Genomic DNA, 72089 nt, shown 5'->3' with positions numbered 1-72089 from the left:
AATTTAATTAAAGTTAAAAAAGAAAACCCAATGGCAAATGGAGATAGATCCTCATAGATCTCACAAAGAGAAGATCCAATAAACAACAAACCATGTCGATTACAAGAGTAAAAGGCTCAACACAAACAAGTTATAAAATCAAAGAGACTAGAAACCCCACAAAACAGCCTAAAGCCAAGCACATATTATACATGTAAAATTGATCTGAACATTAATGGACTGACTTTGACAAAATGGTGAGGCTGAGCTCCACTAAAATTTCTTCCACTTCCCAAAAATTAAAAATAAAAATAAAAAATAGTTTGGTGACTAAAACAGAATCTCACCCATAGAGAAAAAACATAGATATATAGTGCTCTGATCAGGCCATAAAAAATAAAATAAAATGATAATATATATATAGATAAAAAATAAAAGTGGTCCTCTGACTAGAAAACCACTAAATTCAACACACCATTGTTTGGACACTCTCCACTATACATGACCTATAAAATTAGTCACCCAAATTAACTCCATTCTATAGGTTATGACTTGTGAAGTTTTCGACCAAAGAGAGTTATTTATTTTTATTAATGTATGTGATTATTTTGGTGTTGATATAGAAAATTATAGTAATAATAAATGGTAAATTAGACATAGTCTATTACAAGTCGTTTAAGGAGTAATTTCGGTCAATATAGGTCTACTAAACTCAAGCTTTTACAATGGTCATCAAAAGATTTAGTACTATAAGCTAATGAGTAATGATCTTTCAAAAGATTTAGGGTACTAACAATAGAAATGTTAACAGATACGGGTAGTGACTAATACCTTCTTAGGTATCGTATTATTATTATTAATGCAATTAAGTATCGAGTCACATATAATTTAATTTAATAATTTTTAAAAAATATCGCTAACTGTTGTGTTAGACAACAACCTCAGCCAGCAAACAACAATAATCAACACACCAGAAATGAATTAATGAATTGCAGAAAATATAATAACAGAATTTAAAGAACACAATCAAGATTATAGAGGTTCGAACTTCCTTCACAAAGTGAAGAGCCTAGTCCTCTTTGAACTCCCTTAGGATTAGTCTTTATTATGAATCAAATGGCAAGATTACACTATGTTTAGTTGTCCAAATTACAGAACACAGAAATGATGAGATATTCCCTTTGTCTTAGCTTTAATCCTGAAGCTTGAACTCCTTGAAACCACCTGAAGCTTTAACTTGCTTCCCTTGGTTTCTAACCCTTTAGTTCTTCAATGCTCCATAAGTTTCCCTCTCTAAGAACAAGTAATCTACCTCACCATACATAATTCTCTCTCTCTATCTATCTTATCTGCTACCTTACTAAAAATAGAAAAGAACAGAACTATATATATAGGCAGCACCACATCAGGTTTTGCCATTACAAGAATAACTGAAAAAACCTAACTAAACTAACACATGCTGATGTGTCAAGTCCTCACTTGCCATGTCATCATTCCTTTTACTTAATTGGTTTTATTAAGGACTGAAATAAACAACAAATTCCCCCTCAGTACTTAATAAAACCAATCTAAAGAAAAACTTCTCCTAAGATCATTGTTCAGTCCACCTACTGACTTAACCCTCTTCTATGCCTAGCAATTCCAAACAATGTTGGAATTTGCTAAGTGTAACTGGTTTAGTACCCATGTCAGCAGGATTTTCTTCACTTGGTACCTTTTCAATGTTGATTTGTTCTTGAGTAACTTTCTCCCTTATGAAATGGTACCTTACTTCAATATGTTTTGTTCTATCATGAAATACTGGGTTCTTACACAAGTATAATGCACTTTGGCTATCTGTATAGACAGTAGCTTTTCCTTTGAACAGATTCATCTCTTCTAGCAAACCTTGTATCCATAACCCTTCCTTAATTGCCTCTGTTGCAGCTATATACTCAGATTCAGTGGAAGATAAAGCTACCACAGGTTGAATCTGAGATTTCCAATTTACACAATTGCCTGAAATGAGAAATGTGTAAGCTGTAGTAGACTTCCTTGAGTCTTTATCCCCTGCAAAATCTGCATCCACAAAGCCTTCCACCTGAATTTTGTCTTGGTTTTTCTTGAAGCATAAACCAACCTTGGTAGTGATGTTGATGTACCTGAGCATCCATTTCATTGCGGCCAATGGAGTTTCCCCGTGATTTCCCATGTATTTGCTCAGCACACTTGCCGCATATGCTAGGTACGGTCTTGTACTGAGACCATAGCATACATCACGAATCCCATAGCATTTGAGTATGGTATTTCTTCCATCTCTTGCCTTTCTTTATCGGTATTAGGAGATCGTTTATTAGATAATTGAAATCGACTTGGACAAAGTGGCATTGTTGCCTTCTTAGAACCATTCATTTGGAATTTTTCAATTACCTTTTCCAAATAATCCTTTTGACCGAGAAATATGATTTTGCTCCTATCTCTCTTGATGTTAATTCCCAGAATTTTACTTGCAGTCCCTAAATCTTTCATGTCAAACTCAGATTTCAGAATTTCCTTCATTCCTTCAACCTTTTTCTTTTCTTTGCTAATCAGTAGCATATCATCTACATAGAGTAGAAGGTATTCAGCTTGTAATATTTCAGTGCCTTTGTAGTACAAGCATGTATCATGCATGCTCCTTGTGAATCCATGTTGTGTAATGAAGCTATTGAATCTTTTATTCCATTGTATTGGAGCTTGTTTTAACCCATACAAGGATTTCTTCAAGAGACACACATGATCATTTTTGCCTTTTTCTTTGTAACCTTCGGGTTGTTCCATGTAGATAGTCTCTTCTAAGTCTCCATGCAAGAATGCAGTGGTTACATCCATTTGCTCCAATTCTAAATCAAACTGAGTAGCCAAGGCCAACATTATCCTTATTGTCTTGTATTTCACAACTGGTGCAAAGATTTCATTAAAATCAATTCCTTCTTTTTGACTAAAACCTTTTGCCACGAGTCTAGCCTTAAACCTTGGCATTTCATCATCTCTAAAACCTGGTTTGTGCTTGAAAATCCACTTGCAACTGATCACCCTTTTTCCTTTTGGTCTTGGAACCACTATCCAAGTCTTGTTCTTTTTCAATGACCCCATCTCATTATCCATAGCCTTGTTCCAATGCTTTGCTTCTTTACTTGAAATAGCTTCTAAATAGGTCTTTGCCTCAGTTTTTACAAGTTCTGTAGCTGTGACAAAAGCATATGCCAGCATATCTGTGAAAGCAGAAAATCCATATCTTTGAGTAGGTTTTGAAACCCTCCTATCTCTATCTCTAACCAATTGGTAGTCTTGAGGATCTGTTACATCTTCCTGATCAGGTTCCACCTGATCTATATTTCCAATTTGTCCCTCAGTATTTGTAACTTCCACCTGATCAGTGCCTTGATCATTTCCAGTTTCTCTCATTTCTTCTTCATTTATTTGTATCTGATTTTCAATGCTACCTGCAGGGTTAGTCTTATTTCCTGCATTGTCATGGTTAGTAGTTTTCAAGCAAGGAAATACATCTTCTTTAAATATAACATCCCTACTATTTATGGTTTTGAAACCTTTTTCATTGTTGAGCCAAACTCTATAACCTTTAACACCTTGAGGATAACCTAGGAATACAGTTTTTATTGATCTAGGCTCTAACTTACCCTCACTTTGGTGCACATAAGCCATGCATCCAAATACTCTCAAATTAGATAAATCAGGAGGTTTACTCCGTCCATTTATGCTCGGGTGTCATGAGGTTGATGGTCAATGTTGAAGGACTTCTATTGATCAAATAGGCTCTTGTCATCAAGGCTTCTCCCCAGAAATGTTTTTGGGAGACACGAGTCAACATCATGCATCTCACCTTGTTCAGCAATGTTCTATTCATTCTCTCAGCTACCCCATTTTGTTGAGGAGTGATCCTTACAGTTCTGTGTCTTTGTATACCATGGTTCCTACAAAAATCATCAAACTCTCTACAAAACTCAAGACCATTGTCAGTTCTTAAGGTCTTAATTTTTCTTTCTGTTAGGTTTTCAATTAACAGTTTCCATTGTTTAAACTTTTCTAAAGCTTGATTTTTGGTTTTCAATAAAAACACCCAAACTTTTCTAGAGAAATCATCAACAATAGAGAGAAAGTAAGAGTTACCCCCATGTGTAGACACTTTTTCTGGCCCCCACAAATCTGCATGGATGTAATCCAAAATTCCTTTGGAATAATGCTTGCCAACACTAAAACTCAACCTATGTTGTTTTCCCAAAATGCAGCTTTCACAGAAATCAACCTTGCTGATTTTGTCCTTCCCAAGCAGGCCTTGATCATGGATTACTTTGAGTCCCTTCTCACTAATATGCCCAAGCCTTCTATGCCATAATATGGCATTAGAAATCTTCATCACTTGTAGCTACAGATGCATCTCCGATCCGTATTACCAATTAGGTAGTAGAGTCCATGTCTCTTTTCTCCTTTTATAACCACCATTGAACCTTTGCTTATCTTCATTATGCCAGATTCAATCTTGTTTGTATAACCTGCATCATCAAGGGTTCTAACAGAGATTAGATTTTTAGTTAGATTAGGCACATACCTCACATCTTTGAGAATTCGAATTGCTCCATCAAACATCTTGAAATGAGCATTTCCTATGCCTTCTACACTACATGTATTGCTGTCTCCAAGAACTACTTTTCCACCACTTGTTTTCTTGAAATTTCTAAGTAGTTGCTTGTTGTATGTCATGTGGAATGTGCATTCAGAATCTAAGATCCAATTTTCATTTTGGATGTGAGAAGCTAGCAAAACTTCTCTTAATCATATCCATCACCATAGTTTGCTGAATCTTGGGATTCAAATTTGCCGTTGGAGCTATGATGATAGTTCTTTTTGTTCTTATGATTCGACTTCGTTCTTGTTAAATGTAACAGTTTTCTTTTGTAATGTCCCAACTTTCCACATGTATAGCACCCCTTTACATCCTTGTTTGAGTCTTTGCTAGAATCCCTTGAGTTTGATCTTCCATGGTTTTCTTGAATGGTCATTGCTCTTATTCTGATTGTAAGATCTTTGTGGTTGTCTTCCTCTTGTGAAATTCACTTCACCATTCAATCTTGATAGTTTCCCATTGTTCTTCAAAGATAGTTCCTTTGAATATATGGCACCAACGATTTCATCCATCACCAATGTGTCCTTTGCATATAAAATTGTATCTCTGAATTGTTCATATTGCTGAGGTAGTGAATTGAGAAGATAAATTGCTTGATCCTCCTCCTCAATTTCCACATTTAAACTGCAAAGATCAGAAAGAAGTTTAGTGAATTCATTAAGATTATCATCAATAGATTTACCTTCATCCATTTTAAAACCATAGAATTTTTGTTTCAAATAAACCCTGCTGGGTAGAGTTTTTGTCATGTAGGTTTGTTCAAGCTTTTCCCACATTGCAGCAGCTGTCTTCTCTCTAACCACTTTTCTAAAAATCTCATCTTCAAGGCTCAACACTATACTGTTTCTTGCCTTTTTCAGGATCTCTTCCTTCTTGGATTTCTCCAATGTTTCAGACATTTTGTCTTCTCCCTTGAGAGCTTCATCTAATCCCATGTTTCCAAGATGAGCTTTCATCTTTTCTCTCCACAAATAGAAGTCATTCTTGCCATTGAACTTCTCAATGTCTATCTTTGTTGTAGACATCTTTCTTGGTCACTTTCAATCGAATCTTGAGGTTCTTGCTGGTAATTCAAAACAAGAATCAAAACACTTTTTTCTTCTCTCGTCAAATTCGCAGTTTCGATTGTTGCTTAGCCGATCCTTCTCTTGAATCCTAGCTCTGATACCATTTGTTGTGTTAGACAACAACCTCAGCCAGCAAACAAACAATAATCAACACACCAAAAATGAATTAATGAATTACCGAGAAAATATAATAACAGAATTTAAAGAACACAATCAAGATTATAGAGGTTCGAACTTCCTTCACAAAGTGAAGAGCCTAGTCCTCTTTGAACTCCCTTAGGATTAGTCTTTATTATGAATCAAATGGCAAGATTACACTATGTTTAGTTGTATAAATTACAGAACACAGAAATGATGAGATATTCCCTTTGTCTTAGCTTTAATCCTGAAGCTTGAACTCCTTGAAACCACCTGAAGCTTTAACTTGCTTCCCTTGGCTTCTAACCCTTTAGTTCTTCAATGCTCCATAAGTTTCCCTCTCTAAGAACAAGTAATCTTCCTCACCATACATAATTCTCTCTCTCTCTCTCTATCTATCTTATCTGCTACCTTACTAAAAATAGAAAAGAACAGAACTATATATATAGGCAGCACCACATCAGGTTTTGCCATTACAAGAATAACTGAAAAAACCTAACTAAACTAACACATGCTGATGTGTCAAGTCCTCACTTGCCATGTCATCATTCCTTTTACTTAATTGGTTTTATTAAGGACTGAAATAAACAACACTAACCAATCACAAAAAACCACTTGTTGGTAATACTTAGCACCGCTAATATGCCCAATAAAAATACTATACTAACAATTATAATTATATATTCAAACTAGATAAGCTGCCTCTTTGATTGGTTATATAACTTAGGTTGTCTCTTACCATTTAGGAGAAATTAATATTAATGTTAAAAAGCAACAGTGGTACCTAGTACCACCTAAAACCATTTTAAATGGACGATGTAAATATTGTGCTAAATTTAGCTCAAAAATAAGTTAATATTATATTTGCCCGAAATATTATAATTGTGCTTCAATGCACTACGAGTAAAATAAACTTTATTTTAATTGAAATACATAAAAATATCAATATTAAATTTTTATTGAAAGTATATAAAAATCATATCAAAATATATAAATGAAAATATAAAAAAGTTATTAATTTTATTAAGGGAAATACTATTTTGGACACTATGTTTTACAAAAGTTACAGATTGGGCTTTCTGTTTTGTAAAATGACAAATTGGACCATGTATTTTCCAAAATAGTACTAAATCGTACCCTGAACTGATTTTTTGTCAAAATAAAACTTAATAATAACCCTATATAAATGTGTTATGATAAAAATAGTTATGTTTTCTACATATGTTTGTGTTAAAAATTTTCTTTAAGTTGGTTACAATAAAAAAAATGTCGAAAATTAAACTTAAGGTCCTATTTGTACTATCTTAAAAAATACGTGGTCATTTTTGTCATTTAACAAAACCGAAGGTCCAATCAATAATTTTTGCAAAATACAAGAGGTCCAAAATAGTATTAACCCTTATATTAATGAGTGACAATAGAGTAAATAAAGAAAGTCATATTTATTGTAGTGTAAAATTTGACTCATGTTATATGTTGTGTCAAATTCGGCACAACTTTTAGAATGTGCCAAATTTAAACCATATTATATACCATCATTGGAGTTCAATTTTATGAACATGGGCTAAAAAATACATATATACAATATTTATACCACTCCGTTGGAGATACTCTAGGGTATCATATGACTATTGATTAGGGATACACATTTTCCTAATGGGATGGGGCCCCGCGGGGACCCGCCCCTAATGGGGCGGGGATTCCCCGTCTAAATGGGGAATGGGGCGGGGGCGGGGATCAAATTTTGTCCCCGAATGTTAAATGGGACGGGGACGGGGATGACACTCCCCGCCCCGACGGGGACCCGTTTAATTTATTAATTATTTTTTTATTAATATTTTATATTTTATATATGTGTTTGTATTTTTTTAGTATATTAATATCATTTTTACAATTTTTGAAGTTGTGTCTTTGTATAATAATTACTATATTGAATAGTAAATAATATGTTATATTTTATCTTTCATGTAATTTAATAATTTTAGACATTTAAATTTTTAAAATAAACTTTATTTTTACAATAGGGGATTCCCCGCCCCGTCCCCGCCCCATTAGGAGATTCCCCGCCCCGTCCCCGATGGGGAATAAGCGGGGATGGGGCGGGGATGGGAATTAAAATCCTTAACGGGGATGGGGACGGGGAGAGCACTCCCCGCTAATTTCCCGCCCCGTGTGCATCCCTACTATTAATACAATTAAGTATCGGGTCTCACACAATTTTATTTAATAATTATTATAGAATATCACTAACCATTTCCAAAACCTCACCTCAAGTTGATGCTAAGCACCATTAATACCTAAAGCGATCCAGAGGACTAGTGAAACCATTGGAAAGATTTGATCTCGTATGCTTGCTTCACAAAGTAGACAGAAAAGCTACGCTTAGGGATATCGAGTTCCAAGTGGGAGATTTTGTATTTCTCTGAGTATCGCCTATGAAAGGGATCCGTAGATTTGGAAAGAAAGGAAAGCTAACCCCTAGATTTATTGGCCATTTTGAGATACTAGAGCGAGTAGGTCAGGTAGCCTATCAGTTGGCTTTACCTCCTGCGTTGTCGGGAATGCATAATGTGTTCCATATTTCATTGTTGAGAAAGTATGTATCAAACTCTACACATATTTTGAGTTATGATGATATTGAGTTTAGACATACTTATCATATGAGGAACAACCTATCCAAGTTTTGGATCAGAAGGAAAAATTACTTCGGAGTAAGACCATTCCGCTGGTTAAAGTTTTGTGGAGAAACAATAAGGTTGAAGAAACGACTTGGGAGTTAGAGTCAAAGATGCGGGAGTAGTATCCCGAGTTGCTCAAGTAAATTTTGAGGACAAAATTTCTATAAGGAAGAGATAGTTGTAATATCCCGGGTCTTTTTCCATTCAAGTCGACCAACACGCTTAAATTGAAACTCAAGGTAAGAAAAGTACATCCGTACCACATAACATGTTAAGATATAATTATTATCATTATGACTCGGTTATGATCGAGGTAATAGAATGGTGATTACCGTTAAGTGGGTTAAAGTCATGACGTCAAGTGAAACTGTTGTTAGATTTTCTACTTGTCGATTATCTTATTAGACAGTAACAGAGATATATGGATGCCAAGTTAGGACATTGGCGTTGCCTTATTAGGCAATGAGAGATATGGATGCCAAGGTAGGGCATCAGCGTTGCCTTATTAGGCAATGAGATATATGGATGTCGGAATAGAGCATCAGTGTTGTCTTATTAGACAATAAGATATATGTGTGTCGGGGTAGGATATCGATGTTGCCTTATTAGGCAATGAGATATGTGGATGTCGGGTGTCTTATTAGGAAACAATATAAATAGTTACTTTATAAAATAACAGATATGGCTTGTTTTATTATACAAGTACTTGAGTATTACTTGTTAAATTATGTTATTATCCTGAATTAGATACCTGGTTGTTATATACTTTCATTATTTACTTTTTATGCTGAGTCTTTGTGACTCACGGGTACTTTGTGGTGCAGGTAAGGGCAAGGAGAAATTAGGATAGTCATGAGACGACAATCTTTTTTGAAAAATGTACATATCGACTTATTCAGCTTGTGTGCTCGAGTTGTTAAGAGTTGTTTTGGAATGTACTTAATGTATCTTTTGACTTACTATTGTATATAACCCTTTTCTTAAAACTTTTGTAACAAGAAATTCTCGACACAAATTTTTAATAATGTCATCCTGTCCATTGGGGATTAAGCAGGGCAGGAGTAGGGATGGGAGTATAAATATGGGATTGGGGTTGCATTTCTTGTTCATTATCCATCCAATTTCCATTCATAATGCCATACTAATATTTGAGCATTCTTTAAAAAAAAATTAATGTTTTAATATTTATTTTTTCTTCATTATTTAAATTTTCAAAAATATAATATCACTATTTGACAAATTTATTTATTTATTTAAATATTTTTGTTATTATTTAATTTAGTTTTTCATAAATTTAGTCTCAATTTTTTAAATAGTCAACATCGAGGAATGAATTAAATATTTTTTGTACTTTAGAAACTAATTTTTTGTATTTTCACATAATAAATTTAAGATAAAAATATAAAATATAAAATTGTTAATACAATTGTTGAATCCTGCCTAACTAATTTCTCAAAAAAAAAAAAAATCCTGCCTAACTTAACTATTATTCGTTATTATTTTAAATTAACACAAAAGTTAATACATTTTTTTTTAATATAATTAAAAAATATTTACAGCAAAATTTAAAGTAGTGACCGTAAATTATAAAATTAAAAAAAACACGAATTAATCCAGAATTATATTTATTCATAAGTATATTCGCACGTTATATTACCAACTATCTAAAAAAGAAATAAAATATATATTTGAAAAAAAAACAAATGACTTTTCATTTGTTATAACGTATAAGAAAAACAAATTTAAATGCTAATAAATTTCAAAAATCCTAACAAAAAAGTTGATTTTTCAAAAGTTCTAATTATTAAAACATTTTAAATAAATTAAATACTATATAAAAATATACAATAAATACATAAAAGATCATAATTATTATTTGTTTTATTTTATTATTAGTTATGTGAAAAAAGAATATTTTTTGTTAATAAATATTAAATACTTTAATATTAAAAAGTAATTAATTTAAAAGTAATTGATTCAATACATATTTTTACAAATTGGATTGTATACAAAATATGAAATTCGCACTTGAAGCATATCAAAAACACTGTAAGTAAAATAGTACAAATTGAATTAAATGAACACTCTTATTATTATTTTTATATTTTTAGGGATGTAATGTGATTCTGACATAGACACGATATATCATTTAACTCACTCGAAAAAATTATAGTATTTTCAATAATAGTATATTCATGTTTATAAAAGGAAATTCTAATAATGTATGTATCTTACAAGTAGTCAAGTAGAGTATGATCTTAATCATTCATCAATAATTAAATAACTAATCGATAATGTATAGAAAGATTCTTTAATGAATCTATAAAATCGTAGGACCAATCTTGAATATTGTATATACAATATTTATGTGAGATGATGGTTAGTCTTGCTTGTAAGAATGAAATTATATATAGTTGATGATATTTTGGATATATATATCTATTCTATATAAAGTGTGCCTATATAACTGAATTCTTGGTTTATGAGAAATTTATGGGTGTGACTTTTTATTTACATTTAATAAAATAATAAAATATTATTTATATATAATAAAATAATAAAATAAAAATAAAACAAATCTCATTTAAACTGATATTTGATATTTGAACTGATATTATTTATATATATACAATATTATATATTGTTCTCATGTGATATTATTTAAACCATAAATTTACTATCCTATTTTGAATTTAATTAAAACCAACAAAATATACATACCTAATCTTGTACGTATATCTCTCATTTTTTCTAATTTTTTTATTAAAGTTAATTATTTTAAATAAATAAAAATTCATAATAAAAATCTAATTTCTAAATTTTCTCTATACTATTTTAAATTTAAATAACACCAATAAAATATATGTACTTATATTTTTTATTTTTTTAATATAAATTTTCTATATATATATATATTTATACAAAAAAAATAGAGATAAAAAATAGTATTGAAGAGATCCAAAAAATTTCACATAAGCTTCAAACACACTCTAAAAAAAGTATCATTTATAATTCTATGTGTAACTAATTTATTTGTTTATGTGGATGATTTTAGTCTATATATCTCAAATTATACTTTTTAATTTTTATAATTCGGTTATAGCAAGTAAGAATATTTGGATTGATGTAATCATAACAGTATATATATAGCTTTAGTTGAGCATGAATTGTCCATTTGATTTTGTTTTAAGTTTAGATTTTACAATTGTATTTGAATACTTAGCTATATATATGTGGATTTTGAGTTTATCGGGTTAATTTGTTGAAAATATATGTTTACTGATTTGCTCAAAATAAATATACATAAACACATATATTTTGTTGAATCCAAATATACATAAACACATATATTTTGTTGAATCTATCATGAAGTACTATGAGATTGATGAGAGGTTTCAAGAGAAGAATGATATTAAGATAAATTTGGAGAGCATTGCTTTGTTATAAAATTATTTGGAAGTTATCATATTTCTTGTTTTTTATATTCTTTCTTTCATATGTCCAGTTATATGCCTGCTACCCCTATTCTTTATAATTTTATTATTACCGGCTCGAGTTAAGTGTCCGTAGTAAGTGTGTAGCATTATTATTTTTTAAATATATTTCAAGCTAATCTCCATTCTCCTCTTCTCTTTCTACAAATTTTAAATTTGACTTTTCACTATTGATTTTCAAATAACCCCACACACTAATTAAAATTAGTTTTTAAACCATTTTAAATTATATGATTATTTATTGAATCTTTCTTAATTAAATTATAGAAGCCTTTTTAACATGTAAGTATACGTGCGCACGCGTAACTTTCTTCTAAGTATATATATATGTATATATAAATATAAATAGGAGATAAGGATATTTGGAATCTTATTTAGGTAGTTATAGGCCAGGCATATACAAGTTGGAAATTGTGTGGTGGAACAAAGTTGGAATCTTTCCTAAAATTTTCCAATGGGAAACTAAAAATTAACTTTTACTGGCTACCAATACCATAGCTTGCCTCTTATCATTTATTTTATACAATAATATATATGTTATGTATGGAGTAGGGTGTTCGCATTGTGGGTAGTGTAAGTTGTAATTTTTTTTTTAAAAATCAAATTACATATGTTGTTTTTGTAAATTTTTAAACCGCAAGCATATTGTGAGATCTTCAAACTGCAAAAAATCACATTACGAAAATATAGTGTGGTGTGGTACGGTTTGAGCGGTTTACATTATCATCATTATCAAATATTATAATAAAAATTAAAAAAATCAATCTAATAAAGTTTAGCAATACAAAAAAAAAAAATCTTATTAAAGTTTAAATATCATAACACATATAATAAACATCAAGTCATTATATTAAATTGTCTCTAAAAAAGAATATAATATACACATATGTTAAATATATTTGTTCTTATATGAAAAAAAAAAACATATTGTAAAAATTAGTAACTTTATAATATATAGTATGATGCGGTTTGAATCGCAATTATTAAATTTAAAACTACAAATCACACCACACCATATATTTTTTACATGATGTGGTACGATACAAACAGTTTATACAATGTGGACAGTTTGATGAACACCCCTTATATAGATATAGTTTTTTACATCTAATTTTTTTGAAATATACCCAAACATATAAAAGGAAATTATTAGTAATAATCTCTCTTAGTCTATTTTATTTTTCAAAATACTTTATTAAAATCTCACTTTATTTATTTTACCTCACACCTTTATATATGACACCGCACATTAATTTTTTTATATCATTTAAATATTATATCTTTACTTATATTTTAATAATTAAAATTAAAAAAATGACCAATAAAGTAAAATAAATACAATTAATTAAAGAATGAAAGGATAAAAAAATTATAAAATATATTTAGCTCACCACTATTCATTGAGCTATATGTAAATAAAGATTTCTTGGAGATTGGAATGAGATATAATAACTAAAGTTTTAAAGCATTTGATGGGGATCAATTTTAAGCCTTTAGCTATTTTTCTTTTTAGCTTTTAGCTATTATAAAACACTTAATGAGAATGCTCCAAGGATTAAAAATAGAGACCAACCAATAGAAACAAAAAGAGTATCTTTCGAATTTTTCGATATTTATGAGTCATTATTTGTGATAGTCACATTGTCGAGATTCGTAAGGGAAAAGACCAAGTAAGATGTACAATTTTTCACATTGTCTGTGTCAAGTTAAGTATGATGATTTTAAGACTATGTATGAAATTACACAATTATAGATGACTTAAATGAATTAATAGGGTACTAACAAGATATGCATTGCTTTTTGGGCAGCCTATCACTCATAATACGCCGAAAGTAAGTTTAAATAGTCTATCCCACATGCATAGAAAATAAAAGAAACTCACATGCAGCAGACTATATATTTTCAATCTTATTTTCAACGTGTTAAATTTTTTCAATTTCTCAAAATTTTACAAAATATCTCGAAACAAATAACAGTGTGAACCCTTTCTTTGGCTTTTTGTGATGTGTGATTGTTTGGTTGTGCGTGATTTCGGAGTTTATTGTTGCTCTAATTGGTATATAAAAATAAATTATTTTAAAAAATTATGGAATAGACATATATTTTGTTTTTTAATATATAATAAATATTAGATTCTAATTCTATCATGTACCAAATAAATACATTTTTTTGAGAGAGAATACAATTATAAACATTAACAATAGGATAATTAGAATTCTCGATCCCAATAATTTAGTGGAGCAAAAAAAATTTTTTGAAGCATTAATGAAAATATAATTTTATTGAGAAAAATACAAATTTTGTAAGAATAAAAATAAATATATGTGAGAATACAAATGAAAAATATAAATTTTATAAGAATGCAAATAATAAGATAAAAATAAAAAAAAATATATATAAATTTTATAGGAACAAATATAAAAATATGTAAGGACATAAATAAAAAAAATTATTTTTATGAGATCAAAATGTAAAATATTCAAAAATTTATACACAAAATTTATATGAACAAAAAGGACAAATGACCCCACATGCTCTTTTTCTTCTGCCATTGAGGATTTTTCTGAATCTTAACATATAATAAATACTTTATCAAAAAAAAAAAAAACATGTAAATAAATTGTACTTCTCGAATTTTTTAGGTTTGTTAAAATTTTTACCGAGTTATTGAGATTGTTAGACTTAAGAATTTTCGCTCAATTTACTAACTAGCGCATGAAATTGATTAAAGTTAAAGAGACACAATTTTAGTACATAGACAATACTCGTGTTAGATATCCGTTAGCAAAATAAAACGAAATTGGATAAATTTTTTTTTGAAATTCTAACAATTATAATAGTTTGAGCAAAAATTTTAATAACCTTAAAAATTTTAGACGATATAATTTAGTACATCTCATTTTTTTTTATTTACTATTACTATAATTATTTTAGGTTCAAAACACTATTGAGAATAATAGTATGGATTTGATCCTATGTATCGAAAATGACATACACATACAAAAAATTATTTATATTTTTGTTCACATGTGAACCTTATTTGGTGGCTATGATTATTATGTAACAGCTAATTTTAATAAAGATAATCTTAAAATAAAGAACTTTTCTTATTATTCTCTAAATTATATTTTATTTTAGCCCTAACATTTTTCTATTTTTATGGGAAAATTTTACATGTGATTGTGAAGTCAATCAATTTTCTCTTTAGTCTTCACATCTATTCTCTTTGTGAATAAATTGTCTAGTAGTTGTCAAGATTTTGACATTAACAAAATTAATTCAATATAAATAATTAATAATAGTACTTCAATAATTATTGTATTTTAGTGGAAATAGATTGTTTTGTAATATCATATATTTTCAATATATATATGGCTTAAGATAGTATCTTTAGAGTTCGAGGTAAATAAAATCAGTCATAACACTACTTAATTTTTTATAAATAGAAATTTTAAATACTTTTATTTTTGTCTCTATAATTATTTCTTTTTATTTTTATCAATCATATATTTTCAAAGATAAATATTATTTTTGATTATATATTTTACAAAAGTTATTGATCGAATCATTTATTTTATTAAATAATAAATTAGATCTTGTATTTTTTAAAATACAAAAGACAGAGTCTAATTTATCATTCACAAAATACAAAAGGTCTATTCAATGATTTTTATAAAATACAAATCCAAAATAATATTAATTTTATTTTTAAATTTATCCTCACTTATCTTTATCTGAAACCCATAAAATTTATAATTTTTATTAATTTATTACCTTATAAAACTTATATTTTTTGTCAATAAAAATCAAACAGCCTTACATAATTATTTGATGGATAAACATCTTTATCATCATAATTGGAAGAAAAGAATGATATGACAAATATTAGAAGATAAAATAATATTTATATGTGGAAGATGTAATCTGTTAATAAAAAAAATTAAGTATATATAAATATATAAAAGTTAATAGTTAAAATAATGAAAATAAAAATCCGACCTACCGGATTCGAACCAGTGACCTAAGGATATCTAATGGGTTTAAAGCCAACTACAGTCCTCCGCTCTGCCAACTGAGCTAAGGTCGGTTTTTGAATTATCTCATCTCATTTTAATATATATATACTTAATATTACTTCCTATTTTATTCATATTATCATTTAATATAAATTAAAAATAATTTATTTATTAATGTGACATGTATGAATACACATCCCAACAAGAAATTGAAAATAAAATTTACTTAGTTGAAATGTGCACATTTACCATATAAAGCTATATTTTCTTTAAAAAAAAATATATACATAAACAATTATTAATACATGTTAAAAAAACATTGTTACTTACCAAAATCAAAATTTTATTTTATTCCTAACGTGATTGGTGGTATGTAGTTGTTTTCACTGTATGGTCAGCTAGGCTAAGTCTACTTATTTTCTCTTTGAAGTTTTTCTTCTTTTTTTTTTTTTTATTGATATTATTTCTATTTCATTACACCTCTCTATAGTGCATATTACCTTTACTTTTTTTTTTTGGAACGACATATTACCTGTATCCTTTTTTTTTTTGGATGAATACATATTAAAGTATACATATTACCAATACTTTAATAGGTATTGTTAATATTATTTTTGTATTGTCAAATCTATGTGCTATATATCAATTGATTCATTTTGAAATTAGGATTTTTTTTATTCCTTTCTTTTGTGTGAATTGTTACTCAATCAACAACTAAAGAAAATTTTCAAAAATATCCTTTTAATTAATTTATAAATTGCTTTTCACAAAACACCTTCTATATACATTATCATTTTGCAAAAGACCATGTTAGTAATTTTTATGCATAGTGAAGTATACAAAGGATTTTGTAAAACAAAAAGACATTTGCTGAGGTGAAATCTCTTTCAAGTGTTCTAAAATAACCCATGTTCTGTGCATAATAACACTCAGCAAAATTCTAAGTCTATTAAATCAAAAATAATTTGGAACAAAAATATTACAGGAATAATCAAAGTTGTTTTTAACTCAGTTTCAAAGAAAACAAAAATTCCTAGACAAAAAAAGACTTCACTTCTTCAAAGTTTCTTTATGAAAACCTCACTTCAAGAATACTGGTTTTCCTCCTCTGATCAAATTTCGAACGGAAGGATCTCTTCGGTTGTTTCCAATACTTCTTCGACTTCAACTTCTTTGGCTTCGTATTCTTCTTCATCATCATCACTAGCTTCTCCGTCCCTAAGCTTCTCTCTCTCCAATCTCTCTTCTTCATGCAACCGCTTCCACTCGGCCACCCATTTCTCCCATTCTTCCTTCAACATCTTCCTCTTCTCCCGATCTTGCTCGCTCAATAGCATTGACACGTCCTGGTCTTCTGCCTCGTACTTCTTGCTGTATTTTTTCAAGTTCTTTGCAATCTCTTCTTCTTTCTCAGGGCTCAAGAAAGGTGGAGGCCTTGGCCGCCACAGAAACTGTAGCAAATACAAAATAGAATCATGTCAAATAAATCTCTCTCGTAAGATATTCAGACAAAAGAACCCGCAAGTAAAGTTCATTCATTTCTGAAAGTTAAAACGGGGAATAATGAAATTACCTGGAAGAAATGATCCTTCAATATCCGGTAAAGCAGCTTGCCATTAAAGGACCAAATGTTAAATCCATTCTCCATCTCATGGACTGAAGTCACAGCAGTTGCAACATACCTAATTGTTACAAATAGAACTGGTCAGATCATCGAAGAAACAAATCCAAGATAAAGATGGATAACAATGATCGCCTTTTATAGAATTACCTTCCAGTAGGATCCCATTCAATGTCTGTTGCCATAAAATGCTCAGCAGTAGCCATGGTTTCTAATTCATCGACATTGTAAAATTCCAACTGCCCGTTCATTCCTTTCAATCCCGCTAGAATAATGTAACGACCAGTGGGCGACCAATATAGGGCATTTGCTTGCTTGCCCTTTAGAGTGGTAAGTTTGGAAACACGGCCTGTGTTATTACCGCTCCGCATTGAGTAAAAGCTTACATCGGGTCTGGGGTTATCGCCGTGGATAATAGCAAACCTGTGACCCTTTGGTTCCCAAGCAAAGGCAATAATCTTGTCAGTCTTATTTTCCAGCTCAAACACCTCAATCGGGATGTCACGCTCTTTTATCCTGAATAGCTCAAAGCCTGTGTATGTTGATTTCTTAGTTTTTGTATAGCGATCAACCTTTACTGCAAGGTAATCCCCATTGGATTGCCAGTACATTTTGCAATCACTAACACTGAACAAATTCTTCTGTCTAAGTTCTTCTTTACTGGGGATTTGATAAAGACTCACCTGTCATTTGGAGCACACAAATTAATATGGCGTTTATTCATATGTCAAACTAAGAGTCAGCTAAGAGAAAATCTAGACTCACTCTAGCAGGTTGATTGCCACCCCCTAATTCAGGAACAAACAGGGCAAGAATTGGATCAGTAGGAGACCAACTGAAATCCATCACATTCTCGACCTTCAAGGATTTCTTATCAAGAAGGAAGAAGTTTTCTGTCTCGTAAACAGAGATCAGATTCTTCCCCAGCCTTGCAAAATATTTATCTTCTTTTCCACCACCCCATCTGAAAAATCATGTAACCCATTAATGTATGATGTAAAAAAACACAATCATAATGTTGTAAATAACATTGGCAATATCAATATCAAGAGGGCAAATATATAGTACTTGAAAACAGGCCAAGATACCCCTGACACACCACCGCTTCCTGCAATTGCAAACTCATCGGTTGTGCCCTTGAAATCTCTCATAACCTTTCCAGTTCTTACATCAAAAATATTGATGACAACTCTCTGCACCAAAAGCTCTCATAAATAATGGCAGCAGAATTAACAGTCAAAATTAACAAATAGCAAAGTGCTCACCTTTGGCTCGTCTGGACTGCTCGGTTCATGACTGCTGTAAGTCACCAAGTAGTTCTCCCCAGGGGAGAAATCAATTAGTCCAACCTGCAGTTTACAACTAAATTATAAAGACTAAAAAATAATATATTAGAGAAAAAAATAGAAACCAAGAGCCAAAAACAAACCTGGGGATGTGCATAACGCATCAACCTATTAAAAGTAGAGGCTCCACCCCAAACTGCAGCACCTTGTCTGTGCACAGTTGCTAAGTAAGTCCCCAATGGGGACCACTGGACAAAACTTTCCGTCCAGTACTGTAACAAAATGAAATTTAATATTTAATGGTAAACGATAAATGGTAAGCGCATAGCCAAAAGTATAGATAATCCTGTCCTAATCGATCGAAGTTTATTGTCCATTTGGAAATTTGCATAAATAGTAAGATTGACCAAGAGCTAATTTCCTACAACACTGACTAACAGGTCACTTAAATCAGGAGGGAAGAAAAGAGTAAATATCAAATTAATCACTCACAGCACGCTTGTAAACAGGATCGGGCTTCATTTGTCGGGCATCATTCCATAGAACTTCAGTATCCGTACCAGCACGGATAACAAACTGGTCTCTGGCTTTTTCATCTGTAAGCCATTTTTGAAGATTTTCCTGCAAAAATATAACAACAGACAAGAACAATCAACAATCAACAATCAACGAGACATAACGGCCCAACTTTTAACACTTATGACTGTTCGTTTCAACTTGCTAGAATCCAAGAGTACAGATAAAAATCTTACCCCAGGAGTATAAGGCACAACTTCCGGAGGGGCCCACTCATCCGGAACTTTCATATATTTCTCAAAATCATCAAACAGGTTGACAGCAAAAATATGTGATCTGTCCAACTTGTACCCATTCGTTTTCAGGGCTAGTTCAGCTTCCTACAAAGGTAGCAATAACAAAGAGAAGTGAATGAGAAACAACAATTACCTGATTCTTTTAAGCCAATTTTACAATTAGCAGTTCACTACCTAGCCACAAAAGTAAAACAAACTAGCAGTTCCATCATAATTGATTTTTACCAAATGCTACAAGTAACAACATAAGTCCTCTTAGAATGACTTGTAGAACATAAGTTAAGTCTTTAGAAATTGAATATAGTAGCCTCTTTTAAAACATCCAGCTTTTACTATAGAACAAACAATACATAAATAAGTATTTTACTGAAGTAATGTTCACAAAATTCAATTTTAATACCATGAGTTGGTAAAGTCTTAAATTCGTACATACAAAATCAAAATTCTTCCAAGCAATATCTCTTAAAAAAATAAAAAACAAACAAAGAGAGTGAGTTCACCTGAGGAGTATTGAATTCAACAAAACAAAACCCTAAGGTTTTATGAGTTTCTGGATCAGTTGGCATCCAAAAACCATCTTCCTTGATTACACCAATCTGACTGTAAATTTTACGAATTACACCCTCCAATTTCTCAAACTTCTCCCGAGGAACAACCGGAATATTATCTACAACTATAATATTACCAAACCCGGAATCGAACTCCATATTTTCATCCCGGAATACATCTTCATCGTCACTAAAAATCCAAGTTCACATTAAGTAACAAACAAGCCAGCTAAATATACATATATATCTTCAAAATCGAAACGTACAGCATAAATTAAACCCTAATACGATCAAAAATGAATTGCAAAGCAAATGTTTACCTTTTGATGCCGAAATCTTCTCCAGGAGGAAGACGAATAGAGTCCAGATCTATCTCGGATAAATCTATACCTAATCGCGCCGCCGTGGTCTCAACCTCGTTGAGTAGCATGACGTCCGCCATGATTGTGGTACAGCTTCTCTCTCTCAGAGCCAATTAGAAGGCTAGGGTTTTAAGGAGTTATCCGGAGAGCTCTCTCCACTGACGATACGTAGATTTTAGTTACAGAGGAATATGGTGAAAATGTTCGTAGGGTTTCAATGAAAACGAGATCAAATCTTGGGCCTCAAGTTTATACACAAGCCCAGGCCCAGCCCAGGCCCATTCACTTATTTCCGTCAATAATTAAGGGAAATTTACAAAAAAAACAATTTTTTTTTTGTTATTTTACAAATACACAAAACCAACAAAAAAAATTACAAAAATACGGTTTTATAATTTTTCTGATTTTATTGACAGAAAATAAGGTTTTTTTATATTGTACTTTTGTTAATTTGTTATTAATTTTTTGTTATTATGTTGATATTATTTAGATGTTATTTTCATTTTCATCTTACTTTTATATAGTTTCTTGTTGTTTTTGTGTTGTTTCTATAAAAAATCGTAAAAATATATATAAAAAAAAATTTAAATATAAAAATATAATTTTTTTTCAAAAAATACGATGTCTTATGTAATTATGTTTTTTTTTTTACAATCCTACAGAATGTTTTTTTATATTTTTATAGACCTTTCTTTTTTATTTATATTTTGATGGATTTTTTTACATGTTTTTTTACTTATTTTTTGACGAAAAAAAATATTATTTTCTCGTAGCAACAACTTCAAAATAACAGTGTTCTAAAATAATAGAAAAACAATACTTTGTATAATTGTAAAAATAAATCATATTGTTTTCTTGTAGCAACAATATCTATAATATTTTTAAAAAATAACAAAAAAATAACACTCCGCATTAGAAAAAAAAATCTATAAAAATATAAGAAAAAAACAGTAAATTCATGAAAATATTAAAATATTTTTCTTTTTGTATTTTTTTTATAGAACACCTTAAAAATATATTAAAAAAATCTTTTAGGCAAAAATATAAAAATTTTACAAAAAATAATATTTATATAATTATTTTCACTATTTGTTGTGCTAAATATAACTCAATTTTACAGGGATGGTCTTACATTCCACTTTCAGAAAACAAAGCAACTGGAATAGGATCAGAAAACAAAGCCAAATCCTCCAAATTGTCAATCAAAACATCAAAATCATCATCAACAACATCTAATGTTGTTCTAAACTCAAACATCAAAACTTCAAGAACAAAATATATCTGATCAGAATTGGGGTGTAAACGATCTTCAGCTTTGAAAGAATGTACCTCATTCTTAATCTCTATCCAACTCCAACCAGGGACTTTTTTCACACCCCTTTCTCTCATAAGCCTCTTTACATTTGCTCTTTCATCCCAACGCCTTAGATACCCGAACATATCCGAAAGGAGTATGTAAGTACAATGCTCTTCGGGTTCCACTTCAAGAAGATGGCTAGCAATCTGGCTAGCTAGTTCAATGTTTCCACAAGCCCTGCAAGCACCTAAGAAAGTTTTCCACAGCATTGCATCAGGCTCGAATGGCATTGATTCGACCAATGTTTTCGCCCTGTCTAGATGCCCTGCTCGTCCATACATATCAACAGCGCAAGCATAATGTTCTGCTCGGGGAGGTATTCCATACTCGGTTTCCATTGTTTTTAAAAGCTTGCAGCCTTGTTCAACCAAACCAATATGGCTACAAGCTGTTAAAACCGCAACGAATGTGATGTGATCGGCTTTCACTTCTTTGTTTTTCATTTCTTCAAAGAGGTTCAGTGCAATGTAGCCTTGCCCGTGTTGAGCATAAGCGAAAATGATCGAATTCCATGTGATTGAACTGTCTCTCGGGTTGTTTTCAAACGATTTCTTTGCATCTTCTATGATTCCACACTTTGCATACATGAAAATCAGCGAGCTGGTGACGAATTCGTTTGACTCAAGGCCCGATTTAAGTGACAATACATGAACCTGTTGGCCTAATTGGAGGGTTGCTAAATCCGAGCAAGACCTGAGGACAGCCGAAAACGTGTAGTGATCGATTTCTATAGCTAAATTTCTCATATGTGCAAACAGTTTCAAGGCATCTTCACTCAACCCGAGTTGTGATAATCCGGTCAGAATCGAGTTCCACGAAACACGATCTTTCAACTTCATGGATCCAAATATGTTCAAAGCTTCCACCATGGATCTGTTATTTGACTTAAGATACATAGCAATCAAAGCATTATTAACTGGAACTGATTGTTCAAGTCCCCTTTTTATAATCAAACCATGGAGAGATTTTCCATAGTTCTTATGTGCTTCTTCAAAACAAGCACTTATAATGCTAGTATAGCTATATATATCTGGTTCAAATCCAAACCACTGCATTTCCATAAAGAGTTTAAATGCATAATCTTCTTTGTTGTGAACTAAACAAGCTCCAATCATGGAATTCCATGTCACCACATCTCTGTTTTCAAAAGAACCATCAAACACTTTCTTAGCATCTCCTAAAGATCCACAATCAGAATATGAACTAATCATAGCATTACAAACCTTGTTATTAGATTCCACACCATGCTTTATAATTTTCCCATGAATCTGCATAGTTAACTGATAAAACTCAACACCATTAAGCAATGTCAAAAGTGGTGAGACAGTACCATCATCAAGCTTCACACTTTGTTCTTCTTCCATACATTTAAAAACACCGAACGCAGTACCTCGATCGCCCGCTTCAACATAACCCGAAATCAACGCATTCCACGAAACAGCGTTTCTTTCGGGCATTTCTTCAAACACCAAAAATGCATCCTCAACTCTCTCGCATTTTGCATACATATCCAAAAGTGCACTTCCACAATAAACATTACCAATACAACCAATCTTACATAACAATGAATGTAATTGTTGCCCAATATCCCATCTGTTAACAAAAGCAACTCCTTTAAGTATGCTTCCAAATGTGTAACCATCAAGTTCATATCCAAATCTTCTCATGTTTCTCAAAACTTCCCAAGCAAACTCAAATTTCCCACAGTTTACATTACCAGCAATAACTGTATTCCAAGACACAGTGTCTCTGTGAAACATTTCATCAAACAGTTTATGGGCATACCGAAATTCTTGAAATTTCGAATACCCATTAAGGATGTTGTTAGCTATGTAAATATCTGTTATGGAACCTGATTTGATTGCCCATGAATGGGTTATTGAAACTTTGGAAAATGCATTTAATGAACTATAAATAAGTGAGTGCAGTGACTGCATTCAATAGTCTTTTGGTCACAAAAATCACAATAGAGTTATGGTGGTTTGTTTGTACCTTCAAACACTATATATATTTCCCACAAAAAGAGTGTTTGGCTGAGACAATGTGTTCATCTCTAAACCCCATCAGATGTAAGAGTGAACACCCTTGAGATTGAGAGTACAAAGATTTCAACCTCCACACTCATGGCAATGATAGGTGGACATAGAGTTGTAAATATATGTCTCTACCATGCAATACTTTTATAAAGTAAGTCCAACACGACTCAAACTTAATTTGATGTCGTGTTTGGATTCGTGTCTTGTTTTATTCAAGTCCCCTGCTTTTTTTAATATACCAACTCGTTTTCTTAGTTTAAATTTGTGTTATATATTTTGTATTTTTATTATAAATAAAGAGTTAATCATTAAAATAAATATGTATTTTATAATTTTAATGTATTTTTTTATTAAAATTATAAAATACACATGTATTTTAGTAATCATTTTCATAATCATGAATTAACACTGTATACACGGTGGATGGTGAATTAGTATGAATGACTTCTCTATTATTTTTTCATGGTGTATTACTCTCATATTATTTTTGGATGAAATATTTGTTCTTTATTTTTAAAAAAATAATTTTAATATTTTTTTTCAACAATAATTATAGAAGCTCATAAAAAAATAATTATAATTATTAAAATTTAAATATTACAATCAATTTAATTAATTTAATATTATTGAATCTTTAATTTCAGAAGCAATATTTTCTTTTTTTTACTGATTCATATTGTGTGCTAATGTATATCATTATAATACTATTTGTATTTTTTGTTTTGAAAGGGTACTATTTACTAGTTATTTAAATTAACTAAATTACTCAAAAATAAAACAAGACTAATAAACCTACACCAAAAACTTATATTGTTATTTAATCAATCTTTTTGGAGCAATAGTAACTTCATGAAGATATTTGTTATATAAATTCTCAAAAAGTTTAATTTATGTAATTGATAAACATTTAATAATTTTTTTATAGCGCTTAAAATACTTATAGTAAAATTGTAATTTGGTTCAATTTCGTCAATACATGCATGTGATAGGCTTTAGTTAATAAATAAAAGGGTATAAAGATAATAGAACTATTGCTCTTGACTTGGGAGAGCACTGGGTCTCTGGAATACCCAATAGCTTGTTCACTTCAATTATTAGCTACTATTTAACTCTATTTTTCTTTTTTTCACTACTGTCTATACTTAAAAAATAGGAGATTCCTATCAATATGTTAGTGTTTTAAATAAATCACATATAAGATTCAAATTTTAAATTATTACACCTTGACGAAAACGTGTAAGATCGGTTACTTTCAAATCTTTTTTTGACAAATTCAAAAACTAAAATTTAGTTACAAATTTTAAGACACCAACAAAACCTATAGTGAAGGAACTAGACAAAATTACAATTTTATATCATTGAGTACTAACTCAAAATTTTAAGTACATATACTGCAAATATTCTTATTTTTTGATTACTTTAACAATACTAAAAATTAGACTAAAATAAAACACTAGATACTATGTTCAAAACATATATTTATTTATATAAAAAAGAATAAATTACTAGTCTCTCATTCATTTTATACACTTAATTATTTGACAACATTGAGGACAAAAATCAATGTTCATCAACCAAACATGCAACAAACAAAATTTAAGGCTCATAATTAATGGACAGAATTATGTATATACTATAAGAGGTATATTAATGATCAAAGCAACTCTTTTAAGCTTAATTATTTATTAGCATTTAGTACTAAAGATTTTTTTTATTCATTACTATTTTCAACCATCATTAGTAGATGAACATAAGGCTCTAATTTCCCCTACCTCATTTGTTTTAACACCAATAGTAGTTAACTTCAAAAACGATTGACTCCAACTCTCAAAGAAACTAAATTGGTTTTTCGCAAAACTCTCAACTCTTTTACTCGTTCTGGTATCACCAAACAACACAGAATCTGATTGGAATAGACCTTTCTTTTTCAAAAGATTTTTATAATATTGATTGTCGAACACAAATGAGGTTTCTGGATCGTTGTTGACCGTCGTAGAAGGTTGTGCATTAGCCGGGCATTTCTTCATGAGCTCATTTGCGTATGCACTGTCGAGTGATGCATCGATGAGGGTAAGTTTCCCTTTGGGATCTTCTTGAAACCGGTCACTAAATGCGCCACAATGAGCTCGTCCTATCGTGTGAGCTCCTACATCCAAAACACGCCAAAACATTAGAAATTGAATATTGTTTATCTCTTATAATAGTTCAATGTTTTATTAAAAAGTAACTGGTAACTGGTAACTGGTAACTAAGTAGTAACTAGTGTCGATAATAATGAATTAAGATTAAAATTTATTGTAAATATGTACCTGAAAGAGTGACAAGGTCATCCAAAGACAACCCTTTTGAGATGAACAGCTTAGTCATTTCATCCATTGTAAAGCTTGTATCAATGATGTTAGGTCGAACATTTGAAGCTGAAGAAACCTTCCCATCTCTCCTACCTGTTGGAATCTCAACAACTGGTCCACCAGTCTATACAATCACATTAATAACAACAATTTAAAAACTCAACCATAACACATAGAAAAACATAATGATAAAAACACTCACAAATTCAACAGCATCTCTTGCAGCTAAAGCCAAAATGTCAGCACAAGAAACAGTCTCTGGACAAAAAAATTCAAGTACTTTTTTAGCCGAATCTATCACTGAAAACCCGTCTAGAGATGTGTTTGCTGGATCGCTTCGCTCTGTCCCGTTTCCTTGTAGCAACACCGATGCATCACAGCCCTGTAAAAACCATGCAAAAGTACTTAAGAAAAAAATAGTACTATCTAGCTCGAGTACAAAGGCTTGTTCTCGAGCTAGAGAGGTTTGTTTATTGAATTTTAAGTGGTGTGTCAAAATAAAAGATCATATGTTATCATTTTTTGACACGCCACCTAATTAGGCGCATGATGAGCTAGTTTCCGAGTTAAAAAGCTCTGAACTAGCTAAAACTCGGAAACTAGCTATCAAACACACCATCCAATTACACTTATGATAAAGCTTATGGAATGTTAATGTTTACCTCAACAAAGCAGTCATGAAAGAGCAAACGAAGGAGTTTTCCGGGGACAGTTGGGTCTCTTGAAGAGGCTGTTCTGACAGTGTTTCTGATCATAAACTCAGCAGAAGGACATGAAGCTGAGTAGAACCCAAAAGAGAGGTCCCCACAACAAGGAGAAGGAGATATAATAATACAAAAGAAGAAGAGAATAAGATAGTAATAATAAGATAGGACTTTTGGTCTAGAAAAGGAACCTGTAGTTTTTTTCTCCATTAGGAGGGCTCAAACTCAAAAGTTGAGCTTTTCAAAAACTTGAATATCATTGAGAGAAAGTAGAAATAATAATAATGATAAATAATACTCTTATACGTAATGAATTGGAAGTATACAATGCATTTAAATCTGCATTTAATTAGTTAGTTGAGATCATAAAGTAGTAGATATCACAGTTATAGCTATTTGATTATTAGACTCATGTTCAAGAAAGAGAGAGATAAGTTATAAGACCTCATTTAAAACTTGTAAAAAGATAATAAAAGACTATGATATGATAATGACTAAAATTGATGTTAATCACAAGTTTTTTGGGGCGTGTTTTTAGTTGAGAAAGATACTAAAAACACACAAGAATACACAATCCAAAAAGAGTCAGTTATTTCTAGTAAAAATAAATTCACTTTTAGTTATTTATTTTTTGTTAATTAGAATTTTTGTTCCCCGAACTTTATCATGTACTAAATCATGCCTCCGAACTTTTTCAAGTCATTTCAAATTTCTCCCGAACTATTGAAATTGTTAAATTAAAAAAAAATTATCTAATTTTACTAATAGAAATCTAGCGCAAATTCAAAGAGCACGATTTAATACATCTCAAAGTTCAGAGAACATAATTCGATAGATGAACAATCGCCACATAAAATTAAGCAAGATTGGATAGAAGTCCTTTAATCCAACAATATCAATAGTTCGAGGAGAATTTTTAATAACTTGAAAAAGTTACATAATTTGGTACATATCAAAATTTAGAAGCAAAAATTCTAATTAATCTTCTTATGTTCTTGTTTCATTCTTTTAGAACAGAAAAACACCACAAAACAATGGTCTTAGTTTCAGAAAGTTTAAGGCTTATATAGAGTAACACTAACATACAAATTCTTCAAGTCAGGAACAAAACCATCAAACTTAATCATTAAAGTTTGAGTCCAAAACGTGTCGGCAAGGTCAGTTTGGCCAGTTGTACGCACACACCCAAAAAAACAAAAATGGCACTCTTTAATGACCTAGGATAAGTCAACATGAGCAGAGAAAGTAGAAGTAGTAGTAGAGTGAGCAGGGACGGAGGGACTTTAGCCCATATGTGGGCTAAAGCCCTCACTCAAATATAAACATCAAATTTTTTATATGTAGATATATACATATATTAATTCACTTTGCTCAATTTATTAAAGTCCAATTCACAAAAGCCCTCACTCAATATCTTAATCATGATTCATGAGTCTACTCTTATTCTAATCAAGCCTATTTTAAAAGTAGTCCAATACAAATAATAAAAAAAATAATACTTTATTAAAAAATAAATTAATACCATTGACAATATTTTATTTTATTTTTGTCAATAGTATTATTTTATTTTGTTGAAGATGAAAATTTAAAAGATACATTTATCATTATTTTTATTAGTTTTTACTTAATATTTATTCAAGCCCTCACTCAACTAAATTTCTAGCTTCGTCACTGAGAGTGAGCCAGACTTTCAAGAATGAGGTTCCCAGCTATACCATTAAATCAATGGACTAACCCCACAAAATGATCATAATGACCATGCCTGATATCTTTTCTTTCCCCATAATGGCATACCATGATACTTGTTGACACATGCAGCTTCTGTAATGTGGTTCTGCCTTGTTTAGGTAGGTGTTTAGCTCACCTTCAATGCTTGGTTTAGTCCCATCTGTTAAGTCAGACAAAGTTAGTTAACGTGTGCACCAATTTGCTTTTCCTTTTTAAATAAATAAATGAATGGGGCCAAAGGAACAAGTTCAGTAAAAAAGGACCTTCTCTGGTCAAGTTGTATAAAAAATACCATGTTGTCAAAAATATATATACTTGAACTAGAATGTACTAGCATTATTATTTTTACTTAAAGTGGGAGATTTTACTATTGAAGCTTCATTTTCCATCTTCTTCCAACTCGTCCTCATCCTCGTCGACATCATCAATGGGGATGTTTTCGTTGTTATCATCAACGGAACCTGTATATAGTTATAACATTAGTTTACCGAAAATGATAGCTTTTTTCAATAAAACTGTGTCTAAATAAACAGAAGATTTGTTGAGTTTGAAATGTATTCTAATAGCTTGTTATCAATAGTTCCTATTCATGAACTTTTTAATTTCAAGGGTTTGATACTTTGTGAAGAGAAAGAAATAGATTACCTCTATGAATCAGTGAATCTGGTGTCTTTGACACTTCCAAGGATTCTGACATGTTATCAAGAAGGTAGGGAAGATCTAGAAACTGCAAGAAAGATTCTGTTTGAGGATTTCGAGTATAACCTGCATAATTCAAGATTAAAAGTTTTGTAAATGTTTCTCTTTCCATGAAAATAAGTTTTTCATACTCCCAACCTAATCCCAACAACGAATCTACTTTTTTAGTTTGTTATGAAAATGTTTAAAAAAAAAAGTATACCACGAGGTGAGCTACTGGAGACAGTTCTCGAAGGATCGTAACAGGGAACTGTCCTTGCGAATTCAAAAGGTTTGGCTCCTCTTTCCAGTAGCCTGGTCTTCACCCATTGTCGACATTCTTCCATGTGAAGATGTAAATTCCTATTATACAAAAACCAGACTTAGTAGCTCTCTCTAATAAAAGTTTATAGGAAAGGGGCCATGCGGTTAGTTGGATTAAGTCCCACGCACCTAACATTCATTCTTTGCCTGGTCTGTGGGAATATAGAGTTGAATCTCCGAGTTATGGCTAACCATTCTTCATCGTACTGAATTTCATGAGGTCCTGCTTCTGATTCGATTTCAATGATCTTAAAAATAGTCAATTCGAAAAGATGTTAGCTATCAGCAAATACAACAAAGATGCATCCTTTTTTAGCATTAAACCACATCAAGTACCTGTAAAAATTTACGCCCTGGAAGGCACTTGTCGAGAGCAAGAAAGTTTGTCACTGGACCACCTTCCCCATGTCGAACACGAGCAGCAAACTTGCAATGCAAATGTGCTGAAAACCAATAAGGGGGTTTTAATTTCTCCAGCAGTTCGGCAGCAGGTTTACTTCCAAGTGTTCTTTCCTGAATCTAGATACATCTCAACAAGTAATCATAAAAATATCATTTTGATGCTTTAAATTAAAGGAAATGATCAATTCACATATGAATAAATCATCAACAAAACCCATAGGAAAAGGAGGTCATGCTTTGGTAGCATGGTTTAAAGAGAACAATATCTAATGCGTTGAAACAATTTTTTAAACCAAATGTATCATGATAGGAACTCTCAAAATCTCAGCCAAGAACAATCACAAACAACACCAGAAATCTTTGTTTATTTCTTAAACCTTAGCCTCAATTAGAGACTAAGATCAACACATTCCAAAGCTCATTTACACCCCTAAATTAACTTCTGTTCTACATAACAATTTCACTAAAATAAAACTCCTAACAGAACATAACAAACAACTACTAAAAATAAAACTACTAAGACAACTAAGCTAAGTAAAACAACTTAGCTTAGTTAGTTATCCTCTTCCCACATAAGTGAACCTCACTGGTGATCTATCATACTAGTGATATGCATGCTATGAATTCTTCTTACATTTTTAATGTTTCGTTTATGAAAATTATATTATTAAAAAAGAAATTATTGCCACTTGACCTAAAGATATGTAAAACTTTCTTCACACATTTTCCATATGAAAATATATAATTAGCATTTTAGCAATAATCCTAGCTTCCATTTAACAAGCATGAGAATCAACAAAATAGGAAAGTGTGAAAAAAAATCAAGCGCCATCAATTGTCTTTAAACACAACATTAATAAGGCATTCACAGAACATCTTGACATACTCAATCTTACCTCCTTCTCAAAATATGGCTTGAACCGAACAAGTTGCTTCCAGTCTCCACAGTCAGTGATGCCAAGAGGCCAATCATGTGAAAGAAATATGTCTATAGGTTCCTGAACTTGCATAAGTTTGTGGACGTCGTATTCACGCACATGATATATCGATCTAATGGTGCTCTCATTATATGGAGGCCGCTCAAAATGCCCTGTGCTCGGAAGAGATAAAATGAAAAAACATTTCATTTTAGAGTTCACCAATATATGATAGGATAATTTCTTTTTCTCGCAAAGCACACAAATAAAACTTCTCATAATTCAACAAAGAAAAATATCCTTTTTAATAATAACACAATTTCATCAGTTAAAGCCTCTAGAGTTGCAACTATTATGACCAAAGAGGCCCATCACACCGAAATACAGCTTCCATCATCATTTAGAATCAAGAGTTTCTCAATAGCAACCTTGAGAGTTGTTGTATAATAAGCTTAACTAGCTATGTCATCTATCTGCTACACTTAACAAACCCTAAAATGATAACACTAACTTCCCACAATATAAAGATTTAAAATGAAAGGCAAAGCATTCATCTTCAGAATCTTAATACTTCATTCATCACCAAAAGTATACAAGATTCACACTCAATAAGCAACATGAGAACACTTTACTCACCTGAATAATAATTTCGATTATTATATATTCCAGAGAGTCCACCAATGCGAACATTTCCAAACTTGACCACTCCAGAAAATCCCAAAAAGTATATGTTAGGTGCAGCCCATCCTCCATAGTACCTAAAGTAAAATATACCCAACAAATCATCACAAATCAACTTACTGAATGTCATGGAAGTAGAATTGATTCAACAGTTCTCTTTCATGTCTAGGGATTTCTAAGAGAGAAAAAGCCTAACTTTTAGGGGGAAAAAACAGCAAAAATTGAGAGATACTCACAATTCCCACAAGTAATTGGAAGCTTCGTGATTGCCACCAATAAAAATGGTGGGATAAGGAGCAATTTCCTGACCCGAATAGTACTTCCAAAAGGAGTTCATGGAGCGGTATTTGGGAGGAACATTTAAGCTCTCCAAATCATTCTCATTCCTCACAGACTAATTCCAATTCCAGAACAAAGATTAAACCACTCAGCTTCTTCTTCATCATAATCATCATAAAAAGAAAATGAAGGATTGAAATTAGAGAAATGAGTACCTGAAAATCGCCGCAACAGATGAGGAGATCGATTTTGATGTTGTTAAGTGTTTCGAGATATTGGAGGGTTTTGTAAACATTGTCGAGGTCACCATGCATACAACCTTCGACAGCTATTTTCATGGCGTCAAACCCAAATTCAATCACTCTCAAAGTTTCTTCCTTTCTCTCTCTCTCAGACTCAGACTAGTAGTGATGATTTGCCGCCAAGCCGAGTATGTTGTGTTTTCGCCTTTCTTTTAACAATTTTGTTTTTAATTTTATTTTTGGAGGAGTGCTAGTGTGAACTTTTTATTAGATGGTGGTGTCGGTTATGTTTACAACATTATTCTTGTAAATTTTTTAAAAAAATTGAATGATTTATAGTGTTAAAAATACGTTCGAAGTTTTTTAAGCACGTGTGGTAAATTAGAATATCAGAAACTCTGTTTTCGATAAAGTAATCTTTTTTTTTTTCATGGTGGCTATGTCCGAAGTGTGCACGACAGTTTAACAACCACGGCGTCCCCAAGATAAAATAATCTTTGTACAATACGTTCTACACCGAACGATATCACTCAACTATACTCCTAATTATTGCTCTAAGAAAAATCATAAAAAAGAAGAGAAATTCTTCATGCACACTTCGGGCAGAGCCGCCTCAGCCAGAATCTTTATTCGATAATTCGTTCCAGTTTTATTGTTTTTAATTCGGCATAACAGTTTTTCCTTAAAATTCCAACGATTTGGGTCTTTTTTTCTTAGAAATTTCTACATATTTAGTGTGTGTTTGGTAATACTATTTTAATCATTTTTTTGTTTTTTTAATTAGAAGAGTGAAACTATTTTTGATTTTTGTAATCTTTCATTTTTTAATTGAGAATCAAAATTTTAAAAATTCTGAAAACAAAGAAAAATTATTTTTTTAAAAAATTATTTTTTTTCCTAATTAATATTTTGGATTCCGACTCTAACCTTGGAACCCGAACACACTTTTATTTTTTATTTTAAAAATTAAAAATAAAAATGTAGAATATATTTTTGTTTTTCAAGAATAAAAATTTCACTTTTATTTTTGTGAATAAAAAATTTAAAAACAAAAGTGTTACCAAACGCCACTTTAGTTTGTGCAAGGGTCGGCCCAAGCATTGGACAGCTTGAGCCATTACACAAGGCCCCATTTTATTTAAGGCCCAATTTTTTTTTTTTAAGAAAAGTCATATTTTTTTTTCCTATTATATATACATAAATAAAAAACTTATAGTTGAAAATTTATGAACGAATCTTAAAAAAATGCTAGTAATAGAATTGTAGTTTTAATGTACACGGTTTTTTTTAAGAGCCCAATTTTAAAATTTTGCACAAGGCCCCCAAAATACTTGGGCCGCCCTGGTTTGTGCATTTATATTACGGTGAATTGTCTCTTATTTAAGAGCATCTCCAAGGGGTACTCTTTATTTTGTTAACTAATAAAACAGTCTCTGTATACGATACGTTCTGCACCAAATAATATCACTCAACTACACCCCTAATTATTGCTCTAAAAAAATCATGAGGAATAAGAGAAATTCTTTTTGTTGTTGAAAGATGCATTCTTTCGTTGTTCTGATACGACTTATATAGAAAAGTCGATCCAAAATCAAAGGTAAGAAAACGGTAATGTGATCGTACGAGGAGTTGGATCATGGCAAAAAAATGGATCAATGACTGGTCGCTTTCATTACTTCTAATGAACTTTAAAAAACAATTAATTAATTAATAAATAATATCGATTTAATTAAATAATTTTTCTATAAAAGAATAAATTGACACCTCACCTGACCGCCAACTCAGCACGGTCGGCGCGCGCATATATGGTGGTCTAGTGTGTGAGTCCTCACTTATGAGCACAAAACTGGATGACAGAATCTTCATTCAGTAATTCATTCCAATTTTATTATTTTTAATTCAGTATAACGGTTTTTCCTTAAATTTTCAACGATTTGGGTCTTTTTCTCTTAGAAATTTCTACACATTTAGGGTGCATTTGGTAATACTATTTTAATCAGTTTTCTGTTTTTTTAATTAGAAAAGTGAAAATATTTTCTAAAAATATATTTTATAAAATTGTTTTTATTTTTTAAATTTTTAATTGAGAATTAAAATTTTAAAAATTTTGAAAACAAAGAAAAGTAACTTTTAAATTTACACTTTTATTATATACATCTTCCCATTGTAATTAATGGTGTAGAACTATAATTGTGTTTAAATTAATATTAATATTAAAATAGAATTTGCATAATTACATTTCAACCTTACCAAATTCTTTATTTGATCATCCTCTCTCGTATTTCACATCTTATCATTTTATTATTTATAATTCATTCCAATTTCTAACATATTCTATTTATACTACTCTTTAGTAATAATTTACCTCCCTGTGAATATGATATAACTCGTTTACTAACACAACTACAGTGTAATAAATTGAGCGATATCAATATATACCGACTAGATTAAACTAAATTAATCCTCCCATATAAAGGGTTAAATAACCACAAATTCCCCTATACATTACCATTTTAGAGGAGAAAAAAAATTAGTAGAACCCACTTAAAATTTCCATCCTCATTTTCTTTTCTCTTTATTTTTCTTCCTTATTTGCCAAGCTAATAATGTAAAATACTAAAATTTACAAAATAATTTCACTTAATTTACTCTATACTACCGTAATAGTCGCACACTATAAAATTATAATCGTTTTGCGACCATAATAATCATTTATACTCACACAGTATAGTTCATATGTACAAATTTAGTGGAACCATCTCATTTTTATTCCTCTTTTTACCTTTACCACCAACCTTAATATTATTATCATTATTATTATATTCTCCACTAAAAAAAAGCAGAACATAGATTCTCTCATCCTCTCAAAAGCTAAGCTATAACTTAATAAAGTAGTCAAAATCTTTTCAATTACACAATTAACTAACTATTAAACACTTCACACATTTCATTAGGGTTCATAATTTATTTCTCATTATTACAAAAACTAAAGAAAAAACAAAAAAAAACTCCATTAATTAATGGGAAAAGGTCCAGCGGCGGCGACGATCGGTTCCTCATTAGTACCGATCATCAACAAACTCCAGGAAATTATTGCTCCCGTAGGAAACAATTCTTCGTTGGATATTTCTCTACCTCTCGTGGCTGTTATAGGGAGCCAGAGCAGCGGTAAATCCAGCGTTCTAGAGGCACTCGTCGGCCGGGATTTTCTTCCTCGCGGCTGCGATATATGCACGAGGAGACCGCTTCTGCTTGTGCTAGAGAATCGGCCGGAGACCGATGATGAAGGAGCAGAGTGGGGTGAGTTTCGTCATTTGCCTGGAAAACGATTCTACGATTTCTCTAAGATTCGCCGCGAAATTCAGGTACAAATATTTTGTTGTTGATGATGATGGTAATTTTTTTTTTTATTTATTTTGTTTTGAAATATTGTGTATATTCAAATTTTGGTTTTATTTGAATCTTGCATTAGTTACATTTGCATATTTTTTTGTTTTCTCATTTCTTGAAAATGACTTTTCTTTGACTTTAGTTTAGTTTTATTAATTATGGCTGTCTAATTTATTATTTTCTTTTCTATTACAGCTAATATTTAAATAAACAAATTAATTATGATATTTGTATATCTATATTTTTAAGAGAAGAATATAATATTTACTGTAATTAACCATCTATTTTGTATTACTTACTTACTAATATGGTAGACCATCTGCCAATGTAAAAATTGATCTATATTTGGCATAAAATATAATTTTGTGGTATAATTATAAATTTTGATGTAAAATTTAATATTTTATTAAAAATATAAATAATAATAATAATATAAAATTTAATAATAAAATAATAATAATTAAAAAAGTCATTTAATGCAAATTTATATGCTAACTAGATTTTAATAATAAAATATTAAAATGACATAATAGTAAATATAAAAGCATAATATTTATTGTGATACAAATTTTGTATCATGCTATATTGTGATCCAAATTTAATTCACTTTTGTTACGTGAGATATTTGTATTACAATACTAGAATTTTGACAAAGTGAACTATATTTTGCATTTGCATCTCCATTGGAGATGTTCTTAGGTGGTATTTAGTTGAGAGGAATGAAAATATAAGTATAGAAATAAAAATAGAAATTAAAAAAAATAGAAATAAAATTAGAATTGTGAATAGAATAAAATAAAATATAATTTAAAATGCATAAAAGATATTGATAAAAAAATCATTAAATTTTTTCTCATGCTATATTAAAATGGTCTTTCCTTCTATTTCAAAATAGAATAGTCATTCCACCAAAATGATGAAAAGAGTATTCCATTGGAATGATATTTCAATTTCCAAAAATTGCAACTAAACTAAAAAATAGAATGAAAATTATTTATTTTTCATTCTCTTCTATTTTATTACCTCCAATTAAATACCACCTTAATTTATTTGTAGTCAATTTTTTTACTCATTTATATACTTATAATATTATAAAAATTATTTTAATAAGCTAATAATACTTAACACTTTATTTTTTGAAAACATATAAAATTAATTAAATAATTAAAAATAGAATAGAAAACTATTCCCCACGCGGAACTTTGTCACTTATATGATTGTACCTCTGTAATATTTAAGTGTAAAAAATGCCCCTTAACTTTATCAGCTGTAAAAATTTAGATTTTAGTTAAAAAAAAATTAAACTATTTTATCTCCTAAACTTTGTCAATTATACTATTGTCTCCCTTCTAATATAAGCATTATTAAAAATGCCCCCTTAAACTTTTCATAAATTGGGCTGATTTGTCCATCTATGTAATTTATTATGTGGCTGAAAAATAAAAAAAAAAATAATTTCTTAAGAAAACTTGATGAAAAATATAATAAAACTAATTATATTTATAATGAAATATAATAAAATAATTTATAATGAAAAATCTCTTTTGAGTTTTGAAGGTAAAAATTATATTTGTAAACTAAACTTTTAAAAATAAAAGAAAAAAACCTTCAAACTAATTTCATTACCAACGAAAAAAGTTAAAACATAGAATATTTTAAAGATTAAATATTCTGTTTACATCATTTAAAAAAAAATTTAAAAAAATCTGTTTAAATCCCCTCACTGTGATTTATTTCAATTATCATTACAGCTTAGTAAGCATGTCATGAAAACAAAAATGTGGCAACTAATATCATCCATTATATTGAAGTGTTTTTGCTTTGAACTTTTATTTTATTTTAAAAATCCTTCTGAACCATAAAAATTATTGTAAATGTTCTTTTGGTTGCATCATTTTTACTTTTTTCAAACAATTGAATTAGATAACCATATGCCACATATATAATTCTAGTACGAGAGTTTATTTAACTAACTCAAGTTAGTTGAAATCAAATTTATTGGCGCTTAACATATACAAACATCAACTCTAAAAATGTAGATACACATAATCAGAATTTATCATTAAGATGCTATTTATACCTAAACTTTTGAACTAGGCTAGGATTGGCATCGCATTAGTGCTACATTAGTGAATTGTTTACAAAAATGAACGGAATGTAATAGAAAAGACAAATTTGATACAGTTTAGATGGTTTTTTTCACTAAAAAAAAGTTCAGAAGCAAAACTCTACAAGAGTAATAGTCCAGTTGAAAAAATACTAGTTATTGTTCTTGTTATTTACATGTTTTGTTATTTGATTAATGAAGGCTGAGACTGACAGAGGAGCAGGGTCTAACAAAGGAGTTTCAGAAGAACAAATTTTCTTAAAGATTTCCTCTCCAAATGTACTTAATATGACGCTTGTTGATTTACCTGGCATCACTAAAGTCCCTGTTGGAGATCAACCTAGTGATATAGAGGCAAGGGTTAGGAAAATGATAATGACCCAAATTAGGCAGGAAAAATGTATTATACTGGCTGTTAGTCCTGCAAATTCTGATTTGGCTACCTCTGATGCACTTCAAATGGCTAGAGAAGCTGATCCAACGGGTAGGGAATTGCTTCGGGGTTGAATTTTTCGGTCACTGAGTTTACTCAATCTACCAGCTAACTTTTTGTGCTTGACATGATTGTTAAACAGGTTCTCGAACAATTGGTGTAATCACAAAGGTTTGTATTTTTTTTTCTGAAGTATTTGTTTTGATTATACTCTTGAGTTGTTATAATGTTGATGTTTGGTTATCTATGTAGCTTGATATAATGGATCGAGGAACTAATGCACGTAATTTTTTGCTTGGGAAAGTTATTCCACTTCGTCTTGGTTATATTGGCGTTATTAATCGAAGCCAAGAGGTAACTTTTTTATTTTTCTCGGTGAAGGTATTAAGATGTGAAATGAAGGAAGAACTACTATTGACTGTATAAAAAGTTTTCTTCAAACATCTTTGTGGCTTTCCACAGATGGGGGGCATTTGGTATGGGGATTAGACTTGATGGGATTGTGTTTCCAAGTGGGTTCATCTTTTTAAATTAAAATGATGGTAATGTTAAACCCTTCCAACACTAGAGTTTCATATTCTCTTAGAGTTCGTAGGGTACGCCGTATTGTATTGTAGTATTGTTTAATACAATACTATGTTTGGTATTGACTTATATTAATAGGTTGTGTAAAGTTATAATATATTTTCAATAAACTTGACTCTAACACTGACTCTAGGTCGGGTCCAAGTCCGGGGTCTGGAGTTTGGGATCCGAGTCCAGGGTCCGGGGTCTAGTCCAAGTTTGGGTCCGTGATTTGGGTCCAGAGCCTGGTCCGAGTCCAGGTCCCATGTCCAGGGTCCGAGTCCCGATTCATGGTCCAGTCTAGTTTGGGTTCGGTCTGGATCTAGGGTCCATTCCAAGTCTAGGTCAGTTCTGGGTTCGGGTGCCAGTTCTGGGTCCAGGTTCGTGTCCGTGTCTGGGCCCCTAGATCCGGGTCGGAGATTGGGGTTGGCCCCATATCCTTTGTAAATATTATAATGCAAACTAATATGGTATTTGTTATGTGTTAAATAATACAACTTACATTGTATTAAAAAAATTTGTCGTGATAATTAATACAATACATTATTTTATCCAAACATAGTGTTATTTATTATCTAATACAATACGGCTCTTATACGGCCTACCAAACGAGCCCTTAATCTAACAACTGTACTCCTCCCAACTCAGATTTGCATAACAAACACCTTGGTCACCACAAGTTGTCCTACATCTTCTATATATACTATATACTAGTAGTTGTGAGATACAGGTTTGAAAATGAGGTTTCACTCTCTTGTTATGGCCAAGTGCATTTGAAGAGTTTTGATTTCATTTGTTGTTGTCAGCATTATTTAATTAAGCTGATGCCTTGCTCTTTCCCTGTTTCAAATTGCAGGACATTAATAAAAACCGTAGCATTGCTGATGCTCTTTCTCGTGAAGAGACATTCTTTCGTGATCATCCTGTACTGTGCACTCCCTTAACTACCATTTTGACTTGAAGAATGGCTTAAATTTGCTTTGGTTCCTAATTTTTGTTCAATTTTCATTTGCCTTTTCATACCTTTGTTAAAGGTATATAGTGGTCTGCCTAGTTCTTGTGGCATTCCCCAGCTGTCAAGGAAGCTAAATCAGGTTAGTTAACTCCATTTTTTTGCATCATTACTACTGCTTGATTCTTATATATATGGATGAATTCAATTTCAAGTATTAGCTGGTTTTGAGTCTGATTTCAGTTGTTATTAACTTGCTGCTGCCCTCTTTTTTTAATTGTTGTGATGGTTGCTCATGCACTAGATTTTGGAACAACATATCAGAATGGCTCTCCCAAGTTTGAAATCTGAGCTGAACTCGGAAATGTCTGTTGTTGGTAAAGAACTTCAAAAGTATGGAAACATGGCGGAGGCTAATGTAAGTTGCATTGTAATCATATGAATTATTTTTGCCATGGTTATAAGACCTGGTGTTTCTGTCTTTCCTCATATGGTTGGCTTGTCATATATGCTTGAATCTTGAATATTGTTTGCTTCTATGTATGAAACTATAATATATAGATAATTGTTAGTTACATGACTAAAAATGTGACAATTGTCATTTGTTCATTTATCTCACTATCACTACTATGGCGATTATTAATTCAAGTTAATTTTTTTGCCTTGTCCTTCCAGATGGAAAAAGGAGTAATTTTGTTGAACATTTTGTCAAAATATTGTGAAGGTGAATTTCAATATCCTGTTATCTTGTTATTTTGTTACTTTTTTTTTTCACTAGACAGGTCTTTAAGTCACTTCTGAACCTATATTATTCAATTAACAGATTTTTCTGCTTTGGTGGATGGGTGTAGTAAGGAAATATCAACTAAAGAATTGTCAGGTGGAGCCAGGATCAATTATATAATTCATTCAATATTTATAAAGAGCTTAGAGGTACAGTTTCAACTTTGGAACAACTTTGTCTTTTGTTCTCACCTGCCATGAAAGCATCACTGATTACTGTTTTATATGGTATGAAGATAAATTATTAACAAGCAGTTTGGCTATAAGTACTTGTAGGAAGTTGATCCTTGTGAGGGTCTAACAGATGATGATATTCGGATAACTATTCAAAATGCTGCTGGTGCTAGGAACGCATTAATTGTTCCAGAGGTGAGTTTATGATAATGGCATATATGTTGTATTGTCCTGCATCTTTGGGATGGTAACTTGTTACCTTTTCTGTCTTCCAAAGATGTTAAATTTCCACAATGCAGGCCCCGTTTGAAGTTCTTGTTAGAGCACAGATTGCTCGGTTGTTGGACCCTAGTCTTCAGTGTGTTCGATATGTTCATGATGAACTAATGAAGGTGAGATGCTTTTTATTATATAATGCTTTGAAAGATTTAGATATGAACACGAAACACAATTCTTTTGTTAATTTCAGATTAGTCGCGCTTGTGAAGTATCTGACTTGCAAAGGTTTCCGAATTTGAGAAAGCGGATGGATGAAATTATGGTAAAGTTTTTATGCGATGGTGTAAAGCCTACTGAGAAAATGATTAGAGATCATATTGAGATGGAGGTAGTGAAAGTTTTCCAAAGAAATTTGATGTTCCATTCTGATTAATCTATTTGGAACATGTCATATTCCTAGTATTGTATATCAACTGTTTTTCTGGTTTTAAACTGATTTACCAACCTTTATTTCAGATGGATTGGATAAATTATTTGCATCCGAATTTCCTCAGTGGAAGGAAGGCTGTTAAGCTTGCTTTAGAGCAACTGAGATCACAACAGGTACAAGTCCCACCCTATGATCACTTTACTGAACAAATTGGGGGATTGAAATCTTAGAAAAGAGAAAATTTGCAAAGGAAAATGTCATGAAACTATTGGAAATGTGTATATATATATATTTCTTTTTTTTCTGACAAAATCATAGTTCCAGACAAAGTCTTAATAAAATGAGTAATTGATAGCGAAACTCTTTTATATTTTAATTTTTATACACTTAACTCCCGTATTTTTTTTTTTGTGACAAAATCCTCTTAAGTTTACTTTTTTTTTTTTACAAATTTGAGGCATCAGTAGTCGATAAATACCAATTGGGTGACCACTGTGTACATTTGTGTATCGTAAAAGTAAACATCTCAAATTTGCAAAGAAAAGTAAACATAAAGGTGGCATTTGGTTGGAGATAATAAAATGGTATGGAAAAGAAAGGAAACAATCTTCATTCTATTCTTTTGTTTGGTTGCATATTAAAGTGTTAGAATGACAATTCTATTTTAAAATGGAAGGAAAGACCATTCCAATGCATGATGAGAAAAAATTTAATAATTTTTTTATCAATTTTTGTATGCATGTTAAATTTTATTCCATTCTTTTTCCATTCTCATTCCTATGTTTTCATTCCTCTCAACCAAATGCTACCAAAGTGTTTTGGTTTCGCCTAATAAAATTAAGTTATATAAAAAGATTTGATTAAATTAGCATCTAAAATTTGGTCTTCAAATATACAGGTATATATTTGACTCTCCTCATAGAATGGACACAGTAGTAATCCTTTCCTAATTGTTCAATGATACTTTCTTTATCTGAGGATTTTCATTTGGCAGGAAAGTCGTTCATCAGTGAACAATGAGAAACCTACATCATCTGGTAAATTTTAGTGCAACGATTTCGAGTGTCACTACACAAATGAATTGTTATTTAAACTTGTGTTATGTTGCAATACACAGGAGGGAACACATCAACAAGGACTTGGGGAATTCCATCAATGTCTAGTAATTTTCTTAAAAGTAAAGATTTCCAGTGTTCTTTTAGATAAATGAGTTTTCTTTAAACTTGGGGTATGTTGCAATAATATAGGTGTGAACTCATCACCAAGGACTTGGGGGATTCCATCAATGTTTGGGACCAGAGGAGGATCATCTGAAGGAAAACCAGTTAGCAACACAACTGTAGATGAGCCTAATGGTTGTTCTAATCAAATGCCTTGTACAATCCAATTGACAGAGGTAATTTCATATTTGCCAAATCCCAATAAATAATTGCGGTAATTATATTCAAATCATCTCAATTATTGTAGTTTAGTACTTAATTTTTTCTTTTTTTGCAGTAATAATACACGATATTAATATTTTGTTGTATACCATCAATTTTTGTTATCAGCATATATTATTACTTTCTTTATTCTGTTTATATTTCAAATATTCTTTTGTGTTACGTAAACGTGTCACGTCATTATTTAATAACAAAAAATTGACGGTTTGTACTTAATTGTAATAAAATATTGTATTATTACCGCAAAAAAAAAATGATATAAAAGTGCGACCATTAGAAAGATTTGAGTATTATCGCCTCAAGTAACTTTTTTTTTTTTTTCTTCCATATTTGATGTTTTTGATTCATTCTTATTGTCCTAATTGGATTTGGAATCAGCCCCCTTCAATATTAAGGCCACTTGAAGCTACAGAGAGTGAAACAGTTGAGATTTGTGTAACCAAATCACTCATCCAATCTTACTATGACATTGTCAGAAAGAATATACAAGATCTTGTCCCAAAAGCTATAATGCATTTTTTGGTAAGCCTATGTGTGTCTCTCTCGTTTCTCATGTTTGGTATCTTAACCTTTCTTTGTTTTGTGGCTTGATTATTGATTGATGTGCTTTTAGGTGAACCATACAAAAAGGAAACTTCAGAGTACCTTTACACAGAAACTTTATAGGTATAAATAATTCAATTTTTATGTCTTTGATCCTTAAACTGGTCCATTTTTAAGTGATGTCTGGCAGTTTTGAAAGAAAATATAATCTATTGCACGTCGAATTTCATTTAAGAGTATAGCTTATTCCACTCGTTGTTAATTATTTTTTAGATGAAACCCCGTACTTCTTATCATCTTAGTTTTTAAAACACAATTTCGCATTCTAACATAATAACAGAGCTAAAAACCAAAAGAGACCTATATGTTCGGTTGTTGCACTTTAATATAGTTGAGAGTGATTTTTCTGATGGTTTTCGTGTTTGGAGCTGTATTTTTTTCAGTCATTGGAAGTGTCAGTGTCATGAAGCAATTAGTCTTGGCAATAGAAATTAGTAACATGAGTTTGTGAAATTAATGATTCTATGCAGTGGGGACCTATTTGAAGAGCTATTAATCGAGGACGACGAGGTTGTCTCGAAAAGAAAGTGTAATCAAGAATTGTTTCTGGTTTTACAAGAAGCCATTGAGGTAAGTAATAATCAAACATTGAATAATAATTAGTTCGTTACTATGATTTTTGATACACAAAATTATTTCAGATGCTTGAGGAAGTTGAATCTGATGTTTCAACTGGAAGTTCAACAATCATTTCTTCATCGAGTAGTGTTGCAGGGATCACATATTAGTTTATGTTCAACTACCAAACTTCAGATTTAAGAACTGTAATTTTGAAATGAAGTGATTGAAAATATTGACAGCTACGTGGTTTTGGTTAATTGAATCTAAAATCTCTTTTAATTTTAAATAAATAGTGTATGGTATTAAATTTTGATTTGTGTAAATTTTGTCATGTAAATTGAAAAATTGAATCTATGTCCAATGAATCATACCTACCAAGAAAAAGTCAGTTATATTTCTCGAGAGAAATGCTAAAAGACATCAATGGTACTTAACACTCTCAAAAATATAATATTGCTATTAGTGTATTTAAGTATCAAATCTCATATATTTTAATATAATAACTTTTATGAAATATTACTAGTGCTACCTTTAGATGGTGTTAAGAACCACTAGTGCTTAATAGCAATATTGATGGGTGACAAGAGAAGAGATATAACTTTGTGATAGGGCGAAACATTTGCACCCGAAAATCCACCCAGCAAACCTGACTGACCTAATCCCGAAAAACCCAAAAAAATTGGATTTAAAAGATTAGTGGGCCAATTCGGGTGTAACCCAGTTCCAAATCGGGTTGGGTTCAAGTTAGACAAGGTCAAGAAATTCAAAACCCGAGTGCACTTGGAACTCGATTTTGTTTAGTTAAATATATACTTTTATACCCTTACACGGAAACGAATCAAACACCCCCCACCCCAAGAAAACCTAATTCTAATTTCTAAAACTAAAGAACCCCATTCGAAAGCCCTGACTTCCACGACCCCAACCCCAGACCAGGTCCGGCAAGACCCCACCGCCCCAGCTCAAGTCCAGCGAGATGCCCACCACTCCACACAAGTATTTTTCTTCCTTTTTTTTTTCTGTTTTTTTTATTTGTTCTTTCCTTCCTCATCCGCTCGGGCCTCCGACAACAATGACCTGGTCCAGTTGCTTCGCCTCCGTCCCAACCTGCACCCAAGCCTAAAACCCAAAAGCCTGTTCTACCACACGGGCGAGTTCGATACACAATCTATACACCAAAAATCTAAAAACCCAAAACCCACCTGATGTGCACTTCATCATATGTAAATCATCCAAGACATATTTGAAAATCTAGAATTTGAATTGATGTGATTTCAATAAAAATTAGGAGAATTACCTTTAAATTTTTTTTTTCAAATTTACGGTTTGAGTTTCTAAAGTAGTTGTAACGCTAGTTGCAATAGGAGTTTTTATACGATTTTTTGTGGCAATTTAGGTTGCAGCGCTAGTTGCAATAAGAATTTTTACGTAAAATTCTGTAAAAATGCAAAAATGCAAAAATGCAAAAAAAAAAAAAAAAAAAACTATTTTAAAGTGTAAAAATGAAAAAACTCCTAAAAATTAAAGGGTCAAAAATTATGAAGCAAGAGTAACAAGATTAAATTCATAATAAAAACATCATCATATATATATCTATATTAACTATGTTCTAGTGTTGTGAATTAATCTCATACAAATTTGTTGAAATTCCATCTCTAACATCTTCCATCTAAGTCATATAATTAATCTCTCTAGTATTTGCATAATAAATAAATAAATCTCTAGTATGACATTGATAATGTACGAGTGAATAGGAAAGGGAAAAGGGGAGAATGAAATTGTAATAGAGCTAGTAGAGCTCATGGCTTGGGAGAGCATTGTGTCTCTCCAATACCCAATACTATACCTTGTTCACTTCAATTTCCACTATCAATATATTATCTAAATTCCTCTATTTTGCTATTGTTTATGCTTAAATGATAAGAAATTTCCTATCAAAACATCTCATTAATTTTTGCTTCAACTCCTTCCTCCTCTTTGGTTTTGTATAGTAAATTGGTTTTGGGTCACTTCAATATGTTCTAATGGTGTAAAGTCAATGAATTATTGCTCAAACATCCTATCACTAATAGAGTGTATTCTAATCTATAGCCAAAATAGATAACACAGCATGCTCAATTGGTATTTAACATTGCTTTCCAAAGCAAATGCTCATATCAATTCATTTATTATTATTGTTATTATTGGCAAAGAGTCTCAAAAAGGGAACACTATAATTCAAGCAACCTGAGTTTAACACCATTGAAACAAAACTACAGAGCCCAAAAAGTTAATTTGATATTCTTCAAAGGAAGTAATATAGACAAAGTACAAGTCATGCTTTGAGATTAGCATAATAAGATATTATTAACAACTACTAGCTAGTTCTTTTGTTTTGCAAGTTTATTATATTGGAATTAGAGTGCATCTAAGTTTCTCTTATTTTGATCAGAAAATCCAAGCCTCTCTCCAAATCTCATATGACATCCTGTTATCAAAGTAAAAGAATTTCACATTACATTGTGAAACAAAGAAGAATGTAAAATGGAAACAAAGAATAAAAATTCATAGATTGAAAAAATAATGTGAATTAGAGAGTCCAAATTAGATATTAACATACATGTGATTTCACTATGTAAAATCCAAGTCAATCAACACAATCATAGTTTTAAGTGAAGAATATTTAAAAGTTGAAATCCTCTAACAAAAGAAGCAATTATCAAGTGCAAAGTAAATTTCATGTTGTTGGTGGAGACACTTAGTTTAACAAATCAGAATTTTTATGAAAAAAAAAACTATAATAAATTTCTTGGCAAGATGATGTCTTATGACCCCTGAAGATCCTAAGATACTATAATCAAAAAACAACTATCAAATATCATAATCAGAAATAAATGACTGATGAACCACGATCTCGGAAACTAATTTCTGAACTGAAAAGAAGGCTCACCCAAAACAGAAAAACCAATCGAAAGAAGGCTATAGAATGAAACTTGAGAAGATAAAAAATATTGTCAACGCAACAAAGACAAGGAACTCAAAATCCCAATCACAAGATCGTGGATTTCTCGTAGGAAGACATAAACCCAGAACAGCAGAGTCCAAAACCAGCAGATCCAATCAAACAAAATATATTACCCAAATAAGCATACAAAATATATTGCTCATTAAGATCTTGGATAAAATTCCAAATCAAACACTGTAAACCCTAAAACTTATTACATAGAAAACTTATTAAAAAATTTCCTAATCAAGCAAACCAAATTAAATGCTCTACCGAATAAAATATTAACACATAAACAAACTTCTAATGTTAGATGAGATTTTACAGAGGAATAAATCTAAATACCTTGTGTAAATGGTCGATGAGTAAATATGGAGCGAGTGGGAGATGTAAGATGAGATGAACATTGAGTGAAGAGTCTTGATTTCGTGGAAGCTTCACCGAGAAGATGGAAGATGGGGGAAACAATATCCCAAAACAGAAAAAACGTGATTTTCTCGTTTTCGACTTGTTTCATAAGATTTGAAAACTGATTAGATTTTTGTTTTCGAAAAACAATTTACCAATCAAAAATAGAAGTTGCATTCAAATCAAATACTAATCAAGTTTTTACCAAGAGTCTCTAACCATCCTAAGGATGTGCTTCTTCATATGAAGGAAGTAATAATACCTTGGGTTTGTTATTAATATTAATGTAATTCTTCATGAGTTTATTATACTAAAAATTTTCCATGAATTATTAACCTTACAACCACTCACTCTTTTATAATTGGGCACCAAAAGTTTTGATACTATATTATGACATTTCAATTTGATTAGCTCACTTCTTTTATCCATAGTTACAACATACCACTCATGACAAATAGCACCAAATGACCATCTTTCAATGTTTCCAAATTTTTTTTCAAAAATCAAGTGAAGAAAGTCCTTGGGAAGATAACCCTAATCTGAAATTTAGAAAAACAAAAAAAAAGAATTATTCATATATGTCTATATTACTGACTATCAACACTTTTAATCATGTAGTAGTAATGGATATACATTAAGGCATGAACATATATAACTAGTATATTATTAATTATCTGAATCCATCTTAATTAATGGTCTTTGAAAATTAAAACAAACACGGAATTCATTCCGTTGTGTTCGATTGGAAGTAATTTTGCATCCAACCGTTAAATTAACTCAATCTTGATCCAATAATTATGAAGATAACGTAATGCATACGTTGATGCATAAACATACATAAATAGTATATTATTCATTACCCGAATCCATATTAATTCATGATCTCAAGAGTATATACATATGGAATGGATTTTGTTCCTTTTATAAAAGAGAAACGGAATGCTTCCCGTTATGTACTATAAGATTTGTTTTATGTACTTTGGTTAAGGTAAGGTAGTAAATACTCTAGACTCGGTTTGATGTACTTTCACTTCCAACCGTTACATCAACTCAATCTCGATCCAATAATTATGAAGAATGCAAACCCTAATTAGACAAAATCCAGTCCCTATAAACATACTTCTACTCAAATCATTTCTATTCCTAGTCAAATCAAATTTAACTTTTAAAAGTAAAAATAGATCAAGACAAAAAAAGAACAGCATACCCTTTTCTCTTTTCTCTCTTTTCCTTCAAACTCTATTCAGTATCTGATGGTACATTTGACGATGCAGCAGATGCAGCAGATGCAGCAGTTGCAGCAGCATTAGCAGTATCAGCAGCACGAGCAGACTCCTCCTCAAGTCTCAATTTTTCCAATCCGGGTTTCAATTCTTGATTACAAAAATGCTCATACTCAGCTCTATCACCACTTTTCTTCTTAACTTCCACCACAACCAAAGAAGGTGTCAACTCAAATATTTCAGCAGCAATAGTCAACGGCCCCCTAACACCCTCTCTAGTACCCTCTAAACTCACCCTACAATCCTTCTTCCTCACACTAAAGCTAACAACTTTACCAATCTCTTCAAGTTTAGAAATAATCTTAGAAACCGAAGCACTCGAAACAAACCTCGATTCCTCCTCAGAACCCTCCTCAAACAACCCAGATAAATCAAATCCCCTAGAGAAAGATATTATATCAAAAGCATTCAAACTAGCTGGTCTAGGCAAAGAAGCTGTTCTTCTTCTCATCTCAATTTCCGAATCAGATTCAGACAAAGACTGATCAGAAAAACAACTCCCATCATCACCACCCTCAACCTCAGCCTTTTCCTTATCAATAATCCCATCATCATCCTCAACTTTACACAGTTTATCATCCTCAATGTAAAATTTAATATGTTTGAAACCCTTTTTAAACCACCTATTCTCCATAATATGAGGTATAGTAACCCTAGTTTCAGGGTTTGTATCAAGAACACGACTAAGAAGCCGAGATAACTCGGGGGAAAACCATCTAGGGCAACGAAATTCACCCTTGTAAATCTTCTTATACATAGCCATAATATTCTGATCATGAAAAGGTAAATAACCAGCCATTAAAACAAACAATATAACACCACAAGACCAAATATCAACCTTAGCAGCATCATAACCCTTCCTAGCCAAAACCTCCGGCGCTACATAAGCCGGCGTACCACAAAAAGTATGAAAAAGACCATCTTGACGAATTTGATCAGAAACAGCACTCAAACCAAAATCAGAAACTTTAAGATTACCATTCTCATCAAGAAGAAGATTCTCAGGCTTAAGATCCCGATGAAAAACTCCTCGAGCGTGACAGAAACTAACGGCTGAGATCAATTGCTGAAAGTAATTCCTGGCAAGTTCCTCCTTGAGTCTTCCCTTGGCGACTTTGTTGAACAATTCTCCACCGCGAACGTACTCCATAACGAAGTAGATCTTAGCCTTGGTAGCCATAACCTCAAAGAGTTGAACAATGTTAGGGTGACGAACTCGTCGAAGAATTGAAATCTCTCTCTTGATATGAGCAATTAAACCGCCTTTTAGGATCTTCTCTTTATCGATTACTTTAATGGCGACGCTTTCGCCGGACTTGATGTTTTTGGCTAGGTAAACTTTTGCGAAGGTTCCGTGACCTAATAGTTTGCCGATTTCGAAGCGACCTAGGAGTAAGCCTTGGATTTCCTTCTTGGTGGTGGTGGTGGAGCTGGTGGCCTTGATTTCGGCCATTGATGCTCCGTGGTTAGGGTTTGATTATGGAGAAGAAGATATGGTTTTTGGTGTTTGTGTTTTGGTAATTTGAAATGAAAGGTATACTCTCTTTGTTTATTTGTTATGTGTTAAGATGCTTTTATAGGGTTTGGGAATATACCCTTCCACTTCTTCCACCTATTTTTCTCTCTCTACCATATAAATATATAAATATATATATGTTACGTGCCGTTTGTTAATTTTATTTTAGTGTTTAATTTTTTTTAATATTAAAATTTTAAAATTAATGATATTTAACGTAGTGATAATTATTGAAATTTAAAAGTATAGTGATTTAAATAAAAACAAAAATTACTATTACACTTTTTAATAATAATTAAAAAAATATTATTTTTCTCAAATTTATTTTCGGAATTAATAAAAATACTCATATGGTTAAACTATCAAAACATTTACATTTAATTTAAAATAATATTGAAAATATAATTAATTCTAAATATCAAAATTTGAAAATAATTTTTAATAAAAAAATAAACAATATGAACAAATTTATTATTAATTGCAACACTTTACGTGCAACATCTAATAATTTGTTATTTTTTTATTTAAAAAAAAGTCACCCAATAATTTCTCATAAACCAAGAATTCAGTTATATAGCCACATTTTATATAAAATAGATATAAATAAGCATTGTTATTAGCTAATAGTGGTACCGAAGATCTCTAAGTGGCGACATACAATTAATTAGTTATATTCTTTAAAAGTTATTATATTAAATTATATGAGACTCGATACTTAGTTAGACCAATAGCGACGTAAGAGGGAAGGTGCTAGACACTACTGATACCTTTTACATTTTTTGGATACTAGTGATGTTTAGCACAAGTGTGTCATATAATTAGTTAGTAATATTCTTTAAAAGTTATTTTTTAAAATTTTATGGAACTTAATACTTAATTATACTAATATTAATTATGACACTAAAGAGAATGTTACAGTGCTACATTTTAATATTTCTCTCTTTATATATATAATAGGGAATTTTTAAAGTTTGTTCTAGTAAACTCTTTATCTGTTTTATAATTGACAACCCGAGCTTGAGGAAATGTGTTAAAGATGCTTTTGTAGGGTTTGGGAGTATATCTTTCTACTTTTTTTATCTTTTATATTTTCTATTTCGATAAAATATACATTAGAATCTTTATTTAAAAATATTACTAACTTTTAATTTATTATAAAAAAATAATTTGAATATAATTTGACTGGTAAGTGTAATCTTAATAAGAGGTTCTACTATATATTATAATTAGAAATTTTTGTAGTAAACTTTACGGGTGGGTGTTCGTGATGCCAATTGTAATTTTTTTAAAACCAAACTACATATGTAGTTTTTATAGTTTCTCAAATTGCAACTGTATCTCGAGATCTTAAAACTGTAAATAACACACTGCAAAAATATAATGCGGCTTGAAAAGTTTACACTATCATTATTATCATTCAAAAGAAAACTCAAAAATCAATCAAATAAAGTTTTAACAATAAGAAAAATTTTATTAAAATTTTGGTATTATAATATACATATTAATAATTAAGTGATTATATTGAATTATTTCTGAAAAATAGTGTAATATACACATATATTTGTTCTTCTATAAAAAAATCATATTGTAAAAATTAGTAACTTTATAATATATATTGTAGTATGGTTTGAACTGTAATTATTAAATTCAAAACCGCAAACCGCACTGCACCGTGCGGTTTAGCAAAAATGAAAACCACAATCGTACTGCAAATGATTTCAAACCGTATTTTTTACGTGTGCAGGCAATTTGTGCAGTGTGAGTGGTTTGATGAACATCCCTAGTAGACTCCCTATCTGTTCGGCTAGAGTTTTTTAATTTATTTTTTTCATGATCGCATACATTATAGGTATTTAAAATTACTTATAATTTTTTTTTAAAAAATAAATAATTTACAGTACTGAAAATAAAGTTTAAACAATTACTTACCGCATGTATAAGAATATAGTCATGTGTGCAATAAAATATACAAATCTTATTTTCGGCTTTGTAAACTACTCAGAATTTTCTAAAAATTTACAGGTGAACCTAAATAGCTACAACATATGCGATCATGAAAAAAATTAGACAAAAAATCTCATGATGTCTTAACAGATAAGGGGACTATCAAAACAACCTTTTAAAGGTGCAGTGTAGATTTATCCTATATTATATCGCTATTAGCCCAATTAAGTATCAAGTCTTATATAATTAATATAATAATTTTTATAGATTATTGCTAACCAATCGCAAGACATTACCTCTAGATGGTGTTAGGGACCAATGGTGACCAATAGTAATAAAATCACATCAAGAATTTATCCAATTACCAAAATCTTATCATGGAGTTATAGCTTGGTAGCAAATAAAAACCCTACACGAGCACTCAGATCAAATGTTTTAAAATAGAAAATCTCTAAAATATTTAAAGAATTAAACTAAAAATATGTTACATCCGATGTTCTAAACTCTTTCTATTTATTCTCTGTTTTAAACTTTCTTTAAAATTCATAATTAAACATGTTCTATATTTATAGAATATTATTTATTGCTCTAAATATATTTTCATTAATTATTTTTTACTTTTTATAGTGTGTAAATATTAATATTATATGTTTGAAATAATTGAAAAAAATAAAATTTTAATAATGTATTTTAAAGAAATTAATGGTTAATGTAAAAAATTTGAGATAAAAAAAAAAAGAGATTAATAATGTATTTAAAGATAAGACTATGAGTGTGTTTGGAAGTAACTGTGTAATTACTAGGTAGGGTGATTACTAGAGTAGTAATTACACAATTTAGTTATTACACTATATATTTTAAAATGCAATGTGTGTTTGGATACGAGGTGGTAATTACATATGAATTCTTGATAACTTGTTTGGCAAAATAGTTAGTAATTACATAGGAAAATAATATTTTTTTAATAGCTAATGTTTTATATGGAAAGTTTTTAGTAATTACACAGTGTAATTACATTCAATTTTTATGGGGTGCCATGAGAATTGGAGAGTGTAATTGGAATCCTTCAATTACTTCTAATTACACAATTACAGTGTAATTACATGGTCAGACAAATATGTCAAATTATGTAATTACCTCCAATTACACACAAATTCAATTACATTATGTATACTTTGTATTTACATTATGATGAGTAAAGTATACATACTCATCTTTACAATTTTATTATTATTATTATTTATTTATTATTTTTTTAATGATTTATGATGTGAAGGGCTTAAAGGAAATCTATATATGCCGCACACGTCTTCTATCAACAAAACAAAAACAAAAATTTAAATTTATTATATGAAAATTTATTTTTAATTGTTTTTGAATTTTAAAAGAGTAATTTGTGGTCAAGCTTTTAGGGATGATAATTTGTATTTGCGGTTTGTGTTAAAGTTTAGGTATTATAAGTAAATGTTAAATACAAATTTGATTTATTTATTAATTGTGTCAAAAATTAAAAATTAAACTCAATTCGTTTATAAAGAGTTGATTCGACCTGTTTATATAAATAATTATGTTTAATTTTAGTTAAATTATCAATTTATTAATATATGTATAAGAAATTTAACATGTTTAGTGTTTATAATCTTCTCATGACATATTTCTAAGCATTTCAACATGTTTATATGTCCTATAACTATAAAATATAATTTAGATGTAATAAATATAATAAATTTAAGAATGTATATTTTTATATATGTCATTTTCGGGTTAAATAAGTCAACTGAAAAATAACTCATTTAATAGACGAATTAGTTGTGTCAACCCAAAAATAATCAAAACTCATTTATTTTATGGGAGTTTTGAGTCGTGTTATCGTGTCTGACTCAAATTGTCACTCTTATGCACTATGTTTCAAACTATAAAAATTTAACTGACATTTTAAATTTATAAGGGTAAATATTATTTTGGACCATGTATTTTGTAAAAGTTATCAATTGGACCCTCTGTTTTGTTAAATGGCAAAATAAACACTGTATTTTCTAAAATTGTAAAAATATGATCCTGAATTGATTTTTTGTCAAAATAAAACTTAATAATAATCTGATTTAGAGATTTTATAACAAAACTGGTTACATTTTTTGTATATGTTCGTGTTAGAAATTATCTTAAAGTTTGACATATTAAAAAATAAAATTATTGAAAATTGAGCTCAATGTCTTATTTTCATTATTTTAGAAAATATAAGATTTATTTTATCATTTAATAAAACAGAAGATCCAATTTGTAACTTTTGCAAAACACAGAGTCCAAAATAGTATTTATCTAATTTACAAATAAAAATAAAATTGAAGAAGTATTGTTACTTGAAAAAAAAAAATATAAAGGAGTTTGAACCACATTATCCATTTAAAAAAAATTAAATTTGTGATTGTTTTATTATATTTCAGCTAAAATTTTAAATATTCATTTGGATTTTATTTTATGAGAGTCAACTAATTAAAGAATTATAAGTTGGGTCCATTATCTTAAGTTTTGAAAATAATAAATAGCAGAAATGAACCGACCAATATAATTTGTTTGTTTGCTATTAATGTTTTTGTTTGACTTTATACGTTAATCCATTGACTACATTTTGCTATGGGACTTTACTCTTACACATGACACATGAGGTGTTTTGTTTTGTTTTCTTATGTAAATGTTGTTCAAAAATAGTATTCTAAATTGAGAAGAAGGTCACCTAAAATCTAGTATACATCCAAGTGTTTAGCCTTTTAGGGAAAATCAATGTGTCAAATGCCAATCATATAAATATGGTATATATATATATATTTGTGTCTATAATTAGAATTCCTTTTTGTCTATGTATGAAAATTGAATACTATAGTATAGATGTACAGGGAGCCTTGTGCACCTAATTGAAGTTAGGAGAGAAACTGAAAATTGAAAGTTAAGAGAGAAACTGAAAATTGAAATCTATGGTATTGGAAGTAAGGATGCATATTTTTCTCATGGGAATGGCTTTGTGGGACCCTCTTTTCAGTGGCGGAACTAGACAAAGACCCAAGAAAAGGCCAAATAAGAAGGTCAAGCAAATTGTATTTTTACCTATTTCTTTTTAGAAAATAATAATAAAATTAGGCTATTTAAAATTTTTATAATCTTGAACTATTATGATCGTATCATACCCTTTAAAATTTTTTCTACTAAAACATGTCAATGTAGTTGACATTGTTGACCGAGGTTTTCAGCAACCAATAAAATATTATAAGATTATAGAGCTGTAAGAAAATTAGAGAAGGATTTTTACGTGGTTGGGGCGTTAATGAGCCTTAGTCCACGAGTCTATATTATTTATGGATGTATTTAATACAGAGAATGTATTTGGTGAGTGTTTCACTCTTATAAATACAGAGAATGTTCTGGTGAGTATTTACTCTTCTTGCTCTTATGCAACCCAAGATTCTCGACCCCATTTAATGAGCTTTGAGGGGGTATTTATAGTGTTTTTGGTGGGGTGATCCCCAGAATTATTTTACAAATGTATCTGTAAGTATCCATAAAGTTCGGCATTCCCAATGAATATACCATGAGTAATGCATGGTCAAATCCCTAGGTGTTGTAGGGCTTTTATGTGGAATGTCCTTATTGCCTTTTGACTGATGTGACTCTTCACAGTGTAGCCGTCGATAGACTTAAATGATCATTACTCTGTAGCTGCAGATTGGGGGTTGTGCCGTCAGACTTTATTGCGTGTAGCAGTCCCAACATTTTTCCTCCCATGCGGCATTAAATGCGACTTGATTGCTCAGGGGAAGCCTGACACCTCGCGGAGATGTCTTAGTATTACTTGGGCTTCTGGGAGCGTATGGGGCTCCCTATGTCTTCTCCGGGAGGCATGTCCCGGATGCTGCCTTATTACATAAAGACTTAGCAAATAATTTGAATGCTAAGCTGTTTGATCCACGTGTCCTTGTCTGATTGGTCCACGTATATTGGGCAAAATCAGGGGCAACATTTACCCCCCAAGCCTTGTTTATTTGAAAAATAAAACAAGGCTTGTTCAAGTGCCTCCGGTCGACTCCTCGGTTTCCTGGCACGGGCTTTGAGCGCGTGAGGGTGTATTTAATGATGGCCTTTAATGCAGCGATTCACTTTTCGCAGAGGTCGATTCGTTTCACGCCCATTGATTGATACGGCGCATTAATGGTGTCAGACGGATACTCAAACGTTTCCACCGCCTTAATTATGAATCAATCCAATCCGTTGATCTTTGGGAATTCGAATCGTGCGTCTCCCCAACCGTTCGATTGGTAGGTGATAGTGCCTGTTCCTCATGCATTTTTGCTTATAAAAGCCACCACCTTTCCTTCATTTCGGTTACTTCCCATTTCTTGCCAACTTTGCTCGAGTTTCCTAGAGAGAAAAAAGTCCTCAAACCAAGAGAACACCTTCGAACACTCTGCAAATTTCCCAGTCCACCTTCGTTCACTACTGTCAACCTACCTTATCTTTGTTTGATCTACAGCAGAACCCTCAGTCTCAACACTTCACTGTAAGTTCCTTGCATCCCTTGCTTTACTGTTAATGTACATGGCATGCTTTACTTATCTGTTCGTTTTTTCTGGGTTTGGTATTTGAAGTTTCTGGGAATGCATTCTTTTAGATTTTTCACGTAATAGGCCTAGATTCACCATTTCTGGTGTTAGGGCTACTTTTGTCACGTATTTGTTATTATTTATTTTTTTTTTCTTTTTGCAAAGGACCATACGTTCTTCGTATACTGGTCGTCTAGGGCATAGAGGAGACTTTGCTTTTTCTCGATTTTCTGCCCTTTCTTTTTCTTTTATGCGCAGTGTTGTCTTACTAGTTTATTGCACCCGACTTTTTTCCAGGAAATCCTTGCTAGGGCAGAATTAGAGAGTCAGGGTAGGACTAGCTTGATTGCTATATCTGAGTGTTTATTGTTTTCCATGGATGTTCTAACACTTGCCTTTTCTCTTTTGTTGTAGCAGGTACTTCCATGGATGCCATCCTGGCCGAACTTGCCGGGGCTCACACTCCTGATGCTCCCCTTCCTTTAACTTCCTCCCAGATGGCCACCCCGTTGAAAGCTTCTTCCAGTGCCCCTCCAGACACTATTGACTTAGTGGATGAGGAGGAGGTGCTTCCGGGAGAAGGTCAAGAAAAGTAATGGGGCTTTTCTGAGGAAGTTGAAGAAGGTAAAGAAGAGCAACGGGCTCTTCCTGGGGAAGTTGAAGAAAGTGAAGAAGAGCAAGAAGTTGCTCTGATTCGCAAGCGCAAGGGCAAGATGGTTGCCCAGGAAGAGCCCAAACGGCAGCGGAGAGCTGATACTCCGGCCCCTGGTCTTGATGGCGGGATCTCTCCCGAGGTGGAGTAACACACAACCCCTCCCAACATTGTGCTGACTCTGGTTCCTGGAGATGAGGCGAGGCAGGAACTCCGGATAGCTAAACACAACTACGCCATGGATGAGTACTCCCGGGGGCACGCTGACGTGGAGGCTCTGAGGAGGGTTTTGCGAGTTGAAATGCAAAATACCCTTAACGATCCGAACTACCAGAATCTGTGGGATCTAAACTTGGACCCCCTGTCGGATTGGTTCGGTCGTTTCCTCGGGCCCACACTAGCTCCCTTTGCCGTGGAGATGACCAGCGAGTTTGCGTCTCAGCTTACCTAGTGCGCACCCAAGCGGTTCGCTGCTTGTGCATCCTTGAACTCCATCTTCCAAGTTCAGGATCTCAGCCACTCCCTCACCGTGGTAAGTATTTTGTAGTTTACTTTTTTCCTCATCATTTTCTCATAAGGACTTTTACTCATACTTATATCCTTTTCCAGCTTGCTGCCGAGGCCGGCCGCCTTTCCAAGAACCTAATTAACCATGGCTTCATCTTGTCCGACTTTGGGGGCATGGACGAAGTCATGAAGATCCTTCAGGATTTGACTGCTGAAAGGCGGCTTTACCAGGAGGACGCCGAACGCCGGAAAGCCCTTGCCAAGGCTAGTGAGGAAGAGGCCAGGCAGAGGGAGGCACAAGCGGAGGCGATGATCCAGGAGGAGGCCCTTCGGAGGGATAGGCTGGAGGCCAGGCACCAGGAGGAGCTGAGGGCGGAGGGCGAAGCTGCTGCTAAGGCCAGGCGTGAGCTTCGGGAGGCTAGGGAAGCCTTGGATGAAATGGCTGCCAAGGTGAAGTCCTTAGAGGAAGTTCACCAGGCAGACTTGGAGTCTAGGGCCAACCTGGCCGTGGAGCTGAATGAGCTCAAGGACTTTAAAGACCAAGCCTTGAAGAAGGCAAAGAAAGATGAGCTCCTTTCTCCCACTTCCTACAGCCGGTGCGTCAAGCGTTTCGACGATGGCGTCTACATGGCCTGGTCTACAAATGACCAGAATATCAAGCTTAACTTCTATCCCAAACCCGCGGAGATTATTACAAAATTCCGAGAGAAGAAGAAGAAGCTTGATGCCATGCTGGAGGCGCGCATTGGTCCTCGCCTTCCTCCTCGCATTGACTAGGCCGCTCGGAGTTCAACCCATTACAACCAAGATTTCACTCTCTTTTTTCTCTCTCTTTTTTTTTTTATTTTCAGCTGATTATCTTGTATTTAAGACAATTTCTATTTACATAGCTGTTTTTTAAAAGGGGAGACAATATTTAAGGCCTGTCCCTGAGCCATTTGTATATATTATTGACCTGCTTTTAGGGCTAGGATTTTTATATATATATGATCTTTTTTGACGCACATATCTTTCTTTTGGACCTGCCCTTTGGGTCAGGATGTTTACACATATGCTTTTTATTTTTCTTTTTTGTGCATACTCTTTTTTTTGACCTGCCCTTTGGGTCAGGATATTTTGAGTTGCCCTTTGGGTCAGGATATTTTACTTAGTTTGTTTTTTGTCTGTCCGTGTGGTATACCTTAGTACCCCCCTGAGTGGCATAGAAACTTTGTTTTTAAGGCACTCAGTTTTATTTAACATGCGGAGGCTGTATACATTTAGACGGTACAAAATCTTTAAACAAAGTCTAAGTTACACTTTTGGCTATTGGTAATATTTTCTGAGGTGATCGGCGTTCCAGGCCCTTGGCACGATGGTTTCGTCCATCCTTTTTAGCTTGTAAGTGCCTGAACCGATTTCGTCCTCGATTTCATATGGTCCTTCCCAATTTGGCCCAAGTACCCCCACTCCGGGTTCTTAGGTGTCTGGGAAGACTCTTCTTAAGTGTTGGGTTTTATGCCCTAAATAAAACCCATTACAATCTGATTAGTTATCAATTTAGAATTTTGAAGTGAATTATGATTACATGTATGTTACATGTTTATGGTTTAATATATATACTTGATATATGCACAAAATCAGTTAAATCCAGAACATATAGTTATTCACAATTACAGTATTGTCAATACAGTGGAATGTGATTGTGATTATATGATTCAAAAGATTTGGTCCCTGTTCATCAGTGTTTTGGATTTACACTGATGTGATAATCAGCGATGAAGTATACTTACACTTGGAGTAAGTGTTATGTTCTTTCCAGAACATTGGCAAAGTATACTGGTTTCGAATGTATGGAGTATGCATTGGATTGGACCGATATTGAACTTGGTCAAAGATATTGTAAACTTACCGTTGTATCTTTCCAAGTCAATGTCAGAAGTTGATCTTAGATTAAGAGAATCTAAATCCTGATATGCTTAGGCTCAATCTCAGGAGTGCTATTCTTGTTATTTGATTTATTAGTTAAGCCTACCTTTGGGTTAGGATAATACATATATTTTGGGAACATGATAGCATAACTGAGTGGGAGTGCTGAACATAAATATGGAAATCTATAGCTTCTACTGGTGTATAGAAGTAAAGTGATGATTCCTTTTGAGCTTAGTTAAATAGAAGTAAATGAATGAGCTCTTGTTTCAGTGACTGTATATCAGATCACTAAAACATCATTTACAGGTAACTAAGTGTTCAAAGGGGCAAAATACATTGAGGGGTGTAAACAGTAAATTGGTCCCATCTCGATGTAAATCATCTATATAGAGGATCTCTAAATCACATTAAGATTATAACAATGGTTAAATGAGATAGCATATTGATACCGTGAAACATATGATATGCTCTATATAAGTCTGAGAGTGCAATTCCAAGTTCTAAAAGTGGATTCAACAAGGAATTAATAAGTTAGGGATTTACTTGGTAAATCGGTTCAACTTATTGGAAGCTCAGCATATAGATCCATGGTCCCCATTCTAGTTGAGACTATACTGTTTGTAAGACTCTGTAATTGATTTATGATTAATCAATTATAATTCTAAAAGTTAGACTATGTCTAATTTGTGAATTCTCACAGTTTAAGGATGAAATTGTAAATAGGAGGGTTTCTAGGTTTAATTATTAATTAAGAGACTTTGCATGTCTAATTAATAATTATTTTAAATGGCAATATTATTTAATAATCTATTTTAGTTATTAAATAATTAGTTTTGGCATTTAAAAGATTAGAATTAGAAAAATGGCATTTTTGGAGAAATAGAAATAAAATTGAGGAAACTGCAAAATTCCAGTGAGGCCCATACACACCATGGCCGGCCACCCTTTGCATGTTTCCCAATTATTATTTTCAATTTAAATTGCCATATAATTGCTAATCAAAGCCTAGTCTAAATAGGAAAGTGGTGGATCACACTAAATAAGGCAGTTATTCAATTACACAGTAAAAGAGGAAACTGTTTATTTGGAAAGTTGTGCTCTTCCCTTTTCCTATTTATAGCCGCCCCTCTCTCTACTCTTGGTATGCTTGGGCAAGCTTTTGCTTTGCATTGTTTCACACGAAATCAAGAGAGAAAAACAAGAGAGAATTTCGAAGTTCCTAGTGAGAGAGAAGTGCCCACACACATCACTCAGTACCTCATTATAGTTTGGAAGACTGTGAAGGATCACATCCAACTGAAGAACTTTCGGGCTCAGATCTTGATTATACTCTACTACAGACAGGAATCAAGGGTTAGAGATTTGAGTGGAAGGAGACATTAATTCCGCTGCCATCACTGTAAGTTATTCTTAACTTTTATGTGTTTAGTTCATCGTTTTAGAAGTTCAATATTAGGTTGTTAAATCAACATACTTGTGGGTAGATCTAAGATCCTGGATAAATATAATTCCAACATTAAGACCATATCCCCAATAGCAAATTTTCTGTTTTTAACTTTGGAGTTAAAATATTTGGTCACCTTCTTTTGATAAGCTGCCATCCGTATTTGAGACTCGTCCCGGAGTTCTTCAACTTGATCCAGAGCTTCTTGAAGTAAAGCTTGATTCGTGGCTGGATCGTAAGTCGTTCTCCTGTGGGACGGGAATAACGTTTCTACCGGGACCATCGCTTTGCAACCGTACACCATTGAAAAAGGCGAGTGGCCGGTCGTGGTTCTAGGTGTCGTCCGGTAGGCCCATAACACTCTTGGCAACTCTTCGGGCCAGTTGTTTTTGTAGGCCAGCAACTTTTTCTTCAAGGTGACCTTTAGGATTTTATTGACTGCTTCTGCTTGACCGTTTGTTTGCGGCCTTGCCACCGCGGAGAAGCTTTTCACTACCACTACTACAAAAACATGTTTTTGCGTCGGTCAACGCTACTGTTCATAGCGTTGACCGACGTGAATAGTAACCCAACAATTGACCCGTCTCTTTAAAAATGACACTAAAAATATACTATTTGCGTCTTTTAATAAATGATGGTAAAAAGTAAACTGACGAGAATAAGCAAAAATTAAAAAAATTACTTTTCATTTTACGTAGGGCTGAACATCGGGTGGGTTTACCGGGTTTCGGGTTGGCGGGTTTCGGGTTCACGGGTTTCGGGTTTAAAAAAATGAACCCAAACCCGAACCCGAATGGGCACAATTTGGTGGGTTGGCGGGTTGGCGGGTTTCGGGTTGGCGGGTTTGGGTTGGTCGGGTTTACTGGGTTGGCGGGTTGACCCGGTCAACTCGGTCAACTCTTTAAAAAAAAATAATTTTTTATTTATTTTTAATTTTTTTATTTATTAAATTAAGCATATATAAATATAACAATTTGTTTATATACTATTGAAGAAAAGATGCATTAATCAATCCAACCAACAAACAAACAACCTGTTCATCAAATCAAATCAAAGTTCATATTCATGTTCATGAATCATGATAAAAGTGAAAACTAAAATATTTCAAAATACATCCATATCCAATATCCATATCTAAAGTCCATAAAGTCCATAAAATCTATAAAGTCCATAAAATGAAAATCTAAAGTCCATAAAGTCCATAGTAATGTCTCAATACTAAAAAATGCTTATAAATCCAAAGTCCATATAATGACTTGAAAGTTGTTGGGTGACTTCGCTTCGACTCCTCTCTTTTTCCGTCAAGACATCATCTGTATTTCAAAATGGAAACACACGACAAGATTTAGCTAGCTTGAACAATGAAATCAACTTAAATATGTAGAAGATATGGGCAAATGATCAATCAAGATTTACTACTACTTACTAAGATCTAAGTGAAGTTAGTTGACTGCATTGATGAAGTGGCAGTCGCTGAAGAAGTAGTGGCGGCGGTGTTAGTGGGAGTACTATCTGTAATTTTAATAACAAAACTATTAGTATAAAATTTAATGACTTAATTTAATTTAATAATTATAATCTATATAAAATATAAAGTTAAAAATACTAGATAGTAGATATGATAGAGTATAATCATACCAATGGCAAGGTCTTCCATTGTCGGTAGACTTTCTTCTTCCTCCTCATATTCACGAACAACTATAGGTTGATGTGATTGGCTCCACCAATTTTTCAGACATATCAAAGCTTCCACAGTTGTTGGATTCAATGAGCTCCTAAAAGGATCTAAAATACGCCCTCCAGTGGAGAAAGCCGCCTCAGAAGCAACAGTGGTAACTGGAACAGCTAAGACATCACGAGCAATTTTTGCCAAGGTTGGATATTTGGATGAATTTAGACACCACCATTTCAGTATATCAAAGCGGTCAGGTTGACCCACTTTTATAGGTTCAACGTCATCAGAGATGAAATACTTATCTAATTCATCTTTTGACACTTCACCATATTGCTCGATCCTCTCTTGCAGAAACTCAACATGCATGTCATCCGAAAGAAATGAATAAGAATCTGATGAGAATGTATTAGTATTATCAACACTAGTAATGTCTTCACTTTGACTCGCTGCAACTGATGATGGTTGTTGTAATTGCTCATACCCACCATACGCCTCAAACAAAGTTCTCAAACTTGTTTCAATCTTGTTCACCATCAAATTTGACGTGATTGGGTCATGCAATTTACGGAAGCAATGGTGGAGATACTTCAACTTGTATCTTGGGTCAAGTACTAAGGCAATCAAGAGTGCCTCGTTACATTTATCAATGCTTCCCCAATACTTATCATACTTCTCCTTCATGCTCTTAGCCATGCTCACTAATAATAGGTCTTCATTTTCTGCAAGTGACAACTTATACAATTGTTGTTGTATTCCACTAATCGTAATGAAGTACTTATTTGAAGTGACATATGTTGAGCCACTAAACTTCATAGTGATTTCGTGGAAAGCTCCCAAGAATCGCACAAAGACCTTTGCATTCTCCCAATCTGATTCAATAGGCGGCCCGTCCCTCTTGTTTCCATCTTTGTCAAACTCCTCAAAATAGGCCTTGTAGTTCAAATCTTTCAACCAACTATTGAAGGCATCCTTGAATTTCAAAGCAGTATTAAGCATGAGAAAAGTAGAATTCCACCTTGTTGGGACATCTAATTTCAAGAGACCTTTGCATTCAATTTTAGCCTTCTCAACATGCTCTTTAAATATTTTCAACCTGGCAGGAGAAGACCTCACATATCTCACGGCATTTCTTATAGCTGAAATTGAATGACTCTTTTCCTTTAGACCTTCCACAACAATCAAGTTGATGATGTGAGCACAACATCTCATGTGTAAAAATTTCCCATTTAATATGAGACCATCTGTCATTTGACCATACTTCTGTCGCAAGCTCCGAATAGCAACATCATTCGAAGAAGCATTGTCAACTGTGATTGCAAATAATTTAGTAATGCCCCATGCATCTAAAGACTCATGAATTTGTGCCGCGATTGTGTCTCCTCTGTGATCTTCAACTATACAAAATGTGATAATTCTTTTCTGATAGTTGAAATCATCATCAATCCAATGTGCCGTTATCACCATATAATTGAGATTTTGAATTGATGTCCATGTGTCAGTAGTGATGGACACCCTTTGACTCTTCAAAATATCCTTCAATTTCTCTTTTTCTTCACAAAAACACTTGAGAACATCCCTTGCAATGGTGATTCTAGAAGGGATTTCAAATCTTGGTTGCAAGGTCCGAACAAATTCTTTGAAACCTTCCCCCTCGACATGTCGGTAGGGCAACTCATCAGTCACAATATACTTTGCCAAGGCAACTCTACATGCTTCTTTGTTGAAAGCAACCGCAACTAAACTTTTTTCTCCTTCTTTAAGCGGCTCGAAACTTAGCACCTTCTGCTTATCCTCATCATTTCTAAAAGGGCTTTGCTTACAAGTTTTTCGAAAGTGGTTGTTTAAGTGACTCGTCCCGTTGCTAGTAGCACAATTGAACTCATTACCACAATAAATGCACATACACTTAGGAGCTTCATTGGGATCCTTAGGATTAACTTTTGGCAACTTTTCAAAGTGCTTCCAAACATGTGACGATTTTCTATTACTTTTTCCACTTCCACTACCACTAGGTTTAGCCTTAGGAGGCAAAGGAGGCTTTTTTCTATTTGTTGTTGCTTTCTTTGTTGTTTTCCTTTTCCTTGATTGATTCTCCTCCTCATTGGCAGATGGTGATGATCCAGATTCATTAACATTATCTTCTACTATATCAATATCAACTATTTTTTCAAACCTGTTAAAATCAAACAAATAACAAAACGGTATATATTTAAAATATATAAATGGTAATCTAATTATCCAACCCATCAACGCAGTTAATCACAGAACCTACTTCTCTATGGATGAATATTTAAAATATTCAAACTCTTCTAACATGCATATTCTACAATCACCGCAGTATAATTAATCACAGAACCTACTTCTCTATGAATGAATATTTAAGATATTCAAACTCCTCTAACAATTTATGAACAATTTTAATTTTTTAATACACTAACCTTGAAATGCAAAGTTTGGCAGCAAAAGAAACTTAGTGAAAGTGAGCGTGAGCGTCGAGCCTTCGAGCAAACCGGACTAATTCACTGTCATGTGACACATATTATACATTATACATATTAAAAAAATTAAAATTAATAAAAAAAACAATAAATTAAAATAAAAGGACATTTTTTAGGCATTTTTTTACCCTCTAATTTTATAATTTATATCATTCACTTAAAATGTGAGTTAATTACAATAAATTATAACTCACATATAAAAATGAGTGTGAAATTTAGGTACATAATAAAATTAACTAAAGATTTAGAGATAAACTAAAGATTTACATAATTAAAAATTAACTAATGTTAGTAATTATTCAAATAAAAAAAAAACTAATGTTAGTAATTATTCAAATAAAAAAAAAAACTAATGTTAGTAATCTGTATTTTGTAATAGATCCACATGTGAAATAAGAAAAAAAAAAGTAAAGAATATATATTTAATTATTTATAACTTAAGTAATATATATATAATAATATAACTAAATTGAAATGAATTTGAATTTAAAAAAAAAAAAAAAAGCTGAAAGTGAAATGATAATGAATAGTGAATATATATTTATATATAACCTCCTGGGATGAGACTCTGTGAGAGAGAGATTACCAGAGTTACAGTACAGCCGCTGTGCCAGGCGACGATGGAGTGGTGCGGCGGTGGGCGACTCGAACGGACGGACTCGTGGAGGAGCCGAGGAGGAGTCACCGATCTTGGAGCCAAGAGGAGGAGGAGCCGAGGTCTTCGTCGTCGATCCCTCCCCTGCGTCTTCGACTCGTCGTCGGTGGGTGGCGTGGGTGGTGAAGATCGTGGCTGGCTGGTGGACTGGTGGAGTGGAGTGGCCGTGGGTGATGGCTGGTGGTGGTACTGCTGGTGAGCCGTGTGGGAAAAAATGGTGGCTGTGTGTGTGTGATATTTTGTAGGGTTTGTTAGTAAATGATAATAATATATTAATATTTACTTTTTTAGATTTTTTTATTTATTTAATTATTAATTTAATATATATATATATATAAAAAGTTAAAAACAGTAATAAAAAAAATAAAAAAAATATATAATATATTTATAAAGTGGGTTCACGGGTAGGTTCACGGGTTCAACCCGAAACCCGGTACCCCTAAAATCTCAACCCGCCAACCCACCCGAAGGGTACCGGGTTCAACCCAACCCACCCGAAATTTTAAAAAAAAAAATTTTTTGCGGGTTCACCGGTTCGGGTTCGGGCGGGTTGCTCGGGTTCGGGTCAAACCCGCTCAAAATGTTCAGCCCTAATTTTACGTCTGTTATTAACACTCGAGTATTGTGTTAGCGAGGTTTTAAAAATGATGCAAAAAACTATTAGTGAGAGATAGAAACCGTCGCAACAAAATGGAAAACCCCTAAAAGCTAATTAGATCTTCCTATTGTTCACTATGACCTAACCCTCATATCTTCAAACTTGCTCTGGCGAAACAACGGCTCCTCCGTCCTCTTCGAAACCTGGCCTTTTGGTTCTCTTCGAAACCGCCCCCTTTTGTTCTCTTCGAAACCGCACCCATCTCATCCTCAAAAATCGGGATTGATTGTAGTTCTTTGTATCGTTGTGTGTCTGATATGGATGAATAGTTGGCTTTCTCCGCCTCACCTGAACCCGACTGGAAACTCTAACTCCGTCGTCTTATCTAGCTTACGGCGACAGGTTCAGGCTCTTCCCCTCTCTCCTCCTCTCAGATATCTGCATTCATTTTGGTAAATACCTTTTTCCTTAGTGTTTCATTCTCGCCTTCTATTTAGGTCTGTTATTTTTCTTAATAATATTTTGTTTGGTTGGAGAGAAAAAATCGCGGGAACGATGGGAAAAGAGTTGGAGAAACCATTATTTTTATTTGAATTATTTCCTTCATCTCGAGCTGGATAGATAGCTGTTACGAGCGGTATAGAGGCTTCCAAACCAGTGTGTTTCGAATTCGGTATGTTTTGCTCTTAAAACAAAATAATTCTACAGTATGGCCATTTTATCTTTAATTACTCATTTAGTTATTTTTTAGAGAACTTGACAGTGGATGATGTGAGTATTTCGCTACAAACAAACAAATATCTGTAAATATTTTAATTTTGTAAGTTCTATTGTTTGATTGTGTGAAATTTAGTATTGGAGTTTTTGCTTTTAGATTTTATTTTTTTGGGTGTTGCAATTGCTTTCTACGAGCTTAGATGCTCAGATTAATGGAGTATACGCATTTGGCTAAAATGTTATTTTTCGGAAAACTCCTTAGCTATCGATCTTCAGATTTCTTAATTTTTGAAGTTGATCTTAGAAATCTAGTAAAATAAAATATTACATCGTTCTATGCTTGATTTTCTAATTTTTTTTTCATTCTATGAGCATTGAGAGCTCATAAGTTCAGGCATTCTTTGTTTTGTATTTATGATTTTTAGTGTATATCAAACAACGTTGTTGTGTGTTTACTTTTTTTTTAATACAGATCTCAAAGTTTCTCAGAGAGCATTGTTTTTGGCCTGATTTTAAAGTAAGTCATCTGTCTTCTATCTTCGATTCAATGATTTCAATGTGATATATTTGAAATATGTATTGCTTGTAACATTACGTTATATTAGGAATTGAACTTTTAATGAGCTCATTGTACTTTTGAATGAGGGAATTGGTTTTGTACATATTTCATTATATTTGTTTTATGACTTGTGCATAAATTAATAAAATATGTTTACTACGAGAGAGGGTTTTGAGTAAAATGATTGTATTTTCATAATATATTTACTAGTTTTGATAGTTCATAAGCTTGGCTTGTAAAGCCAGTCCCAACATCCATGATAAGTTCCCAAAGATTGGAACATGATGACACACAACTTATCAGTAGGCCATCTGCAACACCTTTTTTCATGTATTGAGCCAATCTTACATCAGCCACATTGTAATTGTACCTTAATTACACAATAGCAAATGGTGATAAGGTAAAACACAATAATTTTGAGGACTTGATTCTGAAATATTGACACTAAGTGAATTAAGATATTTATGAGCTGTTTATTTTTCTTGATCATATCCTAAAAAATCAAGGTGCTGGTTAATGTTTCAGCAAATGCTTTAGTGCAAAATGATGATTGTCCGCTTGATGTTACTAGACTAAATGGGCATACCGAAGTTGTTCGGACACTTGAGGCATACCTAAATTAGCAAGATTTGACATTATTATTAAGTAAATGATAGAATTAATTTTTAGTATAAAAATTATTTGGGCACTTGAATTTGATTCTTATTGGTACTAAAAGCTCAATTTCGCTCTATTTTAGGTGATATAGGATTCATATTTCAAGTAATAGAAGTGACAGTAATTGATTTCATCTACTAATATATATATAATTTTATTCTTTTAGGATTATACAGAAGAGCATGATAGAAGAATTGCAAGAATTGCTCTATTATGTTGTATATATATAGTTTTTATAACTTTTATTACTACTAGTTCATATCATAGATCATAGATAGTAATTGAAGTGTACTCTTTTTGTTGTACAATGAAGTAATTATTATGTTGCCTATCTATAATTAGTTAATATTTTGCAAGTACATAATTTAATATTCTGTTGCAGTCATCTTCTTCCTCAATTCCATTGAAGAGGACAAGAGGGCTATCTTCAAGCAATGAAATCCAAGTCTCATCTTGCCTTGTGGATGGCTGCGATTCAGACCTTACCAAATGCTGGGACTGTCATAGACGCCACAAAGTTTGTGAAACTCACTCAAAGACTCCAAAGGTTACTATCGAAGGCTGCGAGCAGCGTTTTTGCCAGCAGTGCAGCAGGTGTGTTTAGATCATTGTTGATAAGAATTTTATTATCTTGAATAAAATTAGACAAGTAGAGACCAGAAAAGATGAACGAGTTAGTTTTTTTTTAGTGATTGTACTGTTCTTTGACTATTAACAACACTATTTTTTATCTTTTTGTATCTAAAGTTGTGTCGTGTGTATGTATCTAAGTTTAAAATCTAATAAAAACTTTGTTATATTTTTTTTCTTCAGGTGGTGGATGTGCATCTTGTGGTTTATCCATGGACAAGAGAATCCTGTGGCTTTGGATTTGTCACAATGTCAAAACTTGAAGAGGCTGAGTGCTGTTTTAAGTATTTGGACCGTTTCGTACTTGTGGTATTCACTTGTTGTTTTAGCTAGGTAGGAATAATGTAGTATGATCAATAAATGTGTAGGTGTAGCCACTTGATATTTTAGCTAAGTAGGAATAATGAAATATCAGAATTATTCTCTCTTTTTTCGTATAAAGTTTTTTTTTGTATTATGTATTTATTATTATATAAAATTATTTTAAAATTAAATAATGCAGGGAAAAAATTATATGAAAATTTGTAATTTTTCCTTTTCTACATTTATGCTTCACTTTATAACCGACGCAATAGGTAAAAAAAAAGTATTTCAGCAATTTATGTGCCATTTTAGAACCGACGGTATAAGTTTTTAGTGACGGTTTAGAAATGCCATAAATAATTTTGTGTCATTTCTAAACCGACGTGGAAGATAAAAAAGAAGAGTGTATATTTAGCGTCGGTTTATAAATGTCGAAAATTGTTTTTTACGTCGTTTTGAAAATATCGCTAATAAAAAACTATTTGCGACTACGGTATATACGTCGGTTTTATTAACCGACGTAAATTCTTTAAGTGACACTTAAAAACCGACGTGAATTATACTTTCTGTAGTAGTGTACTCCGTGTTGGTTGCAGAAGTCAGTAAATTCTTCGCAATCAAATTGCTTTCCATTGTCAGAGACTATTTTGTGAGGCAGGCCATATCGACACACTATGTTTTTGATAACAAAGTAGTACTTTTTTAGCAGTTATAGTCTTCATGGGCTCAGCCTCCGTCCATTTGGTTAAGTAGTCTACTGCTACTATTGCATACTTTACTCCTCCCTTTCCTGTTGGCAGGGACCCAATAAGATCTATTCCCCAAACCGCAAAGGGCCAGGGACTAGTCATCAGGGTAATTTCATTGGGAGGAGCTCTCGGTATGTTCGCGAACCTTTGGCATGAATCACACTTTTGGACGTAGTCTATACAATCTTTTTTCATTGTTGGCCAGAAGTATCCCTGTCTCAATATTTTCTTTGAGAGACTGGGTCCTCCTGTATGATCTCCACAGAACCCTTCGTGGACCTCTAGCATGATTTGTCTAGCTTCAGGGTCCGATACACACCTTAAATAAGGCATGCTGAGTCCTCTTCGGTAGAGAATTTGATCCATCATTACATAACGATGAGCCTGATACTGAATCTTTCGAGACAGTGCCCTTTCTTGGGGCAACTCACATTTTGTTATGTATTCTATGATGGGGACCATCCAGCTGGGTTCTTGCCCAACCGTTGTTATGGCCTCTTTCACTTTGATGCTTGGCTTTGCCAGGCGTTCCATTGATACTACCCCCAGCCCTTCGATTTCGCTATCTGAAGCTAACTTAGCCAGACAGTCCGCGTGAGCATTCTTTTCCCGGGGGATTCTTTCTACTTTGTAGTCCGTGAACTCGTGGAGCACTTCCCGGACTATTGTTACATACGCGGCCATTCGCTCGCCGCGTGTTTGGTACTCTCCCAATATTTGATTTACGACCAGCTGGGAGTCACTGTAGACCTCCACTCTTTTGGCCCCTACGGCTTTCGCTAGTCTCAGCCCTGCTATCAAGGCCTCGTATTCGACCTCGTTGTTCGAAGCTGAGAAGTCAAACCGTAGGGCTGCCTGGAGTCGCAGTCCGGTCGGGGATATCATTGCCACCCCTGCTCCGGATCCATTTTCATTGGAGGCTCCGTCCACAAATACTCTCCATGTGGGGACCGATGGTGTTGGCGCATTTGCGGTTGCCTCGGCTTCATTGCATTCGATAATGAAGTCTGCCAAGGCTTGGCCTTTTATGGAGATTCGGGGAAACGTAGTGTAAGTCGAACTGACTTAACTCCATTGCCCACTTGAGGAGCCTTCCGGATGCTTCTGGTTTTTGGAGGACTTGCCGGAGCGGGTGGTTGGTCAGTACCTTGATCGGATGTGCTTGGAAATACGGCCTTAATTTTCTTGAGGCCATCAGGAGGCAGAAAACCAGTTTCTCGATGATGGGGTACCTCGTTTCTGCTCCTATCATGCGTTTGCTAACATAGTACATGGGATGTTGAGTTTTCTCTTCTTCCCGGACTAGGGCAGCGCTGACCGCGTGCTCGGAGACAGCCAAATATAGAAATAGGTCCTCTCCGAGAACAGGTTTTGATAGGATAGGAGGCTTGGCCATATGTTCTTTCAGCTTCTTGAATGCCTCCTCGCACTCGCCCGGCCACTCAAACTTTTGACACTTCTTCAGTATGTTGAAGAAGGGGATGCACTTGTCTGTAGACCGTGAGATGAAACGGCTCAGGGCAGCCACCTTTCCAGTTAGGCTCTGCACATTTTTATGCTTTTTGGGGGATGGCATGCTCAAGAGAGCTTGGATTTTTTCTGGGTTTGCCTCAATCCCCCTCTGGCTGACGATGAAGCCCAGGAACTTCCCTGACTTGACCCCAAAGGTGCATTTCTTTGGGTTGAGCTTCATGCCGTATCTCCGGACTACTTCAAAACACTCATCTAAGTCGTCTGCATGACTATTGCATGCTTTGGACTTGACGAGCATATCGTCCACATATACC

General features: G+C 32.5%; 5 protein-coding genes and 1 non-coding gene across 8 annotated transcripts; 1 reads left to right on the top strand and 5 right to left on the bottom strand.

Annotated features, from left to right (window-relative positions):
- Nucleotides 1-16012: 16012 nt before the first annotated feature.
- Nucleotides 16013-16106, bottom strand: TRNAY-GUA (transfer RNA tyrosine (anticodon GUA)). Its single transcript has 2 exons — nucleotides 16070-16106; nucleotides 16013-16048 (listed from the first exon to the last, which is right to left on the bottom strand). It is a non-coding gene; the product is annotated as a tRNA-Tyr (tRNA).
- An 858-nt stretch (nucleotides 16107-16964) lies between these two features.
- Nucleotides 16965-20878, bottom strand: LOC115707610 (eukaryotic translation initiation factor 3 subunit B). The gene is made up of 11 exons (XM_030635627.2): nucleotides 20623-20878; nucleotides 20255-20492; nucleotides 19695-19838; nucleotides 19435-19563; nucleotides 19086-19214; nucleotides 18922-19005; nucleotides 18725-18849; nucleotides 18422-18620; nucleotides 17807-18339; nucleotides 17609-17717; nucleotides 16965-17486 (listed from the first exon to the last, which is right to left on the bottom strand). The coding sequence occupies exons 1-11, from the start codon at nucleotides 20742-20744 to the stop codon at nucleotides 17148-17150; spliced, it is 2151 nt and encodes a 716-aa protein (XP_030491487.1). The 5' UTR covers nucleotides 20745-20878; the 3' UTR covers nucleotides 16965-17147.
- An 853-nt stretch (nucleotides 20879-21731) lies between these two features.
- LOC115707621 (putative pentatricopeptide repeat-containing protein At3g25970) lies at nucleotides 21732-24270 on the bottom strand. Its single transcript, XM_030635638.2, has one exon. It carries the CDS (start codon nucleotides 23956-23958, stop codon nucleotides 21793-21795), a length of 2166 nt encoding a protein of 721 aa, XP_030491498.2. The 5' UTR covers nucleotides 23959-24270; the 3' UTR covers nucleotides 21732-21792.
- Nucleotides 24271-25704: 1434 nt separating this feature from the next.
- LOC115707629 (lariat debranching enzyme) lies at nucleotides 25705-32613 on the bottom strand. The gene is given in 13 exon segments (XM_030635649.2): nucleotides 25705-26203; nucleotides 26367-26532; nucleotides 26611-26790; nucleotides 27071-27290; nucleotides 29190-29301; nucleotides 29486-29605; nucleotides 29742-29881; nucleotides 29972-30090; nucleotides 30179-30361; nucleotides 31141-31334; nucleotides 31798-31919; nucleotides 32079-32236; nucleotides 32337-32613. Coding segments are annotated over 13 exon segments (2256 nt in total). The 5' UTR covers nucleotides 32460-32613; the 3' UTR covers nucleotides 25705-25784.
- Nucleotides 32614-35271: 2658 nt separating this feature from the next.
- On the top strand, nucleotides 35272-50242 carry LOC115707638 (dynamin-related protein 3A). Its single transcript, XM_030635659.2, has 20 exons — nucleotides 35272-35728; nucleotides 38062-38344; nucleotides 38436-38464; nucleotides 38546-38647; nucleotides 39714-39782; nucleotides 39892-39951; nucleotides 40114-40227; nucleotides 40485-40533; nucleotides 40633-40742; nucleotides 40869-40961; nucleotides 41066-41158; nucleotides 41236-41373; nucleotides 41502-41588; nucleotides 42410-42452; nucleotides 42533-42577; nucleotides 42663-42811; nucleotides 43236-43379; nucleotides 43471-43523; nucleotides 43931-44030; nucleotides 44102-50242. Exons 1-20 carry the CDS (start codon nucleotides 35384-35386, stop codon nucleotides 44186-44188), a joined length of 2193 nt encoding a protein of 730 aa, XP_030491519.2. The 5' UTR covers nucleotides 35272-35383; the 3' UTR covers nucleotides 44189-50242.
- On the bottom strand, nucleotides 46140-50241 carry LOC115707647 (CBL-interacting serine/threonine-protein kinase 12). Of its 3 annotated transcripts, none has more exons than XM_061106558.1 (3): nucleotides 48620-50241; nucleotides 47350-47951; nucleotides 46140-46488 (listed from the first exon to the last, which is right to left on the bottom strand). In XM_061106558.1, the coding sequence occupies exon 1, from the start codon at nucleotides 50146-50148 to the stop codon at nucleotides 48652-48654; it is 1497 nt and encodes a 498-aa protein (XP_060962541.1). In that variant the 5' UTR covers nucleotides 50149-50241; the 3' UTR covers nucleotides 46140-46488; nucleotides 47350-47951; nucleotides 48620-48651. The 3 variants fall into 3 exon arrangements, with proteins under 3 accessions (XP_060962541.1, XP_060962542.1, XP_030491538.2); XM_061106559.1 differs by having other exon boundaries at nucleotides 47350-47439; nucleotides 48620-50240; XM_030635678.2 differs by lacking the exon at nucleotides 47350-47951 and having other exon boundaries at nucleotides 48620-50148.
- Nucleotides 50243-72089: the final 21847 nt, after the last annotated feature.

The sequence above is a fragment of the Cannabis sativa genome, chromosome X (genome assembly GCF_029168945.1).
Source record: "Cannabis sativa cultivar Pink pepper isolate KNU-18-1 chromosome X, ASM2916894v1, whole genome shotgun sequence".
NCBI classification, from domain to species: domain Eukaryota; kingdom Viridiplantae; phylum Streptophyta; class Magnoliopsida; order Rosales; family Cannabaceae; genus Cannabis; species Cannabis sativa.
This window is presented reverse-complemented; position numbering and strand designations above follow the sequence as displayed.

What these genes read in the sequence shown, in the direction of transcription:
- LOC115707638 (XM_030635659.2), top strand. Translation starts at nt 35,384, where the DNA reads ATGGGAAAAGGTCCAGCGGCGGCGACGATCGGTTCCTCATTAGTACCG. An exon ending in TGTCAAGGAAGCTAAATCAG is followed by an intron (nt 39,952 to 40,113) that starts GTTAGTTAACTC and finishes CTCATGCACTAG; the next exon opens with ATTTTGGAACAACATATCAG. An exon ending in GTACAATCCAATTGACAGAG is followed by an intron (nt 42,812 to 43,235) that starts GTAATTTCATAT and finishes ATTTGGAATCAG; the next exon opens with CCCCCTTCAATATTAAGGCC.
- LOC115707621 (XM_030635638.2), bottom strand. Translation starts at nt 23,958, where the DNA reads ATGCAGTCACTGCACTCACTTATTTATAGTTCATTAAATGCATTTTCC.
- LOC115707647 (XM_061106558.1), bottom strand. Translation starts at nt 50,148, where the DNA reads ATGGCCGAAATCAAGGCCACCAGCTCCACCACCACCACCAAGAAGGAA.
- LOC115707610 (XM_030635627.2), bottom strand. Translation starts at nt 20,744, where the DNA reads ATGGCGGACGTCATGCTACTCAACGAGGTTGAGACCACGGCGGCGCGA. An exon ending in GAAGATTTCGGCATCAAAAG is followed by an intron (nt 20,493 to 20,622) that starts GTAAACATTTGC and finishes TTGGATTTTTAG; the next exon opens with TGACGATGAAGATGTATTCC. An exon ending in ATCCTGTTTACAAGCGTGCT is followed by an intron (nt 19,215 to 19,434) that starts GTGAGTGATTAA and finishes ATTTTGTTACAG; the next exon opens with TACTGGACGGAAAGTTTTGT.